We start from the raw sequence: 72,089 nt of genomic DNA on the forward strand, positions 1-72,089 counted from the left end.
CCAGGCTAGGACATAACATTGAATAGAGTTCTATGTACTATACAGTAAGTCCTTGTTGGTTATCCATTTTGAATATAGCAATGTATATACATGACCTTCCCAAACCCCCTATCTATCCCTTCCCAACCAGGCAACAATAACTTTATTTTCAAAGTTGGTGAGTTTCTTTCTGTTTTGTAGGTAAGTTCATTTCTTTTTAGATTCCACCTATAAGAGATATCATGTGATATTTTTCCTTTTCTATCTGACTTACCTCACTCAGTATGACACTCTCTGGGTCCACCCATGCTGCTGCAAATGGCATTGTTTCATTCTTTTTACTGGCTGAGTAATACTCCATTGTATACAGGTACCACATCTTCATTATCCAGTGACCTGTCAGTTGACATTTCGATTGCTTCCTTGTCTTGGCTATTGCAAACAGTGCTTCAGTGAACACTGGGGTACATGGGTCCTTTGGATCATACTTTTCTCTGGATATATGCCCAGGAGTGGGAGTAGAGTTTCATACGGTAGCTCTAGTTTTAGTTCTTTACAAAGAACCTCGATACTCTTCTCCACAGTGGCTGTACCAATTTACATTCCCACCAACAGTGTAGGAGGGGTCCCTTCTCTCCAGACCCTCTCCAGCATTTGTGTTTGTGGATTTTTTTTTTATATACATAATAGCAAATAAGGCATAATAACATTCTGAAGTACCTAATAAGGCATGTGCTGTGGATTAGGACTTCAACACAACTTTTTCTGGGGGGAGAGTCACAATATAAGTCATAACACTCCATTTGTGTTTGTGTGATCTATTTGACTATTTCCTTTATTTTCAACCTTGATCATTTGGTACATTTGGTACATCATCTGGTACATTTATTTTAGACAGAAAACATTTGTCTTTATACTTAAAGAGAATTTAACTCATTTATGAAAGTTTTAATACTTTTCACACCTACTAAGATACTTTATTATGGTTTCTCTTTTTTCCTTTTCCTTAATTTTGCCAAGTTGACCAGAACTCTTTCCCACCACTAAGATGAAACTATTTGAACACTTTTAACTTTTCCCTTCTTTAATTCTCTCTCGCCACCTCCCCCATTTTGAGATCTTTGTTCTGAATTTAACTTTCATTTGGTTGGCGTACTTCCCAAGCAATTTCTTTAGAAAGAGCATATGGCTGTTTATTTTCTATGCCATTGTATGTCTGAAAAAAATCTGTTGTTGCTTTCATGTAGAATGATATCTTGGCTCAGAATAAGAATGTTGACTTGTCGTCCTTTCTTTCAAATGTCCATGTATGTTGTTTCACTATATATAGAGTCAAGAAATGCAGATCAGAATCTGAACCTGGCCTGATTATCTTCTCATTTAGGTACCACATCTTTGCCTGAAAACTTGTTAAGATTTCCTCTTTATCCCTCGAGTATAGAAATTTCACTAGGACGTGATCAAGTTTGTTTCTTTTTTTCTGAATACTTCCTGCCACTTTGTGAGCCTTTTCAATCTAAAAACTTGTAGTTCAGGAACTTTTAAAAACTTATTCTTTCATAATTTCATCTTTTCCACCTATTCTTTTTTAATCTGGAGCTTTCATGATTCCCATTTTAGGGCTTTCAGATATATCTTTTATCGATCATCTTTTTATTCCTAATGTCTCCTTCTTTTTTTTTTTTTTTGGATAATTTCCCTTAGGGATGTGAGATAGTATTTCCATTTATATGTTCAGAATACCCATTTCCCTTTCAGCATTGTCCATTTTCTTTTTCACTTCTCTTGAACTTGGGGGTAACCTTTTATTTTGATATGGTTTTTAAAGTACAGAAAGGGTTGCAATAGTATAAGATATTCCTTTACCAATTATTTACATTTTGCCCCATTTTCTGTGAAATTTTAAAATGGGGAATCATATCTTGAATTTATTTAGTCATTGATTCATGAGTGGTTTATAGTACTTCTATAAACTACATTTTATGTTATTATCATGAGTAATTATGTTATGAATGGAATTTTTTCTTTCCATTTTCTAGTCGGTCATGTTTGGCATATGTGATAGTTGACAGAGGGATAGCTATCTAGTGGGCTTCCCAGGTGGTGCTGGGGGTAAAAGAACCACCTGCCAATGCAAGAGACATAAGAGATGTGGGTTTGATCCCTGGGTTAGGAAGATCCCCTAGAGGAGGAAATGGCAACCCACTCCAGTATTCTTGCCTGGAGAATCCCATGGACAGAGGAGCCTGGCAGTCAACAGTCGATAGGGTTGCAAAGAGTCAGACACAACTGAAGCGACTTAGCATGCCCACACAGCTATCTAGTAACCTGACTTTTCATTAAACTTTCCTATTAATCCTGTTTTTCAGCAAATTCTTTTGTATTTTTTCATATCAGCTGCAAATAATGACAATTTTATAGGTTCCTTTTCTAAAATTAAATCTTCTGCTTCCACTTCTTATGTTATTATTTCAACAAGGGCCTTCAGAATAACATTAAATTACATATGTGTTTTCTTCCTGGTCTGTTCCTGATCTTATTGGGCTTTCCAAAGAAATTGGGAAATGTCACTTGTAGTTCACCAAAAGCATGATATTTGCTGTTAGTTTTTGAAAAATATCTCTTCTCAAGTCAAGTTCCATGTAGTTTTATTTCAGGAATTTTAATTAATAATAGATGTTAAATTTTATCAAACCTTTTTCCTGTATCGATCATAAGGAGCACATAGTGTTTCTCATTGTAATCTATTAATATAGTGAATTACATTAATTCCCTAATTTTTAAAATAGAAATATACTTGGTATACAATATCAGTTTCAAGTGTATACACTGGGATTCATAATTTTTAAAGGTTATACCCCATTTATATTTTTTATAAGATATTGGCTATATTCCTGGATTGTACAATATATTATTGTAACTTACTTTATACATGATAGTTTGTTTCTCTTAGTCTCCTACCCCTATACTGCCCCTCCTTCCTTCCCTCTCCCCACTGGTAACATATAATTTGTTTTCTATATCTGTCTGTCTCTTTTTTGTTATATTCACTAGTTTGTTTTATTTTTTTAGATTCTACATATAATGATATCATATAGTATTTGTCTTTATCTGTCTGACTTATTTTACTAAGCTTAATACTCTGTGGGTCCATACATGTTGCAAATGCCAAATTTACACTCTTATTTTATGGTTGAGTAGTATTCCATTGTGTATATATATATGTATACCACATCTTCTTATCCTTTCATCTGTTGAGGGACACTTAGGTTTCTTCCATATCTTGGCAATTGTAAATAATGCTGCTATAAGCATTGGGATGCATGTATCTTTTCAAGTTAGTGTTTTTATTTTCTTCAGATATATATCCGGAAATGGAATTGCTGAGTCCTATGGTAGTTCTATTTTTAGTTTTTTGAGAAACCTCCGTACTGTTTTCCACAGTGGCTGCACTAATTTACATTCCTACCAACAATGTACCCTTTTCTTCCTTTTCTCCACATTCTTGTCAACATTTGTTATTTGTGTTCTTTTTGATGATAGCCATTCTGACAGGTGTGAGGTGATATCTCATTGCAGTTTTAATTTGCATTTCTCTGATGCTTAATGATGTTGAGCATGTTTTCAGGTATCTCTTTTTCATGAACATCTTTTCATTGGCCATTACTTCTTTGGAAAAATTCTCTTAAGGTCTTCTGCCCATTAAAAAAATTTTTTTTAATGTTGCATTATAAATTTCCTAATTTTTAGCCAACTTTACATTCTGAGAATAATGCTAATTGCTCAAAACATATTTATCTTTTTTAGCATACTATTGTTACCTTTAATTGGCTGTGATGAGATAGGATTTTTATATTTCATGTGAGATTGAGCTTTGGCCTCCCCACACCCCTGGTTTCAGTGTTACAGTTATATAAACTTCCCACCTTTTACTGTGTCCTTAAACAGATTTTAAATGAAATAAGAATATAAGATGATAAAGTTTTGAGGCATTAATGAACCTTTTGAAGTTTAAATCTAGAAAGTGAAATGAAAAGTAATGATAATAAAAGACTTATATTTTCTCTACTCAGCTCATTTTGTTAGAATAGAATCTTTAAACATATCCACTGATTTTAAGGCATCAGTTTCTCCAGGCCTCATAGACACTGAACTAAGATTGAAATATTGTCATTTTGGAAGTGTGAAAACCTTAGATTTGCAGAGTACTTGAAAATTTATGTAAGATATAAACTCAAATGTTACTAACAGTGATATAATATAGAAAATATTAATCATTATTCTGCCAACCCAGCCCCCAAAGGAATCCACTTGATGTTTCTTCTGTTGTTCATCACTGTATCTCCAAATAATAAATGTATACTGCTCTCTCTTGTTTTGTCAATTTATGTATAATCCATTGTTTTCCTATATTGGTAGCTGAAGATTTTAACTTTCAAACACTTTCTATTCTTTTACCCATTCTCTTAAAAGAGTTACATCTTTAAAAAAAAATCCACACTCATTTTTGTGCTAAATAAATCTTGCACACTGCTGAAATGAGTTCAGTTCAGTTCAGTCACTCAGTCGTGTCCGACTCTTTGCGACCCCATGAATCGCAGCACGCCAGGCCTCCCTGTCCATCACCAACTCCCGGAGTTCACTCAGACTCACGCCCATCGAGTCCGTGATGCCATCCAGCCATCTCATCCTCGGTTGTCCCCTTCTCCTCCTGCCTCCAATCCCTCCCAGCACCAGAGTCTTTTCCAATGAGTCAACTCTTCGCATGAGGTGGCCAAAGTACTGGAGCTTCAGCTTTAGCATCATTCCTTCCAAAGAAATCCCAGGGTTGATCTCCTTCAGAATGGACTGGTTGGATCTCCTTGCAGTCCAAGGGACTCTCAAGAGTCTTCTCCAACACCACAGTTCAAACGCATCAACTCTTCGGCGGTCAGCCTTCTTCACAGTCCAACTCTCACATCCATACATGACCACGGGAAAAACCATAGCCTTGACTAGATGGACCTTAGTTGGCAAAGTAATGTCTCTGCTTTTGAATATACTATCTAGGTTGGTCATAACTTTTCTTCCAGGGAGTAAGCGTCTTTTAATTTCATGGCTGCAGTCACCATCTGCAGTGATTTTGGAGCCCCCAAAATAAAAGTCTGACACTGTTCTACTGTTTCCCTATCTATTTGCCATGAAGTGATGGGACCAGATGCCATGATCTTCGTTTTCTGAATGTTGAGCTTTAAGCCAACTTTTTCACTCTCCTCTTTCACTTTCCTCAAGAGGCTTTTTAGCTCCTCTTCACTTTCTGCCATCAGGGTGGTGTCATGAGTGGCATACTCTTATTGCATTTCCTTTCTTGCAAGATACTTTGATTTTCTTTACTATTCATTGACTGTCTTTTCATTTGCTTTGTTTTCCCTGAACCTACTGCTAGGTCTCCCAATATACCCCAGTGGCTCTGTAGAAGGCCTTTCAGCACAATTTTCCACACAGTTTAACCTGTTAGATAACCTCCTTTCTATGTCTCCCCTGCCATAGGCTCTGGTGTCCTACTGGCTGGCAGTATAGCTCTCAACCTGGGAATTCCTTTACTTCTTTCCTGCTCTGAGTGCTATGCTTCATGTTTCCATGGCTTCTTCTTGATTTAGTCCCTCTTTTCTATTTTTTAAATATATATATTTGTTTTTATTTATGTATTTGGTTGCACCAGGTCTTAGTGGCAGCACATGGAATTTTCCATCTTCCTTGTGTCATGCGGAATCTTTACTTCAAGTGTATCTTCATGCACAGTCACTCAGTCATATCCAACTCTTTGTGACACCCTGGGACTGTAGCCCGCCAGGTTCCTCTGTCCATGGGATTAGCCCAGTAAGAATACCGGAATGGGTTGCCATTTTCTCTTCCAGGGCATCTTCTCAACCCAGGGCTTGAACCCCAGTCTCCTGCAGTTCCTGCATTGAGGCGGGGGGTGGTTTACTTACCACTAAACCACCTGGGAAGTCTGGGATCTTGAGTTGCAGCATGCTTACTCTTAGTTGCAGCATTTGGGATCTAGATCCCTGACCAGAGACTGAACCTGGGCCCCTTGCATTGAGAATGAAGAATCTTAGCCACTGGACTGCCAGGGAAGTCCCAGGCCTTCTTTTTGATGAAACATATATACCAGCAGCTTCCTGCGAAAGACCACTTGAGAGTGAAAAGTTCTGAGGCTTTGCATGTCTAGAAATGCCTTTATAATGTCCGCAACACATTCTAAGTGTAAATTAATTTTGTGGACATCATTCCTTTTCTTCTTCACTATCATTATTTTCTTATTCCCAGTGTGCTGTGTGTGATTCTTTTTTTCTTTCTTGAAACCTGTCGTTAGGACATTCTTGTTATCACTGGTGAGAATGAGTAATATTGTGAATAACTACTGTGTGTTCTTCCTGTTTTGTATGTGACTCAGCCTTTGAGGATCAGTTGATCCTCAGACAGCTCTATGATGTTGTTGATACTAATTAATCCCATTTGACAGAAGGGGAAACCATGACACAGAGAGTTTAGGTGATTTTCCCAAGGACACACAGCTAGCAGTTAATGTACCCAGGATTTATATCTAGTTCAGCTCTACAGTCTATGTTCCTGATCATTATTCTTAGCTTCTCCAGGAAGGTAAAAGTAACCAAAGGAAATTCCCACTAGTGCAGAGTTTCAGGCACTAGGTCCAATAGTAGGGATTAACACAACATGAAGTTGGGTTCTTGACTGATACATAAGGTCAACACTAATTATGAAACAGTTCCTCTCTGTACTACAGGACCTTGGACATTTCTTAACAGAAACCAGCCAGCAGGCTGGGAATTTCCAAAGGCAGGATAGGTATAATTTTCATCACAGTCTTATACCACTTATAGCTGGAGGAGCCTTGCAGAGGGTGAGTCATTGTTAAGACTGGCCCAGTGCCCCTCTTCTCAGTAGCAAACACTCCTCATTGTGACATCTTGGGGTGTCCTGTACCCAGATGCTGCCAAATCCTCTTACCTTTATCTTCTATACTTACTGTAGTCACAGTAACTTTCCTCCTCTTACTTTCTAGGATACCACTGGTACATGATCAGTTCCATTGTGTGATATTCTTTGTATTTTCTGTTAATTTTTTGTCTTCCTAACTATAGACTGTGGGCAGAACTATCTTGTATATCTTCTAGTTCTTCATAATGACAAAGAGATGATCTATGTATGGAAATGTACATAGTGCATATGTGTGTGTGCTATTTAAAGACTTTTTATCATAAAGGTAATATGTCTTCATGTTTTAAAAAATTTAAGCAGTGCCAAAGAGTAGAAAACAAAAGTTAACTTTTCTCAATTCTTCTGAATCTCTCTACCCACTACTGACTCCTTTTATCTCCTGCCTTCTCATTGTCTATTTCCTTTCCACAGAAACAAGGATTACTTATGTGACTCTTTCCAGAAATTTTCTGTATACATAATAGCATGTATATACATATATATATTAACATAAATGAGATCATGTTATATGTACAGTTCAAAAACTTGTCACTTGTAGCTGCAAATTTTTCCCTTTTTAAACTGCTGTGTAGGATGGATTAATCAATTTTATTAACCAGTCATCTATTCATGGGCATTTAAGTCCTCTCTAGGTTGGGATTTTTCATTGTTTTTGTTTGCTAGTACAATCAATGTTGGGCTTCCCTGATGGATCAGTGGTAAAGAACCTGCCTGCCAATACAGGAGACCTGGGTTTGATCCCTGGGTTGGAAAGATCCCTGGAGAAGGAAATGGCAACCCACTCCAGTATTCTTGCCTGGGAAATCCCATGGAAAAAGGAACCTGGCAGGCTATAGTCCATGGGGTCACAAAAGAGTTAGACATGACTTAGCAACTAAACGACAATAATCAATATTGCAATGAATGTTGTAAAAACATTTTAATCTATTATGTAAGTATATTTATAAATAAATTCATTGAAGTGGGACTTCTGGGTCAAAGAGCAAATCCATTTAAAATTATGATAAGTGCAGCTACATTTAGTTCCCTGAAAGTTATGCCAAATTATACTACTATAAACAGTGTCTAAAAGGGTCTGTTTCCTCTCATCATATCCATTGCCAAGTCATGGAGCTTTTCAATATTCCCTCATCTAACACAGGAAAATGTGCACATCTTTGCTATTTTAATGTCTCTAATAATTATTGAAATTAAGCAGATTTTCATATATTTATTGGTCTCTCTTTTGTGATTAACTGATTTTCATATCCTTTGCCCATTTTCTAGTGGGCTGTCCATTCATCTGTTGTTATGATTCAGCTTTATGTTTAATTTTTAAGATGTCTGTTTGTTGTTTTATATTTTGGCATATTAATGAAATTAATCCATTACCTGTTATATGTGTTGCCAATATTTCCCCCATTTGTTATCTATCAACCTAGATTTTTCTCTTTTAACTTTGTTACTTTTGGTGTGAGTGTGGATGTGGGAGTGTGTATGAATTAAAGCATCTAGAAAGAGTATAGGATTGTTGAAAGCCCCGAAGCACACAGAAGTGAAGAAGATTAAAGAGCAGGAAAAGAAACAAGGGAACTTTCTCAGCTTTGTTGTACGTGTGCATTTTCTCCTTCCACAAGAGGCATAAGGCTTATGGGAACAGCCAGGAAGCAACCATTATCTTAACCTGAGACTCCTGTTTACATAGATTTTAGAGAAAAAAAAGACAATAAAGATAATGTTTAAAAATATATTGTTAGCTAAAAGGCAGCTTTCTCCTTAGGGGAAAAAAAAAGAAACAAGGGCTCTCCAGGATTGGACAACAAATTAATTTGCAACTTGCCCATGCCAACTCTTCCAGTCAGCTTAATTCTCATCAGCCACTATAATTTATTAACAGTGAGGTGGGAAAAGACATGAATCAGCTTAATGTGATATAAGTAGGGCGTTGCCATAGCAACAAGATGCAGTCTGTTTTCTACTATTTATGTATGGTTTATTTTCTCCAGAGCCTCTTGAGTTATTGCTTGAAACAAATGGAATGAGAAACATCTTGTTCTGAACACCTCCCCCCCACCACCGCCCTTCAGTGTGTATGTATATATAAAACCACATATTTTTTTAATGAGAGAAAAAACAAAAACACTTGAAATTTTAAAAAAATCGTTTATAGCAAAAAAAGCTAACTACATAGTTTCCAATCTACTGTGATTTTTAAGAACTCATATATTTTTTTTTATTTTCACCTCTGAGACATGTGATTCCTCACTGAAACCTCTGGGAAGAAAACCAAAACACATGCTGGAAGCAAACCTAAGGCTAATATTGCTTCTCAAAGGAAACATTCACATTCTCTACCCAGACTTCTTAGCTGGCTGGAACCAACCCTCCACTCCTAAAAGGAGTGAGCAGTCTAAGCCTGGTGACAATTTGTTATTCCACTTGATCTCAAAAATTCAGCAGTCCAGTCCAAGGAGGAAGCCAAGACCAAGTCTGTGAGCCTGTTGCCCTGAGGAGAGCACCACGGATCCTTAAGAAATCTTACCAGCCAGTAAACCATCCCATCCTTGCCTAAAATACCCTATATGGAATAGACACATTTCATGATGGATCCTCATAATTCTCCACTTTTCCTTGAAAGTATAGAATTTAATTTTTAGAACAGAGATCGAGTGGTCATCTCTGGACCATAGAAAACATCTGGGTTTCAGTTAAGCAGAAAGGGAAACAGTAACAGGATCTCTCCATTGTCCTCTTTCTTCATTCCAACTCTCAATTCCAGTCATAAAAGCCCCGGTGGTCTATAAAGACAGAAGGCAAAATGAAACGTAAGGGAAATTTAACTCTCAGTGTCTTCACTCTGCATTAACTATGAATTGATGTTTCTTTATTTGTCTGTTTCACTTAACTCTTGGAATCACTTCATGTGCTTAGTTGCTCAGTTGTGTCTGACTTTTTGTGACCCCGTGGACTACAGTCCACCAGGCTTCTCTGTCCATGGAATTTTCCAGTCAAAAATACTGGAGCGGGTTGCCATGCCCTCCTCCAGGGGATCTTCCCAACCCAGGGATACAACCCAGGTCTTCTGCATTGCAGGCAGATTCTTTACCACTGAGCTATCAGGGAAGCTCCCAAATCAATTCTTACGTTTAACAAATCTTTCTGATCAGAGGCTCATAGCTGCCATCAGCTTTCTAGCACATATTTGGGGACTTGAGCTAAAGAAGCCCAGAGATGACCAGTGGCACTTGCCCATCATGAAAATGGCTCCCAGAGCTAAATTCTAACATGTTCACATTCAGAATCCCCTAATCCCATGCCTCTTTAGACACTCTTCTGGTCCTCAAATCTGGGAAGAAGGGAAATTGTGGGAGAGTATTATAACTGCTTCTGGGAAACATTTTGGTGTCTGGGAAAGACCTTTACCCCATCCCACCTTCTGCTGGAAGGAGGAGACAGAATTTGGGATGTCATACAGCAAGTGAGTTCAAGCAAATTCTTGTTACCCAACCTCCTGAGTCCATAGGACCTGGATATTACCCTGTGATGCCACATTATCAATAACCACTGAGATTTAGCAATTAGTTAGTGTTAGTCACTCAGTGGTGTCTGACTGTTTGTGACCCCATGGACTGTAACCCACCAGGCTCCTCTGTCCGTGGAATTCTCCAGGCAAGAATATTGGAGTGGGTTGCCATTTCTTTCTCCAGGGGATCTTCCCGACCCAGGGATCTAACCCAGGTCTCCTGCATTGCAGGCAGATTCTTTACTGTCTGAGGCATCAGAGAAGCCTCGATTTAGCAATGTGGGCATCTAATTTAACCCATATTGAATATTCCTTTGATATTTATTTTCCTTCAAGGGTTGAAGCACTTCCAACTGTTTTGAGCAGTAGGTTATCTTCTTTTATTTATCTTTAAGGTATAATTTATATGCAATAAAGAATACAAATGTTAAATGTCCAGCTTGAAGGATTTTTACTTTTATGTGTGTATATTCATAACCACCTACCAGACCAAAATATAGAATATTTTCAAGTTTGGAAGCTTCCTTTAGGCCCCTTTCCAGTCTATACCCCTCCAAAGTAAACACTATTCTGATTTCTATTATCATCAGTTAGTCTTGCTTGTGCTTAAACTTCATATAAATGAAATACAGTGTGAACTTTTCTTATCTGGTTTCTTTTGCTTAATGTAATATCTGTGAGAATCATCCATAAATAATATTTTATGACTGGTTCATTTATTTTTAGCTGTATATTACTCTATGGATATTCCATATTATACTTATCCATAATATTTTGTGACTGGTTCATTTATTTTTAGCTGTATATTACTCTATGGATATTCCATATTCTACTTATCCATATATATCACATACATTGTTCCCTACACTATTATATATATACACATATATACTGCATATCCATATTATATATATAATATATATCTCCATATATATATTGTTATCCATTATCTTTTTGATGAACATTTGAGAGTTTCAGGTTTTATCTTTTGTGAATAAAGATTTGTGGATATTCTTATACATTTCTGTTGATGAGCATGTGCAATTATATAGAGCTGAATTCCTGAATCATAAAGTAGGTTTATGTTTGGTAGTTACTGTCAACATTCCCAAAATGATTGAGTCTATTTACATCTAAATACATCCTTGGTAACTCTTGGTACGCTTAGTTTTGTTTTGTTTTTTTTTCTTTTAATTGAAGTATAGTTGGTTTACAATGTTGTGGTAGTTTAAGGTATATAGCAAAGTGATTTATATAGATATATATTCTTCAGATTATTTTTTGTTATAGATTATCATAAGATATTGAATATAGTTCTTGTGCTATACAGTACGTCCCTGTTGTTTTTCTATTATATATATATTAGTAGTACTGTGTGATCTGTTAATCCCAAACTCCTAATTTATCTGTCACAACCCCTCACCTCAACTTTTCCCTTTGGTAACAGTAAATTTGCTTCCTATGTCTATGAGTCTGTTTCTGTTTTTTAAATAAGTTTATTTGTGTCATATTTTAGATTCCACATATAAGTGATAACACATGGTATTTGTCTTTCTCTGGCTTACTTCACTTAATGTGATGCTCTTTAGATCCATCCATGTTGCTGCAAATGGCATTATTTCATTATTTTCTGTGGTTGAGTAATATTCCATTATATATAATATATAATAAGTATATATTATATATACCACATCTTCCTTATCCATTCATTTGTTGATGGACACAGGGTTTTTCCACGTTTGGCTGTTGTAAATAGTGCTGCTATGAATACTGGAAAACAGTATCTTTTCAAACTACAGTTTTGATCTGTTCTGGATATGTGCCCAGGAGTGGCATTTCTGGATTATATGCAACTCTCTTTTTAGCTTAGCTTTTCTTTTTTTCTGGGACAAAGAAGGATTTAATATTACTTGCAGAAAGTAAGGAGAGCACTGGGGATCTTTCCCAAAGCAGTGTCTCCACAAATAGCAAAATTGGGAAAATTTTAAGCTAAGGGGACATACATATCCATGAGGTGGCTTGAACAGCAGAAAATTTAGCATAGAATTGGGGCAAAGTCTAATTCATAGTTAGTTGAAGTCAGGAGAGTCGATATCATCATTCCATTTAAGGTTTAATTCTTGAAGGTTTATAGCCCGTCTCAGAACATTTCATCACAGATGCAAGGTAAGGATTCTACAGCAGAGTTCTGGAGGTCAGAGTCCAAAATGAGCCTTACCCAGTGAAAACTGAAGGCTTGTTCTTTTGGGGAGAGTGCGTTTCCCAGCCTTTTCCAGCTTCTAGAGGCTTCCCATATTCCTTGGCTCCTGACCTTGTATCACTCCAACCTCCACTTGCATCCTAACACGATTTTCCTCTGTTTTTAGTTTTTTAAGGAACCTCCATATGGTTCTCTGTAGTGGCTGCACTAATCTACATTCCCACCAAAAGTGTGGGAGAGTTCTCTTTTCTCCACACCCTCTGTAGCATTTATTACTTGTAGATTTTTTTATGATGGCCATTCTGACAGATGTGAGGTGATACTTCACTGTAGTTTTGATTTGCATTTCTTTAATAATTAGCACTGGTGAGTATCCTTTCATGTGCCCGTTGGCCATCTGTAGATCTTCTTTCAAATTTAAGTCATTCTGCTGAGTGAGTAGTTGTGTCTTATGGTGGCCTTAATTTGCATTTTCCTGGTAAGGAACTATTTTAAGCACTTTTCAGGTGCAGGGCTCCAGTATTTGAGGCATTATGAGGCCTGCAACTGCCCAGCAAGTATCCTCATGCCTAACGGAGTGAAACATTAAACTACAACTGAAAACACAGAGACAGATGAGTAAGCATGAAAGAAAAAAAAAAATCATTTTCCTGTTTTATAAACAAGAGGGGCCTATATTTTCATTTTGTATTGGGCCCCACAGATGATGAGCTTGGATCCCACCATTGGCCTGCTGAATGCAGATCTTCAGGGCAGGCTCCAGAATCCTGTTTCTACTGCCTCTAGGTTAGTTTAGGTCACACTGTTTCTCTGCAACTTGGTCATCTACTTCCAGTGTTGCCTTCATTCTCCCCAGTAACCCCAAATCACTCTCTGCTTTAAAGACAGAATGATCTCTCTAAAACAAAAATTGGATGCACTATTCCTTGCTTCCCATGTCCCCATTTTCCTAGGGTTAAGTCCCAGACAACTTTAACAACATTTACATGGCCCTGCGTGATTTGCCCCTGCTTGTTCTGCAGCAGCCTCAGCTCTCTTCATTCACAGCCTCCAATCACAGAAAACTACTTTCAGTTCCTCCAAAGTACACGCTCTCTCAGTCTTCCGTGCCTTTGCATGTACTGCTCCCATTGCCCCATCTCTCTTCTCCTTACAACCTCCCTACCCTCTTCTTAGAGGTAGGTGGTTAACTCTAACTCATCATTCAAGTCTTAGCTCTAGTCTCCCCTATGGAAGTCTTCCTAGACCCTTAAATCCTGTTCGCTCCATAATAGTACCATCAGTTCATTTCAGTCGCTCAGCCGTATCCGACTCTTTGCAACCCCATGAATCGCAGCATGCCAGGCCTCCCTGTCCATCACCATCTCCCGGAGTTCACTCAGACTCACGTCCATCGAGTCCGTGATGCCATCCAGCCATCTCATCCTCTGTCGTCCCCTTCTCCTCCTGCCCCCAATCCCTCCTGGTATCAGAGTCTTTTCCAATGAGTCAACTTTTCCCATGAGGTGGCCAAAGTACTGGAGTTTCAGCTTTAGCATCATTCCTTCCAAAGAACACCCAGGGCTGGTCTCCTTTAGAATGGACTGGTTGGATCTCCTTGCAGTCCAAGGGACTCTCAAGAGTCTTCTCCAACACCACAGTTCAAAAGCATCAATTCTTTGGCATTCAGCTTTCTTCACAGTCCAACTCTCACATCCATACATGACTACTGGAAAAACCATAGCCTTGACTAGATGGACCTTTGTTGGCAAAGAAGTATCTCTGCTTTTTAACACGCTATCTAGGTTGGTCATAACTTTCCTTCCAAGGAGTAAGCGTCTTTTAATTTCATGGCTGCAGTCACCATCTGCAGTGATTTTGGAGCCCCCCAAAATAAAGTCTGACACTGTTTCCCCATCTATTTGCCATGAAGTGATGGGACCAGATGCCATGATCTTCGTTTTCTGAATGTTGAGCTTTAAGCCAACTTTTTCACTCTCCTCTTTCACTTTCATCAAGAGGCTTTTTAGTTCCTCTTCACTTTCTGCCATAAGGGTGGTATCATCTGTATATCTGAGGTTATTGATATTTCTCCCAGCAATCTTGGTTCCAGCTTATGCTTCTTCCAGCCCAGCGTTTCTCATGATGTACTCTGTATATAAGTTAAATAAGCAGGTACAGCCTTGATGTACTCTTTTTCCTATTTGGAACCAGTCTATTGTTCCATGTCCAGTTCTAACTGTTGCTTACTGACCTGCATATAGGTTTCTCAAGAGGCAGGTCAGGTGGTCTGATATTCCCATCTTTTTCAGAATTTTCCCCAGTTTATTGTGATCCACACAGTCAAAGTCTTTGGCACAGCCAATAAAGCAGAAATAGATGTTTTTCCATACTACATTATAATTGCCTGTTTACTTACTTGCTTACCTCTCTCATTAGATAATAGGCTGCATGAAGGCTTGTACCCTTACCTTCTAGCACAGTATGTTTCTGTGTGCTCCATTGCTCAGTTGTGTCCAACCCTTCTTGACCTCATGAACTGTAGCCTGTCAGGCTCCTCTGTCCATGGGATTTCCCAGGCAAGAATACTGGAGTGGGTTGCCATTTCCTTTTCCAGGGATCTTCCCGACCCAGGGATCAAACCCGCATCTCTTGCGTCTCCTCCACTGGCAGCCAGATTCTTTACCACTGAGCTCCCAGAGAAGCCTTCTAGCACAGGGCCTGGCACATAGTAGGCATTTATGTTTGTGGAATGAACAAATACATGTTGGAGCATTTCAAGTTCCTTAATATAGAAGGCAAGTGTATGGGGAGGGGGGAGGGGAAATGAGACTGAAGAATAAGCAGGGCCCTGGTGTGGAGGAGATCATATTTCAGGCAAAAGTTCAATTTTGGTTCTGCCAGTGAGAAGGAGACTGACAAATTTTACTCTCCAAATTCACATTCCCGCAAGATGGCCTGTTACTCTCTCTTCCCGATCCATATCACCTCTGTACTTTGGCTTATCTCATCATGGATATACTCCCCAGCTGTAGAGTTTGGAGTCCCACTTTTCCTCTGGAATTTCAGTCTTTGGCCTTTCACCAATTCTATCACATTTGTGCAAGTCCTCTCTTGTTATATGGCCCATGTCAGCTTCTCTGTTTTAACTCTTTCAAAAGGCTTTCTGCTTTAACATTGACAATTATAGATGATCCTATTCTTGTCACCCTAGGCAAATCCAGAAGCCAGCAAAAATGGTCCATGGATATAAAAAACCTAAATAACAAATGGTGTGGTTAATGAATTATACTTCTGTCAGCCTAAGCCTAGAGGCTTATGATCCTTGATGTATCCACCATCTTGGCCACTGCTGCTAATATTTAAAAATTGTGTTAAAATACACAACCATGGAAGATTCTCTGTTAGTCAGTATGGTTAGGGCTCCATGCTTCCACCACAGGGAGCATGGGTTCAAATCCTAGTCAGGGAACTAAGATTCCCCAAGCAGTGCAGCACAGCTGAGAAAAAAGGAAAAACCACACATACAAACAAAAACACAAAATTTATTATCCTAACAACCTTGGGGTGTACAGTTCAGTAGCATAAAGTACATTTACAATGGTGTGCGATCAATCTCCAGAACACTTTCCGTCTTGCAAAACTGAGACTCTGCAACTGTTAAACAACTCACGTTTCCCTTCTTCTAGCCCCTCACAATGACCATTCTACTTTCTGTCTCTGAACCTGACAACTCTAAGTGCCCCATATAAGTAGAATCCTATAGTATTTGTATTTCTGTGAGTGACTTACTTCACTTAGTATAATGTCCTTAAAGTTTGGGCATGTTGTAGCATGTGTTAAAATTTCTTTCCTTTTTAATGGTAATACTGAATACTGACTAATATTCCATTGGATGTATATACAACATTTTGTTTATCCATTCATCCATCAGTGGACACTTGGGTTGCTTCCACCTTTTTTGCAATTGTGAACAATACTTGTGATGAACATGGGTGTAAATATTTCTTTGATATCTTACTTTCAATTTGGGGGATATATACCTAACAGTGTGGAGAAGGCAATGGCACCCCACTCCAGTACTCTTGCCTGGAAAATCCCATGGATGGAGGAGCCTGGTGGGCTATAGTCCATGGGGTCGCTACGAGTCGGAGACGACTGAGCGACTTCACTTTGACTTTTCACTTTCATGCGTTGGAGAAGGAAATGGCAACCCAGTCCAGTGTTCTTGCCTGGAGAATCCCAGGGACGGTGGAGCCTGGTGGGCTGCCGCCTATGGGGTCACACAGAGTTGGAAACGACTGAAGCTACTTAGTAGTAGTAGTAGTAGTAGTAGTAGTAGTAGTAGTATACCTAACAGTGTAACTGTTGGGTCATATGGTAATGTTATCTTTAATTTCTTGAGGAACTTCTATAGCAGTTGCACTATTTTGCATTCTTACCAATAGTGCACAAGGGTTCCAATTTCTTCACATCCTCATCAACACTTGTTATTTTCTGTTTTTTTAATTTAAATGGTAACATCCTAATGGGTGTGAGGTGATATCTCATTATGGTTTTGATTTGCATTTCCTTAATAATTAGTGATGTTGAATATCTTTTCATGTGTTTGCAGTCCATTTGTGTATCTTCCATAGAGAAATATCAGTAACTCAGTTCTTTTTGTCAATGAATAATAGTCCATTGTATTGATGTACATACAGTTTATTTATCCTTTTGTACATTAAAAGACATCTTAGTTACTTTCAAGTTTTAGCAATTATGAATAATGCCTTCATAACAATGTGTGTGAGTTTTTGCATTACATGGTGAGAGTACTTTTAGTTCTGTAAGGAAGAACCACACTATCTTCCAAAGGGGCTGTACCATTTTGCATTTCTACCAGCAATGAATGAGAGTTCCTGTGGCTCCACATTCTTCTCAGCATTTGGTGTCAAAGAATGGAAGAGGGAGGAGATAGAGACAAGATTATGCCCACCCCTTCCCCAAGCCATCCTCTGGAGCTCCCACTGCTGCAAAGAAATATGTGTTTGTATATTTTTCTTTAAGGCAATTCATCTTTGTATGTTAAGAAGTATAGGGTCTCTCATAGAGTATATGCTCACTATGTGTGGAATAAATAAGTAAAACAGTCACAAGTGATAGCACCATGTTCTGGAGAAATCTCTGTGCCAGTGATTTTCAACCATGTCTGCACATTGGAACCACTGGGGAAACTGCAGAAAAATGCACAAGCCTGGGTCTCACACTCAGAATTTCTAATTTGGATGTTCTTGGGTAGGGACTGGATATGAGGGTTTTAAAAATATTCGCAAGTGATAATAACATGGGTGTCCCATAATTTTTTATGTTCCCTTTCCCTTTATGCTAGTTCATTTTTATGAATGACCTATGTTAGTACCTATTTTTGCTAACAACAAAAATCCAGAGAGGATTTTTGATTTTACAGAAAATGGTGAAAAGCTAAAATAGCCTTAAGCGTTTGTTTCACAGGGAGCAGTTAAAGAGGTGGAGTTTCACCCTGAGTAGTGAGAATGGCACCACTAAGCCCCCTCCCCAGGAACCACATTCAGCATCTCAGCCTCAAGCTTTGAAGCCGTAGCTTTGAACTGCATCTGTGAGTATCTGTGCTTTATCTTGGTGTATTTTTTTCATCTGTGAGCAAGATGTGTCCTAAGGTAATTGCTCCTTTGATTTACACTATCTTGGCTTCAAAAGGTTTCATAGGAACATTCTATTTCCCAAAAGCAGGGGAAATGTGTATACAGTCCAGACTAAGAATGTCTTGAGGGTGCAGCAGAAACACTTGGAGGGCTTGTCAAAGCACAGATTGCTGGGCTCTACCCCCAGAATATCTGACTCAGTAGGTTTGTGACCCAGGAATTTGCACTTTTTAACCAGCTCTCAGGTGATGCTAATGTTGCTGGTCCAGAATAGAATAGAACAGAAACAGAGATCTCATTCAGCTGTGAGAAACCCACTCTTTTTTTTTCTCTTATTAAGTTCATAATTGACTCCAGGGATGGACTTATGAGTAGTGTTCTACTACTAGATATTTTAAATATTTTAATATGTACCCTCATACTGCCCCCCAAAGACTTTGCAAAGGTAGTAATATTTGAAAAGAAATAAAAAAAGTTTATGGTAATTACTAATCCATTTTTTTGGCTATTAAAAGCTTATCAAGGCCTTTATTACAAATGTTATATATAATGCAGTTTTACTCCTTGGAGGAAATAGAACCCTAAGCTTGATAGGGGACAGAAGATAGTGAAGGCAGACTGGAATGAGGACATGCAAAATTACTGACTTAATATTTACTGAGAGCTGCCTGGGTTTTGACCCTCAGGGTTTTGATTCCTGCGAGCCCAGGAATCCTGGGATGTCTTTAGTTATTGGTGGTTCTGCTCCCTATCTCCACTTGCACTAATTAAACCCTGACCCTCCAAACTGAGCATGTACTCTAACCTCTTCTGTTCCCCTGTTCAAGTTCCTCTTTGATCTACACTCTGCCTCCTTGGGTTTCAGCTGTGTCATCTGTAAAGTGGGAGAGAAGGATGGGGGAAAACACAAAAAAGCCAACTTGGATATCTGGTCACTGTGACTTCTACACTAATTCCCTGACTTTGGGGCAGAGCAGCACAAAGGCTGGCAAACCTCAGCTGGGCTCTGGAACACCCGGGCTCTGGAACACCCAGCCTCCAAAAGGGACGGAAGGGAAGTTAGTTGGCTCTTCCTCATTTGCCTTATGGGGTCAACCTGGTGTAGAGAAAAAGACCTGGACTGAGAATTGGGCGTCCTAGGTATTAACTGAAAATAACAAAGCACTGCACAGCCTAAAAGTTGAGTCATGTTTTATTCTGCGACCATACAGAGGACTATAGTCTGGGAGATAACCTCTCAGATAGCTCTTTGGGACTGTTCAAAAAGGTAAGAAAGGAGCCAGGATAAGCAGTTTTTGCTGGGAAAATAAAAGAACAAAATGTAGTCAAACATCAAAAGATTACTGCTAGTCACACACACAAAAACAGACATCTCAAGTTTATGATTTCAATGCTTTTCTATGTATGGGAAGATACAAGAGTCTGGGCTCACCTAAATTATTCCTTTGATATACATCTTAACTGTCTAAGGCTAGTATGCTATTTTTCTTCATCCTGAGTTCCCCTCAGGGTATGCTGCCAGGGGTGGCTGCAGTGGCTGATGGGTTGATGGTGTGCAATGTTCCTTGTGCACATTGGTGCGGTCCCAGTTCTATTTTCTACCTTCTATGAGATTGGGGGCAATCATTTCACCTATTGGGGACTTCTTGCTGCCTCATCTGTTACATACACAGAGTTAGATACTGCAAGGTGCTATTCAGAGGATAAAATGGGAGAATGGAAGTAGAAGCATATGGTACTTATCAGAGTATTTGTATTATATTGGGACCCATCAGCCCATCATACTTCCAGAATATTGTCACTGAGAAGGAACACTCCTACCCTACTTTATAAATGTCATCAAACACTGTAAAACACACCCAAATAAACTAGGATGCATTTGTGCTCATAAAGAAAGATATAGCAGAAGCTCAGTAGGAAATCCAATCCAGGTTGGTTCCAAAAACACATTTATACTGAATTTTGTATCCATGAATCCCCTACACCTCATATATATCCCACCTTCTAGTTCAGCTCCCGGGTCATATTCTTATCCTCAAGCTGTTATTCTCAGGCTCCCTCAAACTCATGGGAAAATATCCTTGCCAGTTTCCAACTCTCAAAAGAAAAAGAGATTTCCAGTTGTAAGGACAATGCCCCTAGACCCTGGCACCTTCTAAAGGAGAAATCTCTTATAAGCTGTGCTGTTCTGTGAGCAGTGGTCCCTGGCCAATCCAGAACTAAGGAACTCTCCTGCCCTCACTGTACACTTAGAAATGTATTTTAGGTTGTTCTGTTGGTTTTACAATAAGCATGCATGACTTTAGCAAGCAGAGGAACCAAGGATCTTTTTTTTTTTAGCTATGAAAATACTATCAGTAGAACATTAGTCAGAACTGTTACTGTATTCTACTTTTGTCAATCACTGCTTTGAAGTACTTATATATAATGGGGAATACTGAAGTATTCATCTACAATATTTTGAGAGTACTAAACCTATGTATTTTCATCCTCTGTAACTCATAGATCTTAGAGTTACTGAGGCTTCAACATCAACCCAGACCGAGGTAGAGAAGATACTCCTTTAGCCGTTATTCATGAGGCCTGGTGTCCCCCAGGACAGGAGGCTATGGTGAGGATCACTCAATCTAAAGAGGTATAAGTGTGGGAAAGGAAGGACAGTACATCCAGAGGGAGATGGAGATGGTCAGACGCCAGTGCCAGAGTTCCAGTCCCTCCTTCCGGGCTGAACTTCAAGGTGAGGAGACTGTCGAGACATCTGGTTGGGCACTGGGGAGCCCAAGTTAATTGAATTTGGTGACTCCATTCCCAGGGCATGATTTGGAGAGGCTGCAGGCCTCTGGAAGCCCAGCCTTTGGCTTCTCTATATCCGGCCTGGGAAGAATGATGGTGTGGTCTCAGAGAAGGCAGGAGAGCAGAGGCAGTTCTCTATAGTCTGTGTGTGGCATATAGAAGATATTGGAGTTCCCAGCTGCCTTAGTAAGGTACCAGAAAGGGGCTTAGGTCTGATGGAATAGCCAATCTGGAGTCAGGATGGAAAAACCTCAGTATGTAGTACTTTTTCAAATCAGAAGGAAGTATCTGAGAACTCAGACTCCATGTGTGTGTGCCAGTGAGTAACAAAAAATTGGGTAAGACCAGTCCAGAGCCCAGGCTAGGAAGCAGGAGACCTGTGGATCTGAGTTCTCCTCTCTCCTGGTGCCATGAAGTCATGTAAGCTCCCACTTTCCCCAAATGCAGCAGCAGCAACCTAAATGAGAGTGGGAGAGGAAATAGAGAGAACTGAGCTTTTTTTCCTTCTGAGTACTCCCTATGACTTTACTTTTTTCTTTAAAGTAAAATTTTAATTTGTTTTCAGTTATGCCAAACTCTTTTTTTTAACCTACATAGGTATCTTTTTATTTTATTGTGATAATACGATATTATGTTGGTTTCTGCCACATATCAACATGAATCAGCCATAAGTATACATATGTCCCCTCCCTCATGAAAATCCCTCCCACTTCCCAGCCCATCCCACCTTTCTCGGTTGTCACAGGGCACCAGATTTGGGTTCCCTGAATCAAATAGCGAATTCCTGCTGGCTATCTATTTAGAACTGAGCATTTTACAAATTCAGAGTCGTTCAAAAGAGATTATTTAAGTGGTATAAGTGGAGATACTGGTGATTTGAAAATGTACAGATTATTTTCTTCTCTCATTACTCACGGGTTGAAAATTTGAAGACAAGATTAGATCAGTTATGGAAAGATAAAGAAATTTTATTTCCTTTGTACAACTGAGTAGTGCAAAGTGTAAAAGCTCGATGCTGCTCAACTATGTGCTATTAGTTGAGTGATATCAATTGTTCGTCCCTTGGTTTTGTGTGTTTTCTTGATTTGCACAATATGCAGTCCTAGAATCCTTGAAAAACAATCAATACACATAGTAATATCACAGCCCAGTCACTGCCATGACCACAGTTCTGATTCTGAGTCACTAGGCTCCATACCCGGTCTGAAGTCACCCTGAGTTCTAAAGGTACTTGGAACACCTCTGTGAGCTGTCCTGTGAGCTGTCATTGACATATTTTGCCCAGTTTTATCATCTCAGCTTTATATCCTTCCAGCAGAAATGCCCCAAAATTGTAGAGTACCCAATTTTAAAAAGTAGTTTGCAGAGTGTTTCATATGTTATGTCATATCATCCCCAAAACTCTGTCAGTTAGGTGGAAGAAATTGTAGTAGTTCCATTTTATAGTAAAAACAAATAAATTCTCAGAAGCTTAAGTGTTGTCAGGACCCAGTCATGAAAAGAGAAAGCAAACTAGATCCTTCAACAGAGAGAATTCGTTTTAGGGGATTGGTTGCAGGCATCTATGTACACAAACTGTTCACATCAACTTGTGAAATTCAGCAATGCCATGTAGGCAGTTAAAAATTACACGTGGTGAATGACCTATATTACAAAAATGAGTACACATTACAAATCAAGTTTCTTTTTGTTTTCCTGGAGCGTTGGTTATTAAATATTTACTAGAGGACTGGGAGAAAAGGAAACAATGATGTAACAGAGATAGTAACTGAACTAAGCAGTTACCATCCCAGGACCAGGAAACAAAGGAAAAAGACTGGATTATAAAAACCTAGGATGTCAGAGGAGGGGTCCCCAGAGCCCAGGCTCAGTCTGCAGATGGTTGGCTGCACCCTTGCTGCGCATACAGCTGAGGCACAATGATAACTGTATAGAGATACTAAGGGAACATGGAGGCCACAACCTACCAGTGATGCTGGGGTGAAAACGATAGGGATAGCAAGCCAACAGAAAGCCTTCCTTGCCCTCCTGCCTTGAATCTCCCTCCAGCACCCCTATTGGCAGAGCTTAACAGAAAGGAGCAGCAAAGAAGAAATGTGGTTTGCAGAGTCCCCAGCTGTAGTATTTTAAAGTCACATATAGAAGATGGTTTGGGGTGAGAGACAATAGCTTAAAAACTAGAACATTAAGGGACTTAGCAAAGGTTGCGTAGTGTCATCTGTCTTGTTCCCTGTGATATTTCAATGCCTAGGCAATCCTTGGTGTATAATATGCACTCAGTAAGCAATTGCAGGGGCGTCCCTGCTGGCTCAGAAGGTAAAGAATCTGCCTTCACAGCAGGAGACCTTGGTTCAATCCTTGGGTCTGGAAAAATCCCCTCAAGAAAGTGAAAGTGAAAGTCCCTCAGTTATGTCCGGCTCTTTGCGACCCATGGACTGTAGCTGGCCAGACTCCTCTGTCCATGGAATTCTCCAGGCAAGAATACTGCAGTGGGTAGCCATTCCCTTCTCTAAGGGATCTTCCCAACCCAGGGATCAAACCCAGGTCTCCCGCATTGCGGGATTCTTTACTATCTGAATTTACCTGGAGAAGGGAAATGGCAACCAACTCCAGTATTCTTGCCTGGAGAAGCACATGAACAGAGAAGCCTGGTGAGCTACAGTCCATGGGTAAAGAGTTAGACACGACTGAGCGACGAAGCGACACACACAAGCGATTGTGGAAGGAAGGAAAGAAGACAGGCCAGACTAGCCCAGCACACATTTAAAGGCAAGAAGATGTAAGCACCATCACAGCACCATGTATGTCTTCATACTTGACCCTGTTGTCTCCCAGTGCTGCTGTGGGAGCTACCCGGAGGAGGTACTACAACCTGATGCTTAGCAGAAAGGATCTGTATTCAAATCCCAGCCCCACTCTTTAAGACTTGTGTGGCCTTGGGCAAACAAATCACTCAACATCTCTAAACCTTGGTTTCCTCCTCTGTAAAATGAAGATAATAATAGTGTATAAGGCTTAAATGGGCTTCCCTGGCGGCTCAGAATGTAAAGAATCTGCCTGAAATGCAGGAGGAAACCCAGATTTGATCCCTGGGTCTGGAAGATCTCTTGGAGAAGGGAATGACTACCCACTCCAATATTCTTGCCTGGAGTCTCGCCTGGAGAATTCTATGGACAGAGGAGTACACAACCTTGGTTTGCTGCTGCTGCTGCTGCTAAGTTGCTTCAGTCGTGTCCGACTCTGTGCGACCCCAGAGACGGCAGCCCACCAGGCTCCCCTGTCCCTGGGATTCTCCAGGCAAGAACACTGGAGTGGGTTGCCATTTCCTTATCCAATGCATGAAAGTGAAAAGCGAAAGTGAAGTCGCTCAGTCCTGTCCGACTCTTAGCAACCCCATGGACTGCAGCCTACCAGACTCCTCCGTCCATGGGATTTTCCAGGCAAGAGTATTGGAGTGGGGTGCCATTGCCGTTTAAACGAGGTAAATAGGCTTAAATAAGGCAATCAATTGTTTGTGGCACAAATTCAATCAAAGCTCTCTTTCACCCCAGACCCCAGAAGGGTGGGCAGATAAATGGCCAATTGAGGCCAGTGACCCCATTGTTCTGGGCTTCCCCTTCTGCTTCCCAGCGCTGGCCAACACCCGGACTGGAGGAACAGGGATCTGCCTGCGGCTCCCTCAGTCAGGCTAAAGATTGGAAGTGGAAGCCAGGCTGGCCAGGTCCAGTTTCGGCAGCCCCCATACACAGCATAGGGTACCTCAGGGCGACTAGGAGATGGGAATCTGTGTGTTTTCTAACAGCTCTGCGTTTCAAAGCAAGTTTACTCCCGACTGAGACAAACGCGGGTGTGGCGGTTCCTTGCATTCAAAACAAAACAAAAGAAAAGAAAACAAAGAGAACCCCCGCCGTCAACCCCCGGAAGCCCCGCAGACCTTTTCCCAAGCAAAATGTGCCGCGAAAGCGAGGGGCGGGGGGGGGGCGCCTTTTGTGGCTGCTGCCCGGATTTGGAGCCTAGGAGCACGTCTAAACAATAACAACAACAACTAGCGCATCCCTCTCGGGGGCTCAAGTCTGAAGTCTCACGCCTCAAAGCACCGGGGCTCCAGGGACGGGGCGGGCCGGGCCCCAGCCTCTCTCCCAGCGGGTCCCGGGCCAGGCCGAACGCGCCCCGCCCGGGGAAGCACCCGCTCCCCCTGTCGGAATCCCGGGAATGTCGCCGGTACGGGAAGCATCTGGACGGTCCTCTAGGCAGAGGGAGGGGGTCAAACCTGGAATTTCTCGGGTGCTTTTTGCATAAATTCCCCTCGAGCTTTTCAAGTCCTGTAAAGTTGAAACCTATGAGAGTAAGAAGGTAGCCGCCCTACTTCCCCGGGCATACTTTCTCGCGGCAAAGACTCCCAGTCCCCGCTCTGCGAGCGCCCAAACGCCCCTTTCCCGGCTCGAAGGACCCCTTCTTTGTGTCTGAGGCAGGAAGCCCTTCCCCGCCTGGAAACCCACCCGGCCGGCCCGGGCAGGTGTTTCCAGCTGGATTGTCGCCATCTTGTGGCAGGATTGGGTGGCCACCCGCCTGTAACTTGTTTAGGTCTCAAAAGTACTGTTCCTTCTTTCCCCCAACCACCTAGGAATGGAAGATTTTAAATCCGTGGACAAGGAGTTGAACTCTGAGGCGCCGGTCCCCTCCTTGCTCACCTGCTTGCACGATGTCTTTCTAAAGGCATTCGTGTTGGCTGGAGAGACCAGCTTTCCTAAGGGCTCCGCCTCCGGAGGCGCCGAAACCAACCTGAAGGAGAAGCCAATCCCCCACCAATTTCCCATGATACAAACTAATGGTTAGCAAGACAGAGTCCTGTTCCTACTGGTTAGTAATGTCATTACCCTTGATGAGTATTGTTAAAGGACTCCTGTTATTAAAGACTCCCTGTTATTATTATTATTCAGCATTTGTATTCTGTTTTTTAAAAACACTCAGGTTATTATCTCCTTGGGTTTTCCAAACACTCCAGAGAGGCAGGCAGGTGACAACTTCATTTTATAAAATAGGGAAACTGAGGCACTGTAATTAGTGGCAAGTTCATGGATTGATGAGTCAACAGTAGTAATTTCTTCCTAGATGATTACTGTCTTACTCCAAAGTGTCATAGATGCCAGTAGATGGTAGATACTCTAACCTGGAAAACTAGTTTCTCTCACCCGCTTTTATGACCTATTGTAATCACATTAGAAACCCATCCCAGAGGTTTTAAAACTTACTAGTCGTATGCTCATTGCATTGAGCATATGGGTGTTGTTAATTGCATATATTTTATTTTTACAAGGCAAACACAACTCATTTTTTTAAAAAAAAGCAAGGGTGTTACAATGAGTAAACCAGATGTATCTTGATTTGGAGAATAAACTGGTTTTCAAGACACACGTTCATTATGAAAATACCCTATTCATTAGATATTAGCAAGCATAAAAAAAGACCAATAAAAAAACTAACCATCTTATTTTAATCTTTGTTATCTCCTCAGAGACATGAAGAGCTGTTTTCTGCTTTCAGACTTTACTTCTTTTCAAAAAAGCCTTCAGTCTTATTTGTCGGTGCACTCATATTACCAGAGGGCCTTAAGTTTCTTCAATAACTTTTTTTCTTTCCAAAAGAGACAACAAAAGAAATTAATTAGCTCTGCTCATAGAAAGCAGCCATATAATAAGGTCTCCTTCCCCCCTCTTTATTCCCCTTCCCTCGCCAAAGAAATGGATTCTGTTATTCTGGAAGTCTCCAGCGGGAAGCCCTGGTTGGGTTTGAATTTGGAGCTGAGTCAGCGAGGAGACATAGGAGGGTTTGAGAGGCATGTCCTCTCCCCAGTTGCTGAGTTAGCCTAACCCCCAGTAGAGCTATAAAGTTGAAGAAGTTTGTCCTTGGAGCTCTCCCAAACAACCTTTAGTGCTCTCTTTTTACCCAGTTCTCACCCAAAATAACACATTTTTAAGTGTACATGTTTAAAGAAGTTAAGGAAGCTGTTTGCTGGTCTGGGGGACATCAGGCTAGACTTCTCAACTAACCTTCCATTATATTCATTCAACTCATTCATTCACTCAGAAGGGATGTATTTATAAACTGTATTAATAAATACTCTTGATGGGCCTATGATAAGCAAAGCACTTTAAATTCACTTTTCCTGTGCAGCAAACCTTTGAGACAGATTCTCATTATCTCCACTCTACAGGTGAGGAAACAAAAGTTAGAAAAAAAGCTCAAATAACCTGCTCACAGTCACACAGGTAGAGGCAGAACTGGGATAGGACTGACTATAAGGTCACAGCTTCTGTGCACTCAGAAATATGAAGCTCCCTTCCCCATCTGAATTCCTGCGAGTAGGAAAACAAGACTTGGGAGGGTGATAGGTAAATAGGAAATGAGTTGAAAAACAGTAGAGTGACAAAATATTCCCTGTCGGTGGGGAAAGGGTCCTGTGCACACACCTGATGTTTACTGTGTCGACAGAGTGGACTCCTGCAGGCCGGCAGCCTCATCCTCCTGTCTCTGTCTTAGGCCAGCTTGACGAGGTGGGATAGGATGCCAAATCAAGAGAGAAGTATGCATGCGAAACTGCTTCAGTCGTGTCCAGCTCTTTGCAACGCTATGGACCATAGCCCACCAGTCTCATCTATCCATGGGAGTCTCCAGGCAGAATACTGGAGTGGATTGCCATGCCCTCCTCCAGGGGATCTTCCAGAGCCAGGGGTCGAATCTGAGTCTCTTGTCTCTTGCATTGGCAGGCGGGTTCTTTACCACTAGTGCCATCTGGGAAGCATATAACTCCCCAAACTCTGACTCTTTCAACTTCCAGCCAATAGGGAAAAGGGTTCTCCAAGGAAATCCCAGCCTTCATCATATACAAAGAGGGTCCAAAGCCCTAGACAATCCTATTTGAAAAAAATATGTTGGTCCTTATTAGTGTGGTAAGTGGGAATTTTTCCAGACAGTACAGTATACACTGAATAATAAAAGGGCAACATAACAATGGGGGCTGTGACTTCCACTCAATTGTGAGATTTAAGAAATTGATAGGAAACTGACAGGCAATAAGCAGCATTATTTGAGAGTACTACTCTGGAGTCAGGCTGCCTGAATTGATATCCCGGCACCATCACTTATTAGCTGTATGAACTTGGGCAAGAAATTTGGCCTATCTGTGCCTCCCTTTCTTCATCTGTAAAATGGGAGTAATTATAGTTACCTGCCTCATAAGTTGATGTGAAGATTGTATGAGTTAATGTATGTGCTTAGAGTAGTGTCTGGTCCATGGTTTAACACAATGCAAATATTAGTATTTACTATCATTATAATAAAAAGAAACTTTTCAATCAAATTTATCTGGGCTCCTATCACTGCTAGGTGGTCCTGGATAAGTTATCCAACCTCCTTGAGCTTCAGCATCCTCATCTGTAAGATAGAGTGATAACACCTATGCAAACAGGGGCATTGTGAGGAGTGAAATAATGTGCATGAAAATATTCACCACAGTATTGGTATTAATAGTATAGAGCATTAATAGTAGCTCAGTAAATTCTAATTTCCTTTCTTTCTTTAACATTAATGAATTTTTTGGAGTGTGTTTAGTGGTAGCAAAAGAATACTAAAAATGAAAATATGTGTAATCTATAATATAGTTTATAATTAAACTATGTAAATTAAAGTATCTTCTATATTAAAAAGAGAACTCTGTGGCTCCCAGGGATGCCATAGCACCCAGACATAAAGTGGCAACCAAGGAGGCCTGATCCTCAGGAAAACCGTGGGGCATGTCAACAGCAGGTCCACCCCCAGCTTCCTGTTCAATGTCTTGCTGTGGTTCAACCTTGCCTTCCTCTTCAGATTGTCGGAAGGCAGGGTCTTTGGGAGGAGTGGGCCATGGGATAGGAAAGGAACTTGAAACAACGCACCCAGGGGTCCCGGTGCTCACAGTTGCTTCAGCCCTTTCCTTTTTCCTTGAAGTCAAGGTCTGAAGTCTGAGGGACTGCATCAGGGCTGAGTGGAAGGAGAGGCTCAATATGGGCTTCTGGCACTCTAAGACACCCTGGACCAGATGGGGGTCCAGAGCATCCTTGCTCCTTGCTCCTCAAAGGGCAGCATCAACAACATCCAGGGTCTTGGTAGAAATGCAGAATCTTGGCTTCCACTCTAGACCTACAGAATCAGAGTATGTGTTTTAACAAGATTCCTGGGAGATTTTGGATGCACACCAAAGTTTGGGAAGCCTTGAGTTAGAACCCACGAACCTGTGTGGTCTGAATGGATGTGGGATTGGGACATCTGCTTTAAAGTGTGTGTCTCCTCTTCATCTGCTTTTCCCTTGAACCTACACTGTGTGCCTTATACAGACAAGGCAGTGTCTTGCTACGGGTAGGGTGACCACTTTAATTGATCAGAACTCCCAAGAAGCACAAAACTGGGCGCTGGCCCAGATGACAACTGAAAACTCACTTCATTTTTCAAATAGGGTTGTGAGAACAACAGTCAGGCAGGCAGGATCTGTGGAGCACCTATTTGCGCCAGGTGCCTACTGTATGCAAGCCCTAAGGGTGAAACAAAGAAACATCATAGTACTTTCTGATCTGGGAGTCTTCAGACCTCTGGGCTCTGGTCCAAACCTCATTTTTAAGTTGCTGGGCAATTCCCTTCACCCCTCAAACATCTTCCTTTCCTGTCTGAAAAACGTGTGGGTCAGATGAGAGGATACTAAATTCCCATCCAAATCTAAAGCGATCTGATTCAAATAGCCCTAGCCTCAAAACCTTAGTCTAACTGAATAGACAAAATGATTTTAAATGATTACACATGAAACAGAGGGCAACTCAGGACAGGATGTGATTAAGGGCTGAGTTGTTCAGAACTGGCAGCGTAGCGATCAGGGACTCCTGGAAGCCGTGTGTAAAGGGCAGTGTTTGGAACCTTTCCAAACTCCTCCCCTCACTCCCAGAGCCAATAGTGAGGGGGGCGGGATGGACTTCCACAAGAAGCCACTAGGTGGCGCTGTCATGATGTGAAATCCATGACTGGTAGGGACGCTTGGAGGGAAAACCTTTGCTGCCCCTCTGGCTAAAAGAACAATGTGTGCGTGTGTGCCTGAGCGTATTCGTGTGTGTGTTTGCGCGGGCGCTCAATTGTGTTCGGCTCTTAGCGATCCCACGGTCTGTAGCCCACCGTGCTCCTCTGTCTATGGGATTTTCCCACAAGAATACTGGAGTGGGTTGCCATTTTCTCCTCCAGGTGGATCTTCCTGACCCAGGGATTGAACCGGCGTCTCCCCTGTCTCCTCCATTGGCAGGCAGATTCTTTAACTCTGAGCCACCTGGGAATCACTAAAGGCACGACACTGGTTTCCAGACCTTAGAAACACAGGTTTCTAAGAGTGCTGAGGACCTCAGAGTGCAGGGTCGTCTTGTGTCCAAGCAGGAGTCAATGCATTCATTCTGCCCTGCTCAGATGACACGAATTCCCCTTCCCAAACTGCGTCTCTACCCCCGCTTCCTGATCTTACTTCTCACTTGCCCTACAAACAGCAGGGAATTTGAGCCTAACTCTGAAGCCCTCCTTCCACATACCCACCTGCAGCAGAGCTTGGTTCTCCCATGGACAGGGACAGGCTCCAGTCTGGTCACTTTGTCCTGAGGTGAGCACTGTCCGCTCCAGCGCCACCAGCGCTCCTCGACATTCTCTCCATTTCATTACCCTGCAAAGGCAAGGGGTAGCGGGGGAGGACACAGCATTTATAAAGGTTCTTCCATGCGCCAGGCTCTAGGCTAGGTGCTTTGCGTGTATTGCTTGGGAGTCTGCTTCCTCTGCCCCGGTTCGCATTCCGCACTCCCACTCTGCCCTTGAAAAACAGCACAAACTGAAACTTGTGAACTCTCCTCGGGAAACAACAAGCAATTACTCTGAGGTATAGGCGAAAGTGAGCAAAACTTGCAGCCCCCACACCTTGGTCATTTTCATTTCTGTTTCTTGACAACCATGTGACCGTGTGACTTCATTTAACCTTTCTGAGCCTCAATTTCCACATCTGTAAAATAAAGTAGGGGTTATATAGGAACTAATTTTTTATTTTAAAGTTTCTTACTGTATTAACTTTTCTTGAGGTGTAATTGACATCCTACAAAGTGGACATCAGTGTACAGCCCGTTGAATTTTCAGGCCAACATCCAATACCCAGACTGAGAACCAAATACAGCCAGTATCCTAGAGCCCTCCTCCCTCCTCCAGCGCCTCACCTCCCCTACTCCCACCAGGGTGCACACCAGCCCCACTTGTAAAAGAGCCAAGTTAGTTTTTGCCTATTTTTATATTACACTTGGAGAAGGCAATGGCACCCCACTCCAGTACTCTTGCCTGGAAAATCCCATGGATGGAGGAGCCTGGTAGTCTGCAGTCCATGGGGTCGCTAAAAGTCAGGCATGACTGAGCGACTTCACTTTCACTTTTCACTTTCATACATTGGAGAAGGAAATGGCAACCCACTCCAGTGTTCTTGCCTGGAGAATCCCAGGGACAGGGGAGCCTAGTAGGCTGTCATCTATGGGGTCACACAGAGTCGGACACGACTGAAGCAACTTAGCAGCAGCAGCAGCATATTACACTTAAAATAAATGAAATCATATAATATGTACTCTTTCGTATCTAGCTTCTCTCATTAAACATCATGTTTCACAGTAGCAACAATAGTTTGTTTATTCTATTTACTGTAAGGAATTCCACTGTGTAACTATACAACAATTTATCCATTCTACAATTGTTGGCCATTTGGGGGCGAGTATTATAAACAGTACTTCTCTGAACTTCCTAGTAGCTATTTTTTTCCCAGTATTTTTTATTGTGGTAAAATACATATAAAATTTACCACCTTAACCATTTCTCAAAATTAAGATGTAATTGACATATAGCATTATAGTTTCAGATGGGCAACATAATGATCCAATATTTGTATTTATTGCAAAATGATTACCACAATAAGTGTAATTAACGCCCATCATCTTGACCAGGTAGCATGTAGTTCAGTAGTTAATAAATACATAATTTTGTGCAACCATCACTACCATCCATCTCCATAGCTTTTTTCATCATATAATACTGAAATTCTATGCTATGAATTCTCCATTTCCCCCTCCAGCCCCTAGCAGCCATCATTCTATTTTATGCCCCTGAGTGATTTTGATTCCTCTAAGTAAGTGGTCTAGCATATATTACTATCTTTTGGTGAATGTTTATACTCATTTCTATTTGACACAAGACTCTGATTTCCAATATTTCCCTTTTTGTACCGCTTTCAAGTAAATTTGAATTTGCACATGTTAAGGCATCTGTGTCTTGATGACAAGCACACCCCTTTCCTGGTAGGCTGGCTGTGAAGGAATTTGAGAAGATCGGGGCTGACAGAATTTTGCAAGCTCCTAAATTTGCTTCCTTTAACAGGTGTGTAGCTACCTTTCGGTCCTGCACAACCTCTATAGCTCATTTCATGTATTTTTATTGTTTCCAAAATTAGGTTGTCAGATCATTGAACAAAAAGGACTTTATCTTTCCCTTGTATTATATCTCCCACAAAGCTGACCAGAAATTGGGAACAAAGTAGATGGATGTTCAATTGATTGCTTTTATATTAAGCCCATTAGGTTGGCCCTGGAGAAGGCAATGGCACCCCACTCCAGTGTTCTTGCCTGGAAAATCCCATGGACGGAGGAGTCTGGTGGGCTCCAGTCCATGGGATCGCTAAGAGTCGGACACGACTGAGCGACTTCACTTTCACTTTTCACTTTCATGCATTGGAGAAGGAAATGGCAACCCACTCCAGTGTTCTTGCCTCGAGAATCCCAGGGATAGGGGAGCCTGGTGGGCTGCCGTGTATGGGGTCTCACAGAGTCGGACACGACTGAAGCGACTTAGCAGCAGCAGCAGCAGGTTGGCCCACACTAGATTGGATTAAACTAGACCAGCCAGTGGAGGAAGAAATGCCACCATAGGAAGTCCCAATTATTCTGGAGTAGGAAAGGGCACTGAAAAAGGGCAAAAGTCTCTTTTCTCTAATTCTCATCAAAAGATGCGCTTGTGTTTGATTGGCTCTGATTTGGTCCCATGCAGTGTCTGAAAAAATTAGTCCAATCAGGGTCTTGCAATACATATATGTCTGTTTTTAAAAACTATATGCATATTTGCATTTCATTAACTTTTGAGGTCATGAAACAAAGAAAAGCACATATAACATGTAGATGCAGTATCCTGAGTAACTAGTGTACAATTATGTAATCACTGTGCAGACCCAGAGGGAAAATATGGCTGGCATCCCCAAAGCCCTTATGCCGTGTGTCTCTTCCTGATCACAACCCTCTCCCTCCTTCCCTCCAGAGACAACTATTATCCTGTCTTTTACAGTAATCATTTCCTTGTCTTTTAGTTCTGAAAAATAGGCATCTTTTAAAAATATAGTTTTGACTGTTTTGAATTTTATATGAATACCATGTGTGTATTCCTTTCCATCTTGTTCTTTTACTCAATATTGCTTTATGATTGCTATCTTGTGTAGCTATAGTTCATTTGTTTTCACTGGAGTATAGTATTTCAATCTACAAATATGCCACGATTTATTTATTCAATTGTTGTCGGATATTTGTGGTTGACTCCAGTTTAGGCTGTTTGGGAATAATGTTGCCAGTATAGCTATTCCTATACACATTTCCTGATATTTATGTTTATACATTTCTCTAGCATATACATTTACAAGTGAAATGACTAGTTCATAATATTTGCATATCTTCAGCTTTACTGTACTCTACCAGTGTTTTTTTTTAATTCTAACAATTTACTCTCGCATAAGCAATAGAAAAAAGTTCCCATTACTTCACATCCTTGCAAGTACTTTATATTGTCAGGCCTCTTAATTTTTGCCAAACTGATGCTTCTGTGGTTGATTTTCATTGTGGTTTTAATTTGTATCTCCTTCTATATCAATGTGATGGCTTCTTTTTAATATATTTATTAGCTATGTGTTCTTCCACTTTTGAGAGGTGCCAAAGTCGTTTCTTCTTTTTTTTGTCCATTTCTTATTGATCTTTTGAACTATGGTGTTGGAGAAGACTCTTGAGAGTCCCTTGGACTGCAAGGAGATCCAACAAGTCCATCCTAAAGGAGATCAGTCCTGGGTGTTCATTGGAAAGACTGATGTTAAGGCTGAAACTCCAGTATTTTGGCCACCTCATGCAAACAGTTGACTCATTGGAAAAGACTCTGATGCTGGGAGGGATTAGGGGCAGGAGAAAAAGGGGATGACAGAGGATGAGATGGCTGGATGGCATCACGGACTCGATGGACGTGAGTCTGAATGAACTCCGGGAGCTGGTGATGGACAGGGAGGCCTGGTGTGCTGTGATTCATGGGGTCGCAAAGAGTCAGACACGACTGAGCGACTGAACTGACTGAACTGACTTATGTATTCTGGATCCAGGGCCTTTGTCGGCAGAACGTGTTGGGAATATCTTCTCCTATTTTATGAACTATGGTTTCTCTTTCTTTATAGTATCTTGCAGTAAACAGAAAGCTCCCCATTTAAATGTAGTCAAGGGACTTCTCAGGTGGTCCAGTGGATGAGACTCTGCACTTCCACTGCAGGGGGCACAGGTTCAGCCCCTAATCACAGCAGCTGAGATCCCTGAATGCCGTGCGGTGTGGCCAAAACAGTGTGGTCACAAGTTTCAATCCTTTCTTGTATGATTGGTGCTTCTGTTTCATATTCAAGATATCTTGTTTAAGATATTTTCAAGGTCATAAAGATATTTTTTGATATTATTATTGTTCAGTCACCAAGTTATGTCCAACTCTTTGCAACCCCATGGACTGCAGCACTCCAGGCTTCCCTGTCCTTCACCATCTCCCAGAGCTTGCTCAAACTCAGGTCCATTGAGTCAGTGATGCCATCCAACCATCTCATCCTCTGTCATCCCCTTCTCCTGCCTTCAATCTTTCACAGCCTCAGAGCCTTTTCTAATAATATTTTTCTAATGAAATTTGATATTTTTTAATATTATTATATGTTATCTCCTACAATTTTATTTGTTTTCCTTTCACATATTGGTGTATAATCCACATGGAACTAACTTTTGTGTATGGTGTGAGGTAGGGATCCGATTAAAAATGTTTCCACATGAATACCCAACTAGCCAGTGTTAAAAAGACTGTCCTATTACCAATATTCTGCATAGAACTCTTTTAAATAAATGACAAAATAATACGTGTGTGGATTGGTGGCCAGCCTGTCTATTTCTTCCAATGGTCTGTCTATCTCCACATAGATACCACACTGCCATATTTATTATAACTTTATAATAAATTATTATATCAGGAAGAGCAGTTTTTCCCACCCAGGTCTTCGTCTTCAAGAATATATTGATGATTTTTGATCTTTTGTATATTTATAGAAATGTAGAATTCCCTTGGACAGCAAGAAGACCCAACTAGTCCATCTTAAAGGAAATCAGTCCTGAATATTCCTTGGAAGGACTGATACTGAAGCTGAAAGTCCAATACTTTGGCTACCTGATGCAAAGAACTGACTCAATGGAAAAGACCATGATGCTGGGAAAGATTGAAGGCAGGAAGAGAAGGGAAGGACAGAAGATGAAATGGTTGAGATGGTTGGATGGCATCACTCACTCAGTGGACATGAATTTGAGTAAACTCCGGGAGTTGGTGATGGATAGGGAGGCCTGGTGTGCTGCAGTCCACAGGGTTGTAAAGAGCCGGACACGACTGAGCGACTGAACTGAACTGAACTGAGAATTGGCTTATGAGTTTTCAAGAAAGGATAAAGATTTTTAAAGAGATTGTTATTAATTTCTAGTGTAATATCTTTGTAGTCAGAATAGTATTCCGTATGATGACAGTCTTTCCATGTGTGTGGATATTTTCTTTACAGAAAAGTATAATACCGATCTTTGAAATAGTTCTCAAGTGCTTGAGAAACATGTATTATACAGTTGTTAGTATAATATCCTGTATGTAGCCATTAAATAAATTTCTTGTTCAAATCTTTTTTATCCTTTACATATATTTGTTCTGTCAATAACTGAAAGAAGAGTTTTTAAAAGCTCCCTTAAATTTTGAACTTTCTTATTTCTCCTTGTGTAGGTCTGTGAAAGTGAAAGTCACTTAGTCATGTCCAGCTCTTTGCAACCCCATGGATTATACAGTCTATGGAATTCTCCAGGCCAAAATACTGGAGTGGGTAGCCTTTCCCTTCTCCAGGGGATCTTCCCAACCCAGGGATTGAACCTAGGTCTCCCACATTGCAGGTGGGTTCTTTACCAGCTGAGCCACAAGTTCTATCAATAACTGAGAGAAGAGTGTTTAAAAGCTCCCTTAAATTGTGAATTTTTTTTTTATTTCTCCTTGTGGTAGTTCTATGATTCAACTAAAGTTAGTTTTTGTGTGTGCTCTGTGTTAAGGGTTGGATATATGGTTTCTTAATTTCAATAAGTGCTGACAGATTGCTTATCAGACTAACTCTACTCATTTCAATCATACCCGCAGTGTACAGAGCTCTTTTCTCCCCACATTCTCTTTAGCATTCGATATTATCTACCCTTCTAGTTTTTGCTAAAGCAAGGGGTATCTTGTTTTAAAGAAAATTTCTACAATTAATTGAGTTTGAGTCACTGTTGATTTTTGTGATGCTATCCAATGATCCTTGCTTCTTTTTTGTCATTTGATTTTCTCTTGAAGCTTTTCTAATACCTTTTCTTTACCTATGGTACTGAAATTTCAAAATGATGCATTTTCTTCCACTTAAAGGGCTGTTAAATATGGAAAACTATGTCCTTGGTTATGGGATAATTTCTTCCCTTCTGTTGCCTCTGTTCTTTCTCTTTTTGAACTCTCGTTCACAAATTAGACATTCCAGATTGACCCTCCACGTTTCTTTCATGTTCTTTACTTTTTTAGAGCTTACTTTACTTGGGTGGAGATACCAATGATCTTATATAACAAATCTTAGCTTCCTAAAACTTCAGCTGTTCCTTGCTGTTTCTATTTCATAACATGCCATCATAACTTTTTAAAAAAGTTTGAGATTTTCTTATCTCTCTAAGCATATTAATTGAACTTTATCTTTTAAAAAATTTCTTCTGTTTCGTGAATTTTTTTCAGGTAATTTTAAGACCTTTTGTGCAGCAACATGGATAGACATAGAGAATATCAGACTGTAAGCCAGAGAAAGACAAATATTTTGTGATATTGCTTATATTTGGAATCTAAAAAATGATACATATGAACTTATTTACAAAACAGAAAGAGAATCACAGACATAGAAAACAAACTTATGGTTACCAAAGGGGAAGAGGAGTAAGGGGAGAAATAAATTAGGAGATTGGGATTAACAGTCATGTCCGATTCTTTGTGACTCCATGGACTATACAGTCCATGGAATTCTTCAGGCCAGAACGCTGGCGTGGGTAGCCATTCAATTCTCCAGGCCAGAATACTGGAGTGAGTAGCCTATCCCTTCTCCAGTGGATCTTCCCAACCCAGGAATTGAACTGAGGTCTCCTGCATTACAGACAGATTCTTTACCAGCTGAGCTACCAGGGAAGCCATCATATATATACTACAATACAAAAAATAGATTACCAACAAAGAGCTACTGTATAGCACAGGGAACTATACATTTTGTAATAACCTGTAAGGGAGGGGAATCTGAAAAAGCATGATATTGTCAATCAACTATACTTCAATTTTTTAAGAAAAGTAATAAAAAGACCTTTCTTCTTGTTTTCCCTCTTTTCCATTTTAGAGGCTTTCTTCAAATGTCAGATTATCCTTGATTATTTATTAATATTTAGAATTTAAAAGTCATGAAATTATGAAAGCAATTGTATGTAGAAAACTTAATGACTGAAGGCTTCCAGTCCAGCATATGTATGAAGCTTGGAAGACACCACTCCATCCTAATAAATAAAAAGCTGAAAAAACTGAAAAATTACCAACTATTCTTAGATCCATAGAAGAAGTGAGATCACAGGGCAAACTACCTCCTTCCAAATTGGAGACACCAACAGACAAACATTGAGAATCACAGCTTAGCGGAGCAGAAACCCATAAGCAGCAGTCTCCACAGGAATCAGTGCTGAGTGGAGAAACCAGAGCTGTAATTGACAAATTGTTGGAGGCTCAGTGTGGACAAGTCTGAGAGATTAAAAATAAAAAGAATCCAGGGGGAGCCAGTCACTACAGAACCCCCATTCTTCTTTTACCTCCAGGTCCTCAAAGTGAATATTGGAGGAAAAATTCCCTCATGCTTCCAGCAGGGAGGGGGAAAATGAACCATTCTTAAATACGCTAGAGCAATCTATTTTTCTTAAGTTCTTCTCTAAGGAGAAACTAGTTAACCAGAGGCCAACATATTGGGTTTTATTAGAGTCTAACTGACCTGGGGGAAGGGAAATATGCAACTTCATTCTACCTAAGGGGTGGGAAGCACTGAAAAGCACGGGCAAAGTACCACAACCCAGATAGAGACTCAGCCAACTACGGAGATCTAATTAAGACCTAAGAACGCTTTCACTCCCCCACACTTTCCCAGCTCATTATTAAAGCCTTATTTGCAACGTTTCCACTCCCCCCATACTTTACCAACTCATTATTAAAGCCTTATTTGCAACAGTTTCTTTAACATTATTTCCAACTATCAAAAAATTACAAAACATACTAAAAAGCAAAAAATAGTTGAAGAGACAGAGCAAGCATCAGAACCAGACTCAGATATGGCAGGGATGTTGGTATATTGAACTTGGCATTTAAAATAGCTGATTAATATGCTAAGGGACTAATGGATAAAATAGGTAGTATGCCAGAACAAATGGGTAATGTAAGCACAGAGATGGGAATCCTAAGAAAGTACCTAAAAGAAATTCTAGATACAAAAAATTTTAACAGAAGAACTATTCAAGCTACTCCCTCAACTTGTTGAAAAATATCTACAAAAAATCTATAGCTAGCATCACATTTACGGGCAAAAAAAACTGACAAGAAACTTTCCCACAAAGATCAGGAACAAATCAATGACATTCTCTCTCATCTACTCATTTTTCAATATCATTCTAGAAGTTCTGGCCAACGCAGTATGGCAAGAAAAGGTATAGAGATTGAGAAGGAAAAAATAAAACTTTGTCTGCAAAGGACATGATCATCTATGTAGAAAATCTGAAAGAATCAACAAAAACATCTGGAACTAATAAGCAATTATAGCAAGATTTTAGGATATAAGATTAATTTACAACAGTTAATAGCTTTTTCCTATGTACCAGCAACGAACAAGTGGAATTTAAAATGTATTGAAATTAAAAATGTATTGCCATTTATATTAACACATGAAAATGAAATATTTATGTGTAAAAGTAACAAAATATATATAAGATCTATATGAGGAAAACTATAGAAACTTAATGAATGAAATCAAAGAAGAACTAAATAAACGGAGAAATATTCATGGGTAAGAAGACTCAATATTGTCGTGATTTCTTCCCAATTGATCTACAGATTCAATGCCTAATACAAACCCCAGAAAGTATGTTTAAAGTGGATAACCAACAAGGACCTACTGTATAGTACATGGAACTCTGTCCAGTGTTATGTGGCAGCCTGGATGGAATGGAAGTTTGGGAGAGAATGGATACATGGATATGTATGACCGAGACCCTTTGCTGTTCACCTGAAACTATCACAGCATTATTTGCTAATCACCTATCCCCCAATAAAAAGTTGGAAAAAACCCAGCAAGTTATTTTGTGGGTATTAACTAACACATTCTAAAGTTTATATGGAAAGACAAAAGACGCAGAATAGTCAACACGATATTGAAGTAGAAAAACAAAGAAGACTTCCACAGCCCAACTTCAGGACTAAATATAAAACTATAATAATCAAGACAATATGGTATTGGTGAAAAAATAGGCAAGTTTCTTAATGAAACAGAATAAACAGTCCAGAAATAGACCCACACAAATAGAGTCAACTGATCTTTGACAAAGAGCAAAGACAACACAATGGAGCAAAGATAGTCTCCTCATAAACAGGGTAGAAAAAAATGGAAATCCACATGGAGAAAAACGAACCTAGATGCACACTCTGCACCATTCATAAAAATTGACTCAATATGAATCACAGACCTAAATGTAAAGCATAAAACTATAAAACTCCCGGAAAATAGCATAGGAACAAATCTCAATGACCTAGAGTTTGGCAATGACTTCCTCAACACAACTCCAAAAATGTACTCCATGAGAGAATGAATTGATAGATTTTATTGGTGGCCATGATGGAGTAGGAAGACCCTGAACTCACCTCCTCTCACAAGCACATCAAAATTACAACTACCTACAGAACAACTATCTATGAGAACAACCTAAAAACTAGCACAAGTGAAAATATAATGAAAGGACCACACTGAGATGGGTAGGAGGGGTAGAGATAGGGTGTAGTCAAGACCCACACCTCTGGGTAAGCAATCCACAGAGAGAGAATAATCAAAATACAGAGGTTCTCCCCAAGGAGTAAAGGATCCAAATCCCAGAATGGGCTCCCACTTGGGAGTCATGCACTGGGAAGATGAGCCCCCAGAAGGGCTGGCTTTGAAGGCCACTGGGGGCTTGTATTGCAAAAACCAAGAGCTATATTGTTGTAGGAAACAGAATCCTTGCTCTTTTTTAAAAAATTAATTTATTTCTTTTAATTGGAGGCTAATTACTTTACAATATTGTAGTGGTTTTTGCCATACATTGACATGAATCAGCCACGGGTGTACATATGTTCCCCATCCTGAACCCCACTCCCACCTCCCTCCCCATCCCATCCCTCAGGGTCATCCCAGTGCACCAGCCTTGAGCGCCTTGTCTCAAGCATCAAACCTGGACTGGCGATCTATTTCACATATGATAATGTACATGTTTCAATGCTATTCTCTCAGATCATTCCACCCTTGGCTTCTTCCATAGAGTCTAAAAGTCTGTTCTTTACATATGTGTCTCTTTTGCTGTCCTGCGTATAGGGTCATTGTTATCATCTTTCTAAATCCATATATATGCGTTAATATACTGTATTGGTGTTTTTCTTTCTGACTTACTTCACTCTGTATAATAGGCTCCAGTTTCATCCATCTTATTAGAACTGATTCAAATGCATTCTTTTTAATAGCTGAGTAATATCCCATTGTGTATATGTTCCACAGCTTTCTTATCCACTCGTCTGCTGATGGACATCTAGGTTGCTTCCATGTCCTGGCTATTGTAAACAGTGCTGCGATGAACATTGGGGTACACGTGTCTCTTTCAATTCTGGTTTCCTCGGTGTGTATGCCCAGCAGAGGGATTGCTGAGTCATTTGGCAGTTCTATTTCCAGTTTTTTAAGGAATCTCTACACTGTTCTCCATAGTGGCTGTACTAGTTTGCATTCGCACCAACAGTGTAATAGGGTTCCCTTTTCTTCGTACCCTCTCCAGCATTTATTGTTTGTAGACTTTTGGATAGCAGCCATTCTGACTAGCACGAGATGGTACCTCATTGTGGTTTTGATTTGCATTTCTCTGATAATGAGTGATGTTGAGCATCTTCTCATGTGTTTGTTAGCCATCTGTATGTCTTCTTTGGAGAAATGTCTATTTAGTTCTTTGGCCCATTTTTTGATTGGGTCGTTTATTTTTCTGGAATTGAGCTGCATGTGCTATTTGTACAGAGTTCCTGCTCTTAAATGGCATGCATAAAATCTCACACACTCAAAGTCCTAGTGCAGTAATATGAAAGGAGCCTGGATCAGACTCACCTGCTGACCCCAGATAGAATCCCAGAGAGACAGGAGACGACTGGGACTTCCCTGGGACGTAGATGCTGTCAGCAACAATTTGGGGGATCTTATTCTACTTGTATTAGAAAGAGCCATTTTGGAGTCCTCCCTCCAATTATTAGTGCTGGAGGCTTACTGCCCACCAAGAGGCTGACATCAGCCTCAGGCCCTCCAGACCCACAGTCAGCTGGCAGCCACCACACAAGGCATGAGATATTCAACACTTTACTACAAAATAGGCTTTGTTGGCTGATTTTGCACAACTGTAGGATAATGTAATGTAAGTGTTCTAAGCATGTTTAAGGTAGGTTAGGCTAAGCTATGATGCTGAGTATGTTAAGTAATTAAATGCATTTTCGACCAACAATGGTTCATTAAGACTTACTGCTGCTGCTGCTGCTAAGTCGCTTCAGTCGTGTCCAACTCTGTGCAACCCCATAGACGGCAGCCCACCAGGCTCCCCCGTCCCTGGGATTCTCCAGGCAAGAACACTGGAGTGGGTTGCCATTTCCTTCTCCAATGCACGAAAGTGAGAAGTGAAAGTGAAGTCGCTCAGGCGTGTCTGACTCTCAGTGACCCCATGGACTGCAGCCTACCAGGCTCCTCTGTCCATGGGATTTTCCAGGCAAGAGTACTGGAGTGGGGTGCCATTGCCTTCTCTGCATTAAGACATAACCCCATTGTAAATCAAGGAAGATCTGCGTATGAAGTATTGTCTCTACAGTCAGCTTCTCCAGAAAAGAATTCCCCAGTGGTGGCATTATGCCAACTATCAGAGTTTTGAAAGTGGGAAGGAGTGGAACTGAGGATTCAGATACTCTTTCAACCTGTCTTTTTGTTTTCTTTGCCACACCTCATCCCTGCTCTTCGTGGCCCTTGTGGATTTCCAGGTTTTTGTCCAATTCTCACTGATGCATTCTGTGGTTCATAACTTTACTCTGCGGTCGGTTGTCTCTCCCTCACTAGCTTTCTAACCTGAAAAAAATCGTTGGAATCTGTAGTGTGTTAATGTCTCCTCTCCTCTGTCTTTGAGTCCTTATATGATTTCTATCTCAATTATTTCCATCTTTTCATCGGCCAAAAACCAGTATGTCACTCTAAATTCTCATCCAGTTGTTCATCTATCTAGTCTAATTGATATTCTAAATATCTCCTGGATACATACCCACAAATACTACTTTATATCTGGCCTTCTTCCTTGGACCACTAAAAACGGAGATTATAATCTAAGGGGTAGTGAAGAAAGTTGGTTGTTCAGTCGTGTTCAACTCTTTGCAAACCCGTGGACTGTAGCTGATCAGGGTCCTCTGTCCATGGAATTCTCCAGGCAAGAACACTGGAGTAGGTAGCCATTCCCTTCTCCAGGGGATCTTCCCAAACCAGGGATTGAACCTAGGTCTCCTGTATTGCAGGCAGTTCTTTACTGTCTGAGCCACCAGGGAAGTCTGTCCTAGGGGGAGGGGAATCTCAAAGTGAGCATTTCCCTTTGTGTCTCAGGACTAACCAAGAGCAAAGATGTCCCAGTATGAATGCTCCTGGCCATTTGGCTGGTATCATTTAATAGGGAGATGGTTGTTATACCAAAACACCAGTATTTCTTGGGATAACTCATATCCTTTTATCCTGTGCTTATCAAAGAATTTCCTGGAATTAATGTTAGTTCTCACTTTCCTTCTTTCCAGGAAGAGCCTTGGTTGTATCGTTGCAACTGTCATTGAAAAATAACCAATAAGTCTGGTAATTGGGGACCTCAGAGCCTAATTACTCTCGAGAGTGTTGTAGCTAATTGACCTGATAAGCTGAAGCCCAGGTCCTAGGTCCATGACAACCCTGGGATGTTCTGATACTTTGGGGAAATTCATCTATCCAGCAGACAACACTCTCCTTCTTCCTCTACTACGCTGACTACAGTACCAAAGTCTGAAACAGTACTCACCATATTTTCAGTTTTATCCAATATATCCTCAAAGGATAGGCTGCATGGTTACAATACAGTCAGTCAGGAAATAACCTGAAAAAATCCCTTTATGTCAGACTGACAGCTTCTTTTATAGTGCAAAAATAAGTAAGCACATGAACAAAACGTACACACACCATTATCTCTGTATACACACACACACTTACGGAAGTCATATTTATGTTCATACTCCAAGCTGCCCCATCCTAACACCCTCCTAAAAACTTAAGACTCCTTTGGTTCTGTTGGTTGCCAAGGTGACTCTTATTGGAGTAAACACAATTTTTCTGGTTGACTCAGACAGAGAGAGCTTCATTTAGGACATTTCAAGTCCTCTGTTGAGGAGCCCTCCCCTTTCCTGAGGTCTTTATTCCTGCCCACTCCCTCACCAACCCCAGGCAGACATGCACACTTGCCAGCTGCAGAGCTGGCTCACGGAGCTCTATGTGGGAATCCTCAGTTAACACAGGGAAACCAAAAAGAAACAGGAAAAAAAAAAAATCTCAAAGCTCAGCTGAATTCCAGAAGCCTACTCATTCCAATACTAACAGATGAGTAGAACAGGAAAGCAAGTGTCATGATCCCCCCCCCCCTCCATTTTCCGTGCCTCCCTCTTCTGATCATTTCAGCCTCCTGCTCTCCCCATAATTCCTGCATCTGAAGCAGTTCTAACACTTACGTCTGGAGACCCAGCATCATTCACTCCTAGTTATATTCAGTGTTACAGTCCTTGAGTCAACTAAGGCTATACTCAAACTGAAAGAACTTTTTTTAAGGATGAGATAAAAGGACTCTGGAAAAGCTCAGTACTCCTTCTCAGGAAAACAGTGGTGCCTTAAAACGGCACAACATACAAAGCCAGGGCCTCCCTTTGAGCCCTTCTTGTTTGGTTCAGGTGGTCAGTAAAAGAGGGTAGGCCAATAGGCTAGCAATTTTTCTAAACTCCAAATTTTTTATTTGTTCTTTAAAAAAAAAAAAAGTTTTCTCTATCTTGTTCCCTAATATGAAATGGAGCGGAAGGACTTATATTTTGAGCCTCTGGCTGGGCCTTTGAATGCTCTGTATGTTTCTCCCCAGATTTCCCTTGAGGCAAAACTCAGTCTCTTTGCTAGTTTTCCTAAGAAATCCACTCATGTCAAATTTTGGTGACCTTAGTTGAATTTACTTAAGCTTTGGAGGAATTACAAGAAGAGGATCTCATCACAAAATGAAGAACCTTTTTCTCTCTCCCCAGCCCTTCTCCCCTCTGCTCTCCTTCCACTCTGCCCAATCCCCACAACCTTCAATTTTTCTCACTTAATTGGGCATAGTCGTTTCCCTCTCTCTCTGAAACTGCAGTGTTTATGTCAAGACTCTAATGGGATAGAGTGGTTGGGGAGAAGGCAGGAAGGGAGTAGGGCTCCTCTCCTAAGTTTGTATTAGCATATCGATCAGAATGCTGAGGAAAACAAAAGCTTCTTCATTAACATAATTTAGTTTCTTTAGAGGACAATCATATTACAGGCACCAATGCCTTTTCTTTGAAATCTGGAGATGTATAGATGCGAAATAGATTTCTATCCTTCAGTTCACTTGTTCAGTCATGTCCAACTTTTTGTGACCCCATGGACTGCAGCATGCCAGGCTCCCCTGTCCATCACCAACTCCTGGAGCTTGCTCAGACTCATGTCCATTGAGTCGGTGATGCCATCCAATCATCACATCCTCTGTCCTCCCCTTCTCCTCCTGCCTTCAATCTTTCCCAGCATCAGGGTCTTTGCATCAGGTGGCCTAAGTATTGGAGTTTCAGCTTCAGCATCTCTCCTTCCAATGAATATTCAGAACTGATTTCCTGTAGGATAGACTGGTTGGATCTCCTTGCAGTCCAAGGGATTCTCAAGTGTATTCTCTAAAACCACAGCTCAAAAGCATCAATTCTTCAGTGGTCAGCTTTCTTTATAGTCCAACTCTCACATCCATACATGACTACTGGAAAAAACATGGACGGACCTTTGTTGGCAAAGTAATGTCTCTGCTCTTTAATATGCTGTCTAGGTTGGTCATAGCTCTTCTTCCAAGGAGCAAGCGTCTTTTAATTTCATGGCTACAGTCACCATCTGCAGTGATTTTGAAGCCCTCAAAAATAGTCTCTCACTGTTTCCATTGTTTCCCTGTCTATTTGCCATGAAGTGATGGGATTGGATGCCATGATCTTAGTGTTTTGAATGTTGAGTTTTAAGCCAATTTTTTTACTCTCCTCTTCCACTTTCATCAAGAGGCTATTTAGTTCTTCTTTGCTTTCTGCCATAAGGGTGGTGTCATCAGTGTATTTAAGGTTATTGATTTTTCTTCTGGCAATCTTGATTCCAGCTTGTGCTTCATCCAGTCCAGAATTTAGCATGATGTATTCTGCATAAAAGTTAAATAAGCAGATTGACAATATGCAGCCTTGACGTACTCCTTTCCCAATTTGGAACCAGTCCATTGCTCCATGTCCAGTTCTAAGTATTGCTTCTTGACCTGCATACAGATTTCTCAGGAGGCAGGTCAGGTGGTCTGGTATTCCCATCTCTTTAAGAATTTTCCACAGTTTGTTGTGATCCACACAATCAAAGGCTTTGGCATAGTCAATAAAGCAGAAATAGATGTTTTTCTGGAACTCTCTTGCTTTTTCAATGATCCAAAGGATGTTAGCAATCTGATCTCTGGCTCCTCTGCCTTTTCTAAATCCAGTTTGACATGTTTATAGATAGGTAGATAGAATAATAGATATAGCTGTGTAGGTGTCTATCTATCTAACAGTAGAAATCACTTCTGACTCTGAGCCTAAGCAAGAACACTGTTGGAAACCTCTCCGTTTCCTGGCTGAGTCACTTGGGATCTTGCTCGTTCTCCATGGGGAAAGCTGATGTTTTTGGCCATAGCTGTTGCTCATCACTCTGCACTTGGTAGCTGGAACCGCTTCTGCCCCTGCTTCTTCTCACCTATCCTACTCTCCAGACTTTGCCCAATGGTAGAGCATGTGTCCCATTTAGCCACCTGTGATGGTTTCCTAAGTTAGGGGAGTTTTCCGCTCTGGTCCTTAAATGTAAATCCACCTGTTACAACTCTTTTGTGTTACTTGCTCTCTCAGTTTCTCCTTGAAGGATACCCCTCAGTATTGCACATAACCAAACTTTATGAACTTAAAACCAAACTTTATGAACTATTTCAGGGACAAGCCCCACTGCCTTGCCTCTCTGCTACTTCAGTGTGCACCCTGATGTGTACAGCGTGATGGAGAGATGCACTATTGTTAATTCTGGCTGTCTGGGCATCTCCCCTATCATCTACCTCAGAACTTCCCTGTTTTTCCCAAGATTTCTGTGTCTGTTGGCTCTACATGCAAATAAGATTCTTTATAGTATCCTGATATTCTAACAGTGCTCTCTAGTAGAAATGTAATGCAGCTTCGGTGAAGAGTGAAAGTGAAAGTGTTAGTCGCTCAGTCATGTCCAACTCATTGTCACCCCATAGACTGTAGCCTACCAGGCTCCTCTGTCCATGGGATTCTCCAAGCCAGAATACTGGAGTGGGTTGCCATTCCCTTCTCCAGGAGATCTTCCCGACCCAGAATTCAGCTCCCCTACATAACCTTAAATTTGTAAGTTTACATAAAGTTATAAATGCAGCTGCCATGGTTGTTGCCGTTGTTCAGTTGCTCAGTCATGCTTGACTCTTTGCAACCCCATGGACTGCAGCACACCAAGTTTCCCTGGCCTTCACTATCTCCTGGAGCTTGCTCAACCTAATGTTCATCGGGTTGGTGATGCCATCCAACCACCTCATCCTCTGTCACTCTCTATGTAACTTTAAATCTAGCAGCCACATTGTTTTTTTTAAAGAAAGGAAACAAATGAAATTAATTCTAATAAAACTTAACTCTATATTTAAAATAGTATTATTTCAACAGATAGTCAATATGAAACATTGAAGTGAAATTAGTTTTGATACTAAATCTTTGAAAACTAGTGTACATTTTACACTTACAGCATATCTCAAGTCAGACTAGCCACATTTCAAGCGCTCTATAGCTTTCTGTGGCTAGCTGCTGTCATGCTGGACAGCACAGTCCTAGAGTTTCAAATGTAGGTTTGTAAACAGGCCCCTCTCACGTATACACAATATGCACAGATGGATCAAGTACACACTTCTCAGCTGAACTTTTAGGGCCCTCTGTAATGTGCCCCACCATTGCAATCAGACTCCTCTTATCAGTATTCATTACTCCACATTCATTCCTGCCTCTACGCTCAAACTGTGCCATTTCTCCTCACTAACTTTCTCTCTTTTTCCTTTCGTTTCTCCCAGCCCAGCTACAGTTCTATCTCCTTCTGGACTGCAGCAGTTTCCACTGCTCTTTCTTCAGAGCTTCTTACAGCAACTATGTACAGGAAGAAAATAGTTAACTACTAAAATTTAGAACTTACATTGATTATATTTTCTTGCTATTATGTGCTGTTTTAGTGGAAATTCTTCTCTCAATCAAAACTGTAAGCACTTTCAGAAAAATGTCTTTGTTGTATATTATACCTTTTGGTCACCCATATGACCTACCCTAACACAGATCCCACAATATATACTAAAATGCTTTTGATATGTTATTAGATGTAGTTTTTATGTGATTTCATTTGTACCTCATCTCTCCAGTTAGATTGAAAATTTCTCCCAAAATATATGGTGATTCTTTTTTTTTTTTAATCTCCCAAATCACTCAGCGCAAATTCTACTAGGATTTAAATATCTAAGTTTGCCAAAATTGCAAAGTACTTGACAGATGAATAAGTGTGTTAGCATACCTACTCTTATTTGATTCTTAAGACAATCCTTTGACACAAGACTTATGATATCATCATCAGCTTACAAATGATCAGTGTGAGGCTCAGAGAAGTTGATTGATTTTCTTGAAGTCACGTTAGGAAAACGCTTTAGAGCCGAAACATCTAACTACAAATGAGAGACCTTACTTTCTAAATCAGTAGTTACTACCTGTACTTCTGTTACACCTCAGCCCTACTCCCTCCAAATTACAGTAGAACAAGTGGTTTTATTATGCTTGATTTTTATAATTAATGTTCTCTAGGAGATTACTGGGCATCTGGCCCTGTCATGTCCAAGAACAAGCATTTGGGAGTTACTGCTTGACAGTGCTATGTAAAATGCAGCTCTCTGCTCCGCTCCTATGGGGAGAATTACCAGGTCAAGTTGTCTTTGTAAAGGATCCCCTCCACCTGCTTTTCTGCTCTGTCCTGAAAAGAGAAAGGAGCAAAAAAAAAAAAACTCTGTTAAATATGTGTGAATGAATACTGTTCAGTATTAGTTGTATCTAAATGCAAGTACTCATGTTTATTACTCCAAAAACTCAGTGATAATAGTTCAGAACTTTGAGCCACACACCCTCCCTCCACCCAGAGCACCCCACACCCATTAAGAGCAGCATTATTAAAAACAGCAGCTACTGGGCGTGCTTAGAAACAGCTCTTCTTGAGTAAATAACTTGGAATGTTTTTATTTTAGAATATCAAAGGGAGTCTGGACCACATTATGGCTAATTGACTACATATTTCCATGAGTAGAAATGAAGCTATATTTTAGCTGTAAGGATACCGACCACATCGTCTTCAACGCTGGTTACCAGCTTTTAAAAAAGAGATGCTAGAGAGAGAGAAGAAACAAAAAGTGAATTATACACGGGACTTCAGCCTGACTTAAATCTTAGCTCTAATTTAGAACAAGGAGGTTATGGGGAATGTAGTGCATATATTTTGGCCTAATTACAGCAACTGCAACCGCTACCCGGCGGTATATTTGTAGAGATCTATTCTGATAAAGGAATGTTTTATTTTTTTTAATTGGAGGCTAATTACTCTACAATATTGTGGTGTTTTTGCCATACATTGACATGAATCAGCCATGGGTGTACATGTGTCCCCCATCCTGAACCCCACTCCCACCTCCCTCCCCATCCCATCCCTCTGGGTTGCCCCAGTGCACCAGCTTTGAGCGCCCTGTTTCATGCATCCAACTTGGACTGGTGATCTATTTCACATATGGTAATATGCATGTCTCAGTGCTATTCTCTCGAATCATCCCCTTCTTATGGACAATGTTCTCCCTCTTTTCTTTTTCCCTCTCTCTCCTCCACGGGGAGAGGTGGTTAAAGCAGCCTGCTGCTGCTGCTAAGTCGCTTCAGTCATGTCCAACTCTGAGAGACCCCATAGACCGCAGCCCACCAGGCTCCCCCGTCCCTGGGATTCTGCAGGCGAGAACACTGGAGTGGGTTGCCATTTCCTTCTCCAATGCATGAAAGTGAAAAGTGCAAATGAAGTCGCTCAGTCGTGTTCGACTCTTAGCGACCCCATGTACTGCAGCCTACCAGGCTCCTCCATCCATGGGATTTTCCAGGCAAGAGTACTGGAGTGGGGTGCCATTGCCTTCTCCCTAAAGCAGCTCAGCTTTCAGAATTCCTTGTTTTCCAGTTATCAGGCTGCTTTAGATAGATAACTGGAAAACAAGGAATTCTGAAAGCTGAGCAGACTAGAGAGCCATTTCTGAAGTTAAGAAACACTGGTAGCAAAGTTGACCTCTCAACAATTTGCATAATTGTTTCTGTACTACATGTGAGTTAGGCTTAATCAGCATTATTTATTTTATAGCCTAACAAATCATTTCTGGGTTTAACTAGGGGAGGAGATTTCTGAAAGTAGGGTGGAGAATTCCCAGTGTACACCCAAACTCCTGCAGCCCCCTCAATGCCCCTTATCTCAGGGGAAGGGGCTCTAAGTGAAGCTGCACCTGGCACCCCATCCTTCCAATCAGTCTCCTCCCTTGTTTACTCTGCTGGTGAGAAAATGGCTCAACTGGAGACTTCTAAAACCTCTAAGCTGTGGGTGGCCTTGATTAAATGCTCTAGGAAGACAAGAGAGGAAAATTTTGATTATCCAGAACCCTTGGATATTAAGTCTTTCTGGGTGGTAGAAACTTCACAGATAACTAAGCATTTGCTTCTTTAAGCCCCAAACTTTTTATTTTAACCAATTAAATGGGAATCTATATAAAATATATAGTACTATTTCTTGAGTTCTTAAACAATGGCCATAATTTAACATTTTCTTAACTGAGTCACAAAATTATAATCTGTTACATTGACTTGTAATAGAAATTCAATAGAAAGATGACCTCAGAGGTTTCTGAGACAACCTCTGGTTGATTCCTATATTAAATGACCCAGATTTATATAATGTAAGTCCTTGTGATAGCTTTTTATAGTTTTTCTGAAAACCTCCCTCTCAGTGTACTTAACACTAACAGTCCCTCTCTCTCTTTTTTAAACTGCTACATTCTAGAAATTAGGATAAATAGGATGTAAAGTAAAGGTTAAAAGGCTCTGATGGAGGACATAAGGGACAGCAAATGGGACTTTATTGAGTCCTACCAATTTCTTCATTCAGGCCAACTTTCTGTATAGTACTTCCTATATTGGGAGGTTGTCAGCTGAATTCTGGAAAGGTGAGAGATCATTGTGACTGCTCCAAGGAGGTTGATTTGAAAACTCAGAAGGATGCTAAGGTCAAACACAAATGTTTCCACACAGAATTTATAATAACATGATTTTTTAAAGACAAAAACAATACATGCCAATCTTAAAATATTTAAATCTTATGGTGGTGGTTTGGTCACTAAGTTGCGTCTGACTCTTGTGACCCTGTGGACTGTAGCTTGCCAGGCTCCTCTGTCCATGAGATTTCCCAGTCAAGAATACTGGAGTGGATTGCCATTTCCTTTTCCAGAGGATGTTACAGACCTAGGAATCAAATCTACGTCTCCTGCATTGCAGGCAGATTCTTTACCACTGAGCCACCAGAATTCCCCTTAAATCTTATAGAGACGTATGCAATATGAAAAATGAGAGCCCCTCCTATGATTTCAACCTCTACCATGAAATAACTACTTGAAAAGTACGTCATTGTTTTTTCTATCCACGTACTAGCCTGTTAAGTCTTTTTAAAAGATAAATTTAGTATCATACACTACTTTTGCCTTACAACTTGATCTTGCAACTTACCAATTAATCTTAAATGTCTCATGAATTCATTCATTTTTGGTTACTTTGTTGCTTTTAACCACAGCTTAGAATCCCATTAAAGAAGCATCATAATATATTTAAATAGTCTTCTACTGATGGGTATTTGGATGTTATCTAGTTTTTCAGTGTTACAATTAACAATGAAATGGACATCTTTGATTAGGTATAACTGAGTATTGGGGTTTGCTATGACCAGTGCATTTTCTTGGCAAAATTCCATTAGTATTTGCCCTGCTTCACTCCGCATTCCAAGGCCAAATTTGCCCATTACTCCAGGTGTTTCTTGATTTCCCACTTTTGCATTCCAGTCCCCTATAATGAAAAGGACATCTTTTTGGGGTGTTAGTTCTAAAAGGTCTTGTAGGTCTTCATAAAACCGTTCAACTTCAGTTTCTTCAGTGTTACTGGTTGGGGCATAGACTTGGATAACTGTGATATTGAATGGTTTGCCTTAGAGAAAAACAGAGATCATTCTGTCATTTTTGAGACTGCATCCAAGTACTGCATTTCTGACTCTTTTGTTGCCCATGATGGCTACTCCATTTCTTCTGAGGGATTCCTGCCTGCAGTAGTAGATATAATGGTCATCTGAGTTAAATTCACCCATTCCAGTCCATTTTAGTCGCTGATTCCTAGAATGTCAACGTTCACCCTTGCCATCTCTTGTTTGACTACTTCCAATTTGCCTTGATTCATGGACCTGACATTCCAAGTTCCTATGCAATATTGCTCTTTACAGCATTGGATCTTGCTTCTATCGCCAATCACATCCACAACTGGGTATTGTTTTTGCTTTGGCTCCATCCCTTCATTCTTTCTGGAGTTATTTCTCCACTGATCTCCAGTAGCATATTGGGCACCTAATGACCTGGGGAGTTCCTCTTTTGGTATCCTATCATTTTGCCTTTTCATATTGTTCATGGGGTTCTCAAGGCAAGAATACGAAGTGGTTTGCCATTCCCTTCTCCAGTGGACCACATTCTGTCAGACCTCTCCACCATGACCCGCCCATCTTGGGTTGCCCCTCAAGCATGGCTTGGTTTCACTGAGTTAGACAAGGCTGTGGTCCTAGTGTGATTAGATTGACTAGTTTTCTGTGAGTGTAGTTTCAGTGTGTCTGCCCTCTGATGCTCTCTTGCAACACCTACCATCTTACTTGGGTTTCTCTTACCTTGGGCTTGGGGTATCTCTTCACGGCTGCTCCAGCAAAGCACAGCCACTGCTCCTTACCTTGGACGAGGGGTATCTTCTTACTGCTGCCGTTCCTGACCTTCAATGTGGGATAGCTCCTCTAGGCCCTCCTGTGCCTGCGAAGCCACCGCTCCTTGGGTTGCTCAAACTACTGCACAATTGCACTCATCTCACATGCTAGTAAAGTAATGCTCAAAATTCTCCAAGCCGGGCTTCAGCAGTACGTGAACCGTGAACTTCCTGATGTTCAAGCTGGTTTTAGAAAAGGCAGAGGAACCAGAGATCAAATTGCCAACATCCGCTGGATCATGGAAAAGCAAGAAAGTTCCAGAAAAACATCTATTTCTGCTTTATTGACTATGCCAAAGGCTTTGACTGTGTGGATCACAATAAACTGGGGAAAATTCTGAAAGAGACGGGAATACCAGACCACCTAACCTACCTCTTGAGAAACCTGTATGCAGGTCAGGAAGCAACAGTTAGAACTGGATATGGAACAACAGACTGGTTTCAAATAGGAAAAGGAGTACGTCAATGCTGTATATTGTCACCTTGCTTATTTAACTTCTATGCAGAGTACATCATGAGAAACGCAGGACTGGAAGAAGCACAAGCTAGAATCAAGATTGCCAGGAGAAATATCAATAACCTCAGATATGCAGATGACACCACCCTTATGGCAGAAAGTGAAGAAGAGCTAAAAAGCCTGTTGATGAAAGTGAAAGGGGAGAGTGAAAAAGTTGGCTTAAAGCTCAACATTCAGAAAATGAAGATCATGGCATCTGGTCCCATCACTTCATGGCAAATAGATGGGGAAACAGTAGAAACAGTGGCTGACTTTATTTTTGGGGGCTCCAAAATCACTGCAGATGGTGACTGCAGCCATGAAATTAAAAGACGCTTACTCCTTGGAAGAAAAGTTATGACCAATCTAAACAGCACATTCAAAAGCAGAGACATTGCTTTGCCAACTAAGGCCCATCTAGTCAAGGCTATGGTTTTTCCTGTGGTCATGTATGGATGTGAGAGTTGGACTGTGAAGAAGGCTGAGCACCGAAGAATTGATGCTTTTGAACTGTGGTGTTGGAGAAGACTCTTGAGAGTCCCTTGGACTGCAAGGAGATCCGACCAGTCCATTCTGAAGGAGATCAACCCTGGGATTTCTTTGGAAGGAATGATGCTAAAGCTGAAACTCCAGTATTTTGGCCACCTCATGTGAAGAGTTGACTCATTGGAAAAGACCCTGATGCTGGGAGGGATTGGTGGCAGGAGGAGAAGGGGACGACCGAGGTTGAGATGGCTGGATGGCATCATGGACTCGATGGACGTGAGTCTGAGTGAACTCCGGGAGTTGGTGATGGACAGGGAGGCCTGGCATGCTGCGATTCATGGGGTCACAAAGAGTCGGACGCAACTGAGCGACTGAACTGAACTGAACTGAGTATTGAGGTAGAATAAATTCTTAGATGTAGACTATGTATTAGTTTCCTAAGGTTGGTGTAACAAAGTACCACAAACTGGCTGACTTAAAACAACAGAAATGTATTGTCTCACAACTCTAAGGATAGAAATCCAAAATCAAGATGTCTGGGTCACGCTCCCTCTGAAACCTTCCTTGCCTCCTCCTAGCCTCTGGTAGTTTGCTGGCAATCTTTGGTGTTCCTAGCCTTGCAGCTGCATAACTCCAATCTCTGCCTTCAGCATCACATCGTGTTCTCCCTATGTGTCTCTCTTCACATGGCTATCTTCTTACAAGACTCTAGTCATATCAGAGTAGGGACTAACCCCACTCCAATATGACCTAATCTTAGCTGATCACATCAGCAACCATCTTATTTCCAAGTAAGATCACATTTTGAGGAGCTGGGTTTAGGACTTTAGCATATCTCCTTTGGAGCGGGTGTGGAGAATGATACAGTTTAACCCATAACATCCTATGTATATGTGTGATCTCTATGAAGTTTTGGTATCAGGAGTGTATTAGCTTCATAAAATAAGAATTAGGTTTCTTTCCTTTTAATAGCATTGGAATCATCTCTCCCTCAAAGTTTTAAAATAACTAACTTGTTAAATGATCTGGGCCTGGGTAGTTTTTGACAGCATTACCCATTTCTTCCATGGTTTGGGTTTTGAAAAATCTTTTTGAGTCAATTTTGATAAGAATTTCTTTGAAAATCATTTATTCATTCCCTTTTAAGAGAGGATAATAAATAGGAACAACAGTTTTCAATTTGATGTCAAATAATAATCCAGTATATAATTAAAATGTTTAGCATGAAGGCCAAGAATAAGGATAGTTGAGAGGTGATTTTGGTACCAAGAGCACTATAAGGATTGTCAAGCAGGGAAGATGGATTCTCTTTGAGACTGAAATATCTTTTAGTAATAAAAATGAGGAAGTAGTAAACAAATGCCTGCAAAATAAATGTGATTAGTAGACTAATTCCTTCCAAATAGAGTGGGCTTTGAGAAACATATCAGAAGGATTCCTTAGGGATGAGAATGCTAGAAAACAGGGGTCAGACTGGAGCTCAGCCTAGTATTTTGCCTGCTGCCAGCTGGTAGAGCAAGGGGGACTTCCTGGAGGAGAAGGTCTAATACCAAGCTGAGAAAGGAGAAAAAGTTCAGAGAGGCCAAGAACATTTCAGTAAGAACTGTAGTCATGGGATCAGAACACTGGGGTGGGGGTTATGCCTGCTGATGTGGAAAGTACAAGTACTGGGACTCATGAGACATGAGGTAGCTGGAGGGTGGGCACTGAGTATCAGGCTAAGGAGATCTGGCGTGACATAGTCTTTCAGAAGAGCTGACCTCTTGTCTTTACTTGAAGGCTTATAGCCATGTTTTGACCAGCTTTCCTTCTGCCCCCTTGCACTTGAAGAGAGGGTGCTAAGTTAGTATGCACAGTTCAGTTCAGTTCAGTCACTCAGTCATGTCTGACTGTTTGCCTCCCCATGGACTGCAGCATGCCAGGCCTCCCTGTCCATCATCAGCTCCTGGAGTTTACTCAAACTCCTGTCCGTTGAGTTGGTGATGCCATCCAACCATCTCATCCTCTGTCATCCCCTTCTCCTCCCACCTTCAATCTTTCCCAGCATCAGGATCTTTTCCAATGAGTCAGTTTTTCACATGGGGTGGCCAAAGTATTGGCGTTTCAGCTTCAGCATCAGTCCTTCTAATGAATATTCAGAACTGATTTCCTTTAGGATGGACTGGCTGGCTCTCCTTGCAGTCCAAGGGACTCTCAAGAGTCTTCTCCAACACCACAGTTCAAAAGCATCAATTCTTTGGTGTTCAGCTTTCTTTATAGTCCAACTCTCACATCCATACATGACCACTGGAAAAAACATAGATGGACTTTTGTTGGCAAAGTAATGTCTCTGCTCTTTAATATGCTGTCTAGGTTGGTCATAGCTTTTCTTCCAAGGTGCAAGCGTCTTTTAATTTCATGGCTACAGTCACCATCTGCAGTGATTTTGGAGCCCCCCAAAATAAAGTCTCTTACTGTTTCCATTGTTTCCCCACCTATTTGTCATGAAGTGATGAGTCTGGATGCCATGATCTTAGTTTTTTGAATGTTGAGTTTTAAGCCAACTTTTTTACTCTCCTCTTTCACTTTCAACAAGAGGCTCTTTAGTTCTTCTTCACTTTCTGCCATAAGGGTGGTGTCATCAGCGTATCTAAGGTTATTGATATTTCTTCTGGCAATCTTGATTCCAGCTTGTGCTTCATCAAGTCCAGCATTTCACATGATGTACTCTGCATAGAAGTTAAATAAGCGGGGTGACGATATGCAGCCTTGATGTACTTCTTTTCCAATTTGGAACCAGTCCATTGTTCCATATCCAGTTCTAACTGTTGCTTCTTGAACTGCTACAGATTTCTCAGGAGGCAAGTCAAGCGGTCTGGTATTCCCATCTCTTTCAGAATTTCCCACAGTTTGTTGTGATCCACACAGTCAAAGGCTTTGGCATAGTCAATAAAGCAGAAATAGATGTTTTTCTGGAACTCTCTTGCTTTTTCGGTGATCCAACAGATGTTGGCAATTTGATCTCTGTTTTCTCTGCCTTTTCTAAATCCAGCTTGAACATCTGGAAATTCATGGTTCATGTATTGCTGACACCTGGCTTGAAGAATTTTGAGCACTACTTTACTAGTGTGTGAGATGAGTGTAATTGTGTGGTAGTCTGAACATTCTTTAGCATTGCCTTTATTTGGGATTGGAATGAAAACTGACCTTTTCCAGTCCTGTGGCCACTGCTGAGTTTTCTAAATTTGCTGGCATATTCGGTGCAGCACTTTCACAGCATCGTCTTTTAGGATTTGAAATAGCTCAACTGGAATTTCATCACCTCCATGAGTTTTGTTTGTAGTGATGCTTCCTAAGGCCCTCTTGACTTCACATTCCAGGATGTCTGCCTCTAGGTGAGTGATCACACCTTCGTGATTATCTGGGTCGTGAAGATCTTTTTTTGTATAGTTCTTCTGTGTATTCTTGCCATCTCTTCTTAATATCTTCTGCTTCTGTTAGGTCCATTACATTTCTATTCTTTATTGTGCCCATCTTTGCATGAAATGTTCCCTTGGTACCTCTAATTTTCTCGAAGAGATCTCTAGTCTTTCCCATTCTATTGTTTTCCTCTATTTCTTTGCATTGATCCCTATAGAAGGCTTTCTTATCTCTCCTTGCTATTTTTGGAACTCTGCATTCAAATGGGAATATCTTTCCTTTTCTCCTTTGCCTTTAGTTTCTCTTCTTTTCTCAGAGGAGGGGACCCACAAGACCAAAACCAGGGTCTCTGCAACCAAGCTCACAAGGCCCTCTATTCTTCCTGCTATTGCAGGTTCCAAAGACTGTCCCAAGAATGGTCTTACCAGAGTCTGAAGGCCCATCAGTTGCCAGATTAGACTTGCTGCTTGTATCATGTCCTCCTGACAAAACTCCACAATCTCTTTAGTGTTAAGGCTTGAACTTTAAGATAGATTATCTGAGAATCCCTCCAGAGAGTGAATAGCACCTGCTGAAAACTAAATGCCTCCTGCAACGTTTCTCAAAATGTGACCTGTGGACCAAACACCTGTCCACCTGTCTCATTATTACTCAAGATGCTGTTACAAATGTATATTCCTAGTTCCCACCCAGATATTTTGAATCAGCATCTCTGGGAGTGTGGCCAGGAGTCTACATTATAAATTATATCCCAGATGACTCTTACATACAGTGACATTTGAGCTCCATCATGTGTGACTGAAACACACACAAGTTCCCTGGAAGTGGCTAAATAGTGACAGTATATATGGCCCATATTCATCCCTTTGTCCATTTGTTCATTCAAAAAATATTTAAAAATCCTTATATTCAAGGCATTATGTTAGGTGCTATGGAAAGTTAATAACTGGGCTTCCCTGTTGAGTCAGACAGTAAAGAATCTGCCTGAAGTGCAGGAGACCTGAGTTTGTTCCCTGGGTTGGGAAAATCCCCTGGAGAAGGGAATAGTTACCGACTCCAGTATTCTTTCCTGGAGAATTCCATGGACAGAGGAGCCTGGCGGGCTATAGTCCATGGGGTCACAAAGAGTCAGACACGACTGAGCAACTAACACTTTCACTTAAACTTAACTAGTTAGTACCTAGTTTCATTCAATTTCAGGTGAGGTGCTACAGATGAATAAAAGTAAGCAGTTCCTGAACCTGGAAAGTGGGCTCAAGGGACCTCATGGAATCAGTGTGACACAGTGTGAGATGGGCTACTGACTTTGTATACAAAAACACAACGGCCAAGATGGGGAAATAATTCTATTAAAGTATCAAATGCTATTAATATTAGAGAGGTGAAGACCCAAAAAGTTTTCAGAGATAAGATGGTATTTGAAGTGGATCCTGAAGAATGAGTAGACTTTTGCCAAAGGGAATGGGCAAGGGTAAGAGGAGCATGCTGAATTCCAGGAAAAGCACAGAGACACAAGACGCAAGGCAGGGCACACTTGGGTCCAACAAGTGGTTTGGTGTGATCTGCCTCTGGGTGCCTGCATAGAGGAAGTCAACTGAAAGTGAAGCCAGAAACAGGCAGATACCTGATTGGGAGGGACTATAAATGTTATTCCAGGAGTCTGGACTTGGTATTATGAGCCAGTGACACCCAATCCTGGCTGTGCAGACTCCTGAGCCCTATCTACCACAGTCTGATTCAGTCTGGGGTCAAAGAGTCTGTATGCTCACCAAGGCCTGCAGGTAGTGCACAGCCACGTCTGGAATACACTGAAATGAGGGTTGCTAGAAGGACTTTCAGTGAAATCAAGTCCTTACCATAGCTGGACTCTGGGCAGGCCTGAGACTACAGGAGAGGAGTGAGGCTCCTACAGAGCAAAACTGAAAGAGGCCCTCGCTCTGATCACAGCACTTGAAGGAGAAGTCTTGTCTCCTTAAAGCCCGTGCCTTTGGCACCTCACTCACCACACCCTAATCCCAGCCCTGACTCAAGGGACAATGCAGAGGCTTCCAGAAGGGAGGGCAGATAACAGAACAGTAGGAAGCCAGGACAGCGGGTGAGAGAGGATGGAGGCCTCAAGGACAGAGAGGAGATCAGATAGACCTTTCCAAAGCAGCCCTATAGTGGACATAACCCAGCATGCAGCCCAGAGAGGGCTGAGGTTTCCTGGCTTAGGGACTGGAGCATAAGTGCTGCGTGCTGAAATAGCAGACATGGGTACCTAGAAGAAGAATTCCTAAGACTGATTCTGAAGTCTTAGAGGGGATTGGAGAAGGCTTTTTGGAGGTGAGATCTGAGCTGACTCCTGAATGTAAATATGGAAAGCAAAGCAAGCAAAGTAGAAGAAAACTTGACTGTAAACACAGAAGTAGGAAGGACAGAGAGTATTAAAAGACTGCTTTGGAGACCATGTTCCCACAGTGCTTATTTATTATGCATCATCTTATGTATCCTCAATACAGAGTGAGTGTGGCAGCCATAAGACATGAACAGTGTATGCATCCAGTTATGGGGAGCTCGACTGACCAAGGGCCCAACTGCCACATGCTGAAACCCATCACTGCCTTGACATGGAGGCCACACGCTCCCCAGGCTGCTCCTCGTAGCCAGGGACTGGATCTCAGGGATTCTGAGAGAAGCCCATTTCTAGGAGGTATAGGCTCATCTGATGGCCAGTTTGGGCTTGAGAACTCCCCAGAAGCCATGCCAAACCTTTCTAAGACAATATAACCACCTAGGACATGTCCGCGCCCGCCCCCGCCCCCAACCCTTCACTTCCTTTCACTTAGGGTCAGATAGCATTGGAGCCTGGCGACTCTCCCAGCTTTACAAGCAACCTTCCTATTTCCTTTCACACCAGCTTTTCCAAGATCAGACTAAGCCAGACAGGTATTGTGACACACACACACAAGTTGCTCAGTCGTGTCCGACTCTTTGTGACCCTATGGACTGTAACCTATCAGGCTCCTCTGTCCATGGGATTTTCCAGGCAATAGTACTGGAGTGGATTGCCATTTCCTTCTCCAGCGGATCTTCCCAACCCAGGGATCGAACCCAGGTCTCCCACATTGTAGACAGACTCTCTACCGTCTGAGCCACCAGGGAAGAATAATATCAAGGTGAATTCTTCTCCATAGTTTTTTGCATATTGAATTATTCCTTAAATAACCCTAGGAGGCCTCTCTGTACAAAGGTATTTAGGGCAGAGATATTTTATTAAAACATATCTGAAAAAGATATAAATCACTCTATACCTTGATGCTTTTGTGTATATTGAGATTTCTTCAAGAAGGGAGCAGCTGGAATGAAAACACCTTGGTAGCCCAGCAGTAGGCTCATTGGAGTGGCTACTGAGCTGCGGAATTTGCTAGCTGTTCAGTCTGGTCTCACTGACTCTGTGCTTTCTTGGGCAGTACATGATGGATGTTTTATAAGGTGCTCTGATTTTCCAAAAATCACACAGGGTAGGGGAAAGAGGTTTTGGGACCAAGCAGGCCTTGGTTTAAACAGCAAACATACTGCTCTCTACATAACCTCGAACTGGCTCCATGAACTTTCTAAGCTGCTGCTCCCTCGTCTGCACAATGGGGCTGGCATGCGGAACACGCACAGTTACCTGGAGGACTGGAGATAAAATCCAGCATGCTAGGTGCTCTATAATCGGGGGTTCTTGTGTCTACTGTTTTTATCAAAAAGTGGGCTTGAGTTTAGCTGTATAGAATGAAATGAAGGAGTTGAGGTTACACTGGAGATTGTTTCAGGCTAAGGATCCACGTTTCTCTCTATCACTGCCAACAAGAGGAAACACAGCTCAGAGGTCAAAATGGAAATCATCCAACAGCCTAATACTAGAGATTGTCTTTCTAAATTTCTTAGTTTTTGGCTATTCGAGCCAGAACACTTTCACACACTAGTGCTTCATCCCATCAGTGTAACCACAGTGTTGATTCATTACTTTGATATTTTCATGCCAGGTGTCTATTGGCATATAGAATTGTAGATTCTTTCTTCTGAGTCCCAGAAGAGGGCAGTTCCAATTGTGTGTGGTGGGTCAAAGGTGGCTGCATATTCTTTGGCATTTCTTCCAAAGAGAGGCAGGCTCCATTCTGCTCCCCTTGATACTGAGTTGGCACAGTTGTATTAGTCAGGGCTCTCAGAGAAATAGAACCAATAGGATACACACACACACACACACACACACACACACACGTGAATTTGGGGGCTTCCTTGGTAGCTCAGTTGGTAAAGAATCCACCTCCTTTGCAGAAGACCCCAATTTGATTCCTAGGTCAGGAAGATCTGCTGGAGAAGGGATAGGCTACCCACTCCAGTATTCTTGGGCTTCCCTTATGGCTCAGCAGGTAAAGAATCTGCGTGCAATGTGGGAGACTGGGCCTCGATCCCTGGGTTGGGAAGATCCCCTGGAGAAGGGAAAGGCTACCCACTCCAATATTCTCCAGCCTGGAGAATTCCATGGACTGTCTACAGTCGATGGGGTTGCAAAGAGTTGGACGTGACTGAGCAACTGAACTGAACTGATGAAGCAGGAGAGGGATTATAAAGAATTGGCTCACGTGATTTATGATTATAGAAGCTGAGAAGTCTCAGTATCTGTCATCTGTAAGCTGGAGACCCAGGAAAGCCAGTGATGTAAGTTCCAATCTGAATCCAAAGACCAGAGGACCAGAAGCACTGATGACGTAAGTCACCATTCTGAGAGCAGGGGAAGACCGATGCCCCAGCTGAAGGAGTTAGGCAGCTATTTGGCTGTTCTGGGTCTTAGCTGAGGTGTGTGGGGTCTTGAGTTGCAGCATGCCAACTCTTCACTGTGGCATGTGAGACCTAGTGGTGTCTAGATCCCTGACAAGGAATCGAACCTGGGCCCCCTACACTGGCAGCTCGGAGTCTTAGTCACTGGACCACCAGGGATGTTCGTTCTTCTTTTTGATCTATTCAGGCCATTGGGAAGGGTCATCTGTTTTATTCAGTCTACTGATACAAATGCTAATCTCATCCAGAAACACCTTCACAGACACACCCCAAAATACTGTCTAACCACCTATTTGGGTATCCCATGACCCAGTCAAGTAGATACACTAAATTAACCACCTGAGAAAAGTGAAAGGAAGCTATGCTAGATCTGGGGCTGGTCTTTAGGAGAATAGGCAGCTGCCTCCTTGCTCTTTTGAAGGACTGAATAGCCTTCAAGTAAGAGGTCTAGCTGCCTTGCTAGAGGGACTGTGTGGAAAGGGCCCGAGGTTATGCAGAGAGGGGATAGCCAAGCCAGATTTCTAACCACAGCCATTCTCACTAAGGGGTAGGAGTGTGAGAAAAGCCACCTTGGACCCTCCAGATGAGACCAGATGCAATTAAATACCTGGCAATCCCAGGTGGAGCAGAAGAATCACCTGACTGAGAACTGCCAAATTTCTCACCAACAAAATACTGAAATATAATAAAATGGTGGTTGTTTCAAACCACCAAATATTTCAGTTTGTTATACAAAAAATAGATACCCTGAGGAAAGCCTGCATTGGAACTCCCTTGGTATGGCAACCATGCCACCCTAAGGGTTTGAAATGACTCAGGGCCCTAAACACACCAGATAAAGATTTCAAGTGTCTTTGAATTTATTGACTGCTCACCATCTCAGGGTCATGGGTGTGTATAGGGTGGGTATGCAAAGAAATGCTCCCAGGCTCAGTCTAGAAACTGATTCATTTCCTCCAACCCTAACCTTCTCTCCTCTGAATCATTGTTTTTAAAAGCAGAAGGCTAAGACAGTAGAGAAGAGAAAGAGAAAGAATGGAGTATAGACATGGAAAAAATGTAAAGAAAAAGAAGAGGAATTCTCAGACTGAATGACATCTGCTAAGGAATAAAATCAAAACCTCTGAAGGAAAAATTGGGCCAATTTTCACTCCACCCATTCATTGTTCAAAACTGGCCACACTTTTGATGACAAATCAAGACTGACAACTAATGCCCAGGCAAAACTTCTTTATCCTCTGTTTCTATTTAACATCAGTTTCATTCATTCATTCAGTCGGTCCACATGTATTGAATAATTGTTATCTGTAGAAGAAAGTGAAAAAAATATTGTGTAATTGAAATCACCTACTTCACCCACTTGCAGCTCAAAATAAGATGGTATCTCTTTTCAAATCAATAAAATTATGCACTCCCAGAATGGCAGGAAATCCATTCTCCTCTCCTAACACTTTCTGTCTGTAATACATTGAAGAAACCCAGAGGTCTTACCCAGATCACATCAAAGAAAATCCATTTGACTGCCAGAAGAAACTGTTCTCTACCACTCTTACTCCATCTATAGCTTCACTGTAGAACTGCTGAAAACAGGGAATCCATCAAATTCTTCTGCCAAAAGAAGTGCTACAGAAGGTGAAGTCCATGGCCGAAAAAGTTGAAGTTAGCGAGGCCACCTTGCATCAAAGCCAGTGGTTCAATTCCAGCCCTTTGCCTTGAAGAATCACCAATGAATCTGAGGTTCACTACCAAGTTGGCAGCAGATTGTCAGAGTGCAGCATGAATGAGAACATTTTTCTCTCCCAATGCCTTGCCCACACTGGGTGCATTAAGCACCAGTGTTACAAATCATACCAAAAATCCTTCCCTGCTAAAGAATGCTGTGAAAACTGTTACCATGTCAGTAGAGGTTCCAAAGAAACCACAAGATATATCCAGAATCAGACCTCTTCCATGAACCATCAGATCAGATTTCCAAAGAGGAGAGGAGGTCCTTCCCTCCCCAGCCTAAAAGTCCTCTTCTTTTCTAATCCCAGCAGTAACCACTTGTCATTCCCCATGGCCTCAACAAAGAGACAAACATCGTCTAATAATACATTCTTGTTGTCCCTGGCCTCTTCATAACAATAAAACATTGTCTCCCTCCTTTGGAGAAGGTATACACATATAAAAAGAAAAAGGTATACATGGGAAAAATAAAGGAGAATAATACATCAAATCATAGACTGTAGGATTAGAACAGACTCCAAAAAAGGCTATAGTTCAACCTCTTCATTATATCAACAAGGAAACAAGAGGCTCAGAGTCTTAAACAAACTGTGGAAAGCCAGCTACAACTTTTGATAGTTGAGTCCAAATCCTCAACTCAAACTCATTCCTCTGGATTTTCACATAACAGCCTTTCTCGACCTCTAAATGAAACTAAAAGATGCTTAAATAGTTTAGGGACTTTATTTTTTTTCTTTGCCTAAGGAAAACAGAAACATTCTTCATTAAGCCAAGGCAGGGCCTGACAGAGCTTGGCAGCTGGAACTGTCTTTCTAAATCTGGAAACACCATAACTCCTTTGAAAAGTGGAAGCAACAATTTGTGCCTCTTAAATGTGAAGAAACGTGTTTCTTTGTGAGAAAAAAAAATAACTGCAGTGAAATTACTGAAGACAAATATTGGGCAAGGCAGTCAACAAAGCAAGAGATACTGAGTTTGTCAGAACATTCAGTTTATTCATGTGCCAAAAAGGGGAAAAAAATACCAGCAAATTATTTTCCATTTGTAAATATATTCTGTGAATTTTCCCAGAAGATGAATTCGTGAGCTTCAAGAATCGAATGCCCAAATATTTGATAAAGAGGAGAAGCTGAAACAGGGCTAAAGAGGAAAAAATAATCTTTATTCACTCTGTAACAAAATTGTTCCACCATCACTACCCAGGATTGTTGATGCGCTGAGTCAAACACATGAGACCACTGCTTTGTAGGATGTCTCTGTTTAAGACACAGACTCTATTTATCCAGATATATGAACATCGTGAAGGAAATGGCAATAATGCCTTTCATTCTATAATCAGTTTTTGAAGTCTTGTTTGTCTTTGTTTTAACACCAGATTTCTAGTCTGGATGAGTGGTTTGTACAGCCAATCACATAAGGAAACTTGGAGAAAGGATTATGAATTCTGATTTTTGACTTTGTGTTTCAAGCATTTACGAGACCAAAATTCTTCCAATCAGTGGGTGAAGTTATCTCCTTTACTTGTTGGAATTTGGTGCACAGAGTGTTTTGGGATCTTTAGCTGAATTCCTCAGCTTTTTGCTGTTCTTCCTCCCTCTTTTTCTTACCTTACTGTTGCATCTTGAGAAATATCTCTTTGTGACTGAATGAGGAACTCTTCTATTGGCAGAGTTCCTTCTATTGGCATGTCTGGTCCAGCAGAATAAGCACTATTTTGTTTTATTTTTTCTTACTCCTTTCCTCTTGACATAGCTCAGGATACAGCCGCACATCTATGATTAACTGAAATGGGGTCGGGCTAATTATCAAGGCAGAAAAAACTAGAATTATGTCTGTTCACTAGAACTGGGGACAGGAGGGCAGGTACATATAATGGAGGTCTAGACACAGCTACAGATGTAGGAAGTTCAGTCTGCAGGCAAAGCAGGAGTGTGACAAATAGGGTGGGTCTAGTCAAGACTATGGTTTTTCCAGTGGTCATGTATGGATGTGAGAGTTGGACTGTGAAGAAAGCTGAGCACTGAAGAATTGACGCTTTTGAACTGTGGTATTGGAGAAGACTCTTGAGAGTCCCTTGGACTGCAAGGAGATCCAACCAGTCCATCCTAAAGGAGATTGGTCCTGGGTGTTCTTTGGAAGGAATAATGCTAAAGCTGAAACTCCAGTACTTTGGCCACCTCATGCAAAGTTGACTCATTGGAAAAGACTCTGATGCTGGGAGGGATTGGGGGCAGGAGGAGACGGGGACGACAGAGGATGAGATGGCTGGATGGCATCACCGACTTGATGGACGTGAGTTTGAGTGAACTCCAGGAGTTGGTGATAGACAGGGAGGCCTGGCGTGCTGCGATTCATGGGGTCGCAAAGAGTTGGACACGACTGAACGACTGGACTGAACTGAACTGAACTGAACTGAAGTCAACATTGGCACAGTAGGATGAAATGTGTGTTGGGGCAGTTCATACCAGAATAGTATCGGGGAGATGATGACATTGCTCTCGACAAGGAGAAATCAGAGGCATGCCTTGCGGATACTATGCAGAGTTCAACGCAGTACCAAGGCATGGAGGAGATGGCGGCAGCATCTGGTTGCCAGAGCTGGGCTTTAGGCAGGAAGCAGACCAGCAGCCAGGGTGAGCCTGAGGCCCCCTGGAGCTTCTTCAGCAGATCTACCTCAAGTCCAGGGGCTGGAGTAGGGCAAGCAGTGGGAAAGAGAGGAGTAAGGGAGAAGGGAGAACTGTGCCATCAGGGAGGAGTCATCATTTGAGTCTGACATCTCACACCTAGACTGTGACAAGCCCCCTTGAGAGCAAGGACTATTCTGCTTCTCCGGCTTCTAATCAGAGTGCGCATCCTGGGTGCCTAATAGCTGCAAATACTGTTGATTTGAATTAAAGAGCCAGCTTCAGTTAATTACTCAGCACCCCATTGTAACAAATAGCTTCATGGATTTAATGTACTGCAAAGGGTATAGATGGTCTCCAGAATAGCAACAGTTACATACAGTAAAATCGTAATTGTGCAAATGGTCTTCAGAAGCTCCCTTTCCATTCTCGTAGGAGAGGAACAGGGCTCATTTCTCTCTTGCTTCTCTGTTCTGTTCTGGAGTCTGTAGCTCAGGACTTGCCTGCTTATCAGATACAAGTAACCTAAGAATCCAGCACATTCTTGAGTGTCTACTGGGAAGGTGAAGAAGAGGTCAGTTTTTCAGAATCAGTTCCCAGTTTCACAATTCTTAGAAGACTAGCACTAATGATTCCCACAGTGGTTCAACACAGTAACTCCTGGGTCCACTCCACACCACCAGCACCCTAAATTAGGCAAGGTTGGGAATCTGTTCTATTTAAAGTCTAGACATTATTAGATCACCTACAGCTGCCAGAGAAGAAAACAGGGAAAATGCATAGTTTCTGCTAAGTTAAGGGCTGACACTAAGTTGAAGGATGGATATTTACATGAAAGTTGTATTCTTTCTGGACAGATGTGAATATAAGCAACAGTCTGAAGCAAAATCATGACACTGAGAAGTCAGTGAAATTTGCCTTGAGTGTCTCTCACTTCTATTTTCCTTCAGTGACCAGGCCTTCTCTCCTACACTGTGCCTGGTTCTAGGTGTCTTCCTGAAGTTTCCAAAAGAAAAAGAAAAAAATGTGATACCATAATTATACTTAACTGTCTCCTTCACATTACTGTGGTAACTGCCCCCAGTATATGCATTTTAAAACTTCTTATTATAGATGAAATGTTTTCTAGGTCTTCCCTGGAAGGGATTTTTAAGCAATATTAAGTGGGTGGAGAAATTTTTTATAGCAAGGGAGTTTTTTCTGATTTCCAAACTTACACTGCACTATGTCAAAGGCTATCTCCAAATGTCAATAATTGTAACTTTGCTTTGGATACATTTGGTGATGGGAAGTTACTTCAGAAGGAACACCCTGGCCCTTTTCTCCCAGCCCTTTCCCAGTACACTCCCACTCCTCTGCTGAAGAGAATACCCAACTTTGGCAAGTCTCTATGCATTACTAAAATATTTTTCGTGTATGTTATCTCATTCAATCCTTACAAGAGTCTTATGAGATAAGGATTATAATTATCTTAATTGAAACAGTAATTCCATTTAATGCTTCTTCTAGAAACACAGTCTCTTTGGCTCACCGATGCTATACTCTCTGGGGTTTGTTCTTCCCCATCTCCCATTGCTCCTCCTCAGGGGCCTTTGCTGGCTTCATTTCTTCATGGTCCCTAAATGTTGAGGTTCCCTGGACTTCTGCTCCTCACTAACACTGGCCATCATATTCATTCAGGAATTTCAGTTACAGCTCATGTGTCTAGACTCTCATGGCTCCCATGAGGGTGCAGTCCATTCTCTGAACTCCAGGACTTTTCAACACTTCTGCTTGAATATCTCACAAGCCCCTAAAACTCCATGTGTCTAAAACGAAATGCCTAACCTACTCAACACCCGCCCAGCTCCACCATCGCCACTGGAAAATCTGCCCCTTGGATAGTTTGTTGACTCCTCCACCTCCAGCCTACAGTCGCTAGCCAAGCCCTGTTACTTCCCCAGTGGCCTCTCACCTCCATTCCGTCATCACCTCTCCACTTAGACTCCTATAGTCTTCCACAAGGAGGCCCCCACACTCACTCTGTCCCTTTTTCACCGTTCTCCATAGTGTACACCGAGAAGTTCCCGTAAAATGTAAATTTCACCAAGACATACCTCTGCTGAAAACAGTAGCAGTTGGCTTGACTTTTGTTGAGAACTTATAGACATGGGTCCTCATTCTTAATGTGGCCTTTGAAACTCAGGGCAATGTAGTCTCTACCCAGCTTTCCAACTTTGTCTCATCCCACTGTCCTCTCACCATCAACATTCCAGCCACTCTGGTTTTCTTTGGTTTCCTTGGAAGCTCAGGGGTCTTCATACTTCAGGAGCTTTGGACATCTGTTCTCTCACTTGGTTACCTGTTTTCTATCATTATTTTCTGACTCACTAGGTCTTGGTTGCTGCATGCAGGCTTTCTCTAGTTGAGACAAGCGGGGGCTACTCCGTGTTGCCGTGTGCAGGGTTCTCATTGCGGTTGCTTCTCCTGTTGCAGAGCATGGGCTCTCGGCACGTGGGCTTCAGTAGCTGCAGCATGCAGGCTCAATATTGTAGCTCATGGCCTCTAGAGTTCAAGCTTAGTAGTTGCGGCACACAGGCTTAGTGGCTGTGAGGCATGTGGAATCTTCCCAGACCAGGGATTGAACCTGTGCCTCTTGCATTGGCAGGTGGATTCTTAACCACTGTACCACCAGAGAAGCCTTCATTTGGTTAACTCTTAACCATCTATCAAACCTCAACTTAAAATGTTACTTCCCCAAGGAAGTCTTCCCCTTTAAAAAAGGCTAAGTCCCTTTGGGATGTGCTCTGATAGCACATGACTCTGATCACAATTTAAATGTTTTAGTCAATGTCTGTCATCTTGGCTAGACGGTAAGTACCACATGAGTGAATTTTTTAAGCACTCTGTCCGCAACACCTAGAACAGTGTTTCAGTTCAGTTCAGTTCAGTTCAGTCGCTCAGTTCTGTCTGACTCTTTGCAACCCCATGAATCCCAGCATGCCAGGTCTCCCTGTCCATCACCAACTCCTGGAGTCTGCTCAAACTCATGTCCATCGAGTCAGTGATGCCATCCAACTATCTCATCCTCTGTTGTCCCCTTCTCCTCCTGCCCCCAATCCCTCCTAGCATCAAAGTCTTTTCCAATGAGTCAACTCTTCACATAGGTGGCCAAAGTATTGGAGTTTCAGCTTCAGCATCAGTCCTTTCAATGAACACCCAGGACTGATCTCCTTTAGGATGGACTGGTTGGATCTCCTTGCAGTCCAAGGGACTTTCAAGAGTCTTCTCCAACACCACAGTTCAAAAGCATCAATTCTTCGGCGCTCAGCTTTCTTCACAGTCCAACTCTCACATCCATACATGACTACTGGAAAAACCATAGCCTTGACTAGATGGACCTTTGTTGGCAAAGAAGTATCTCTGCTTTTTAATGTGCTATCTAGGTTGGTCATAACTTTCCTTCCAAGGAGTAAGCTTCTTTTAATTTCATGGCTGCAATCACCATCTGCAGTGATTTGGGAGCCCCCAAAAATAAAGTCTGACACTGTTTCCACTGTTTCCCCATCTATTTCCCATGAAGTGATGGGACCAGATGCCATGATCTTCATTTTCTGAATGCTGAGCTTTAAGGCAACTTTTTCACTCTCCACTTTCACTTTCATCAACAGGCTTTTTAGTTCCTCTTTACTTTCTGCCATAAGGGTGGTGTTATCTGCATATCTGAGGTTATTGATATTTCTCCTGGCAATCTTGATTCTAGCTTGTGCTTCTTCCAGCCCAGCGTTTCTCATGATGTACTCTGCATAGAAGTTAAATAAGCAGGGTGACAATATACAGCCTTGACGTACTCCTTTTCCTATTTGGAACCAGTCTGTTGTTCCATGTCCAGTTCTAACTGTTGCTTCCTGACCTGCATACAGGTTTCTCAAGAGGCAGGTCAGGTGGTCCGGTATTCCCATCTCTTTCAGAATTTTCCCCAGTTTATTGTGATCCACACAGTCAAAGCCTTTGGCATAGTCAATAAAGCAGAAATAGATGTTTTTCTGGAACTCTCTTGCTTTTTCAGTGATCCAGCGGATGTTGGCAATTTGATCTCTGGTTCCTCTGCCTTTTCTAAAACCAGCTTGAACATCAGGGAGTTCATGGTTCACATATTGCTGAAGCCTGGCTTGGAGAATTTTGAGCATTACTTTACTAGTATGTGAGATGAGTGCAATTGTGTGGTAGTTTGAACATTCTTTGGCATTGCCTTTCTTTGGGCTTGGAATGAATACGGACCTTTTCCAGTCCTGTGGCCACTGCTGAGTTTTCCAAATTTGCTGGCATACTGAGTGCAGCACTTTCACAGCATCATCTTTCAGGATTTGAAACAGCTCAACTGGAATTCCATCACCTCCACTAGGTTTGTTCGTAGTGATGCTTTCTAAGGCCCACTTGACTTCACATTCCAGGATGTCTGGCTCTAGGTGAGTGATCACACCATTGTGATAATCTGGGTCATGAAGATCTTTTTGTACAGTTCTTCTGTGTATTCTTGCCACCTCTTCTTAATATCTTCTGCTTCTGTTAGGTCCATACCATTTCTATTCTTTATCAAGCCCACCTTTGCATGAAATTTTCCCTTGGTATCTCTAATTTTCTTGAAGAGAACTCTAGTCTTTCCCATTCTGTTGTTTTCCTCTATTCCTTTGCATTGATTTCTGAGGAAGGCTTTCTTATCTCTCCTTGCTATTTTTGGAACTCTGCATTCAAATGGGAATATCTTTCCTTTTCTCCTTTGCTTTTCACTTCTCTTTCACTTCTCTTCTTTTCACAGCTATTTTTAAGGCCTCCTCAGATAGCCATTTTGCTTTTTTGCATTTCTTTTACTTGGGGATGGTCTTAATCCCTGTCTCCTGTACAATGTCATGAATCTCATTCCATAGTTCATCAGGTACTCTGTCTGTCAGATCTAGTCCCTGAAATCTATTTCTCACTTCCACTCTATAATCATAAGGGATTTGATTTAGGTCATACCTGAATGGTCTAGTGGTTTTCTTCAATTTAATTCTGAATTTGGCAATAAGGAGTTCATGATCTGAGCCACAGTCAGCTCCTGGTCTTGTTTTTGCTGACTGTATAGAGCTTCTCCATCTTTGGCTGCAAAGAATATAATCAATCTGATTTTGGTGTTGACCATCTGGTGATGTCCACGTGTAGAGTCTTTTCTTGTGTTGTTGGAAGAGGGTGTTTGCTATGACCAGTGCATTCTCTTGGC

At 41.4% G+C, this 72,089-nt stretch overlaps 2 long non-coding RNA genes across 2 annotated transcripts; one reads left to right on the top strand and one right to left on the bottom strand.

Annotated features, from left to right (window-relative positions):
- Positions 1-19,502: 19,502 nt before the first annotated feature.
- On the bottom strand, positions 19,503-25,905 carry LOC121819054 (uncharacterized). Its single transcript, XR_006059203.2, has 2 exons — positions 25,813-25,905; positions 19,503-21,578 (listed from the first exon to the last, which is right to left on the bottom strand). It is a non-coding gene; the product is annotated as an uncharacterized LOC121819054 (long non-coding RNA).
- LOC114113603 (uncharacterized) lies at positions 24,325-26,056 on the top strand. Its single transcript, XR_003588507.3, has 2 exons — positions 24,325-24,602; positions 25,746-26,056. It is a non-coding gene; the product is annotated as an uncharacterized LOC114113603 (long non-coding RNA).
- The last annotated feature ends 46,033 nt before the right edge of the window (positions 26,057-72,089 follow it).

The sequence above is a fragment of the Ovis aries genome, chromosome 3 (genome assembly GCF_016772045.2).
Source record: "Ovis aries strain OAR_USU_Benz2616 breed Rambouillet chromosome 3, ARS-UI_Ramb_v3.0, whole genome shotgun sequence".
NCBI classification, from domain to species: Eukaryota; Metazoa; Chordata; class Mammalia; order Artiodactyla; family Bovidae; genus Ovis; species Ovis aries.